General features: G+C 40.7%; 1 protein-coding gene across 1 annotated transcript; it reads right to left on the bottom strand.

The window, feature by feature from the left end:
* Window positions 1-24,422: 24,422 nt before the first annotated feature.
* LOC125157355 (cytochrome b-245 heavy chain) lies at window positions 24,423-57,881 on the bottom strand. Its single transcript, XM_047843982.1, has 13 exons — window positions 57,695-57,881; window positions 55,300-55,395; window positions 53,917-54,027; window positions 45,479-45,563; window positions 42,626-42,771; window positions 40,359-40,549; window positions 37,157-37,286; window positions 34,584-34,676; window positions 32,032-32,285; window positions 31,019-31,181; window positions 29,752-29,898; window positions 27,463-27,587; window positions 24,423-26,378 (listed from the first exon to the last, which is right to left on the bottom strand). The coding sequence occupies exons 1-13, from the start codon at window positions 57,737-57,739 to the stop codon at window positions 26,252-26,254; spliced, it is 1,713 nt and encodes a 570-aa protein (XP_047699938.1). The 5' UTR covers window positions 57,740-57,881; the 3' UTR covers window positions 24,423-26,251.
* Between the last annotated feature and the right edge of the window lie 14,208 nt (window positions 57,882-72,089).

Below are 72,089 nucleotides of genomic sequence, written 5' to 3'. Positions count from 1 at the left end.
TATCTAATTATGAGTCACTGAAAGCATTTCACCACCTACAGTCATCATCACATTTTTAAAGTAATCTTACAATAGTGCAGATTATATTTTCAAAGTTTGAGTAAACAAACAAAAAACCTGTCTGTTCCTGATAAGTTTCTTTTTTAATGTTTATTTTGAAAGAGAGAGCACAAGCAGGGGAGAGGGGCAGAGTGACAGAGGGAGAGGAAGAGAGAATCCCAAGTAGCGCAGCGCTCAACGTGGGGCTCAATCCCACGAACCCAGAGATCATGACCCGAGCCGAAATCAAGAGTTGGATGCTTAACCAACTAAGCCACCCAGGTGTCCCCCTCAATACGTTTCTTAAAAGTGGGAGAACACTCTGACTCTTTATGACAAAGGAAGTAGATCGGTCACATAGCAGACACCAAAGCAAAGTTTGAGACATGAACTGAAAATTTCACCCCACGTGTTACAATGTACCCAAGAGCAATTGATTTTAAAATCCAGAAAGTGGAGCTATTTTTGCGGCCAGAAAGATTCAGTAAAATTGAGCTTTGCATATTTGTGAAGTTCCCTATAAAAGGATCTTATGCATTCAGCTCTTACAGGATTTAGATGGCCATCACCAATATACGTTAACTTAAGTGGTCCAGGAGATTCTAGCCCACCATGTCTAGTTGCAAACCCTGTAATTCTCATTGAAGTTCCACTTAATGCCATTCTATGTCATCCTTGGATGTGTAGGATATATTGACAATCCAGGACTATTTAGACATCACCCCCATTGCTTCATGAAGAGTGTCTGTTTCCAAAGTGGTTTCTAAAGATCTCAGAGACAAAGCTGGGACTTTGAACAGACACTTGCTGCACCACTGGTATGGTACGTATCTTCCCTATAGGGCAAAACGTGGGCAACTATCCCCACTCTGGGATCCCATAAAAGTGTAGACTATGTGGGGAGGTTTCTTTGCAGCTCTGCCTTACCCCGTCGGGGAATTTGATGCCCGGGCTTATCCAGTAATGCAAACCTGACTTTATTCATGCTGAAATACATATCTTTATATTTTCCTGAAGGCTTCATCTTTTTAGGTAATTTTTTTTATGAACACCAGCTTCTACCTTGAGATATTTCAGTCTGGGTTTCTCAGGGCACCATTTTACATGAGCCAGTATTATTACTTAATGAACGTTCTGTCGACTCCGTTTCATCCCCTGTAATACCTTATGGAGAAAATCTGCATGAAAATGATTAGATTTTGGTGTGTACTGACCTTTAATTTTGTAGGCTAGGAATTTGGGTTAAACTGCATGCGCTAACATAGGCTTTGAAAGTTAATGCTCATGCAGAATACCACCCAAAAATGATCAGGGTTAGAATAATGGTTTCTTAATAATCAAAGTAAACTTGTTCTGTAAAGGGAAAAAGTGAAATATTTGAGACTTTGCAGGCCTTTTGCAACCATTCAAGCATGCTGTCGTTGTATGAAAGCAGCCATAGACCATGGGGGAAATGCATGGATGTGACTGTGGTCCAGTGAAACTGTTTACAAAAACAGGTGGCCGGCTGGCTGAGCTTACCAACCTCTGCAGTAGAGTAAGAAGTGTTTCCCAGCCACTTAAAAAATCAGACATTAATGGATCTGAGAACTTTTTTCTTTTTATTGTTCTCAGTTACAAACAGTGGGACACAAAGCATTTTTATATATTGTGTTCTTATTATCTTGGACTCAGAGGGACCTTATCAGGAAACCAAACTTGTACTCTCTTTATTAAAAGAAAGAAGGGCCACAAATCAACTTTTCCAAAACTAAAGTATTCTTTTTTTGATATATATCACCTAACTTTTCCCTAGTTAACAGATAATTTTATATCTTAATGTCTCAAAGTTCATTTTACCAGCTTAAAGAACATTTCTGAAAAGGTCCACATTTTGTGTTTTATTGATTTTTGCTATTTTTGTGGGGAAGATAGGTACCTAGTCTACCTAGAGAATCTTCCACACATACCAGACATGGCAGTCATGGCCCACTGACTGCCTCCTGTTAGCAGAAATCACATACAAGAAAATGCACAGCCTACAGATGAAATTACCCTGCCTTGTAATTTGAGAAAGTAGATGTTCTTTACCCAGGAACAGCAATGAATCGCATTGGCGTGAACCCCTGACCCAATGATGGCTTATCCATACACTGAGTTTTAATCTACAAGATGGCTAGGGTACATTAAGTCAAGCAAAGTAGTTCCCTCTGAATTGTGGATCCGAAAATAAGGAGCATTAGTCAACAGAAGGAAAAGGGAGCAAAGAAGCAGAAGTCTGGTCAAGGATTAGGACAAGTTTTCTGATTGGCAGAACATTCGGCACAGCTTGCCCTCTCCTCTTTCTACACCCTCCAATCCAGGGAAGACCGACCATGCGTCAGTACCAGCAGCAATGCTGAAAATGGTGTCGGCAGCGATTGTGGTGGACAGAGTAAGACAGGGAGCAGGTTGATGGGAATGGTCTGGCTTAGAATCACTAGCATAGGGTGACTTAAAAAACCTGTACAGGAATGTTCATGACAGTTTTAATAGTGATAGCAAAAGAAACTAGAAACCACTTAGATGTCCTTTAATGGGGTGGGTGGTTTAACCAACTGTGGTAGGTACACGGAATAGGACTTAGACAAAAGGAATGCGTTATTGATGCGAGAACTTGCGTAAATCTCCAGAGAATTGTGTGGAGTCAAAAAGTCAATCCTAGGGGCGCCTGGGTGGCGCAGTCAGTTAAGCGTCCGACTTCAGCCAGGTCACGATCTCGCGGTCCGTGAGTTCGAGCCCCGCGTCGGGCTCTGGGCTGGTGGCTCAGAGCCTGGAGCCTGTTTCCGATTCTGTGTCTCCCTCTCTCTCTGCCCCTCCCCCGTTCATGCTCTGTCTCTCTCTGTCCCAAAAGTAAATAAACGTTGAAAAAAAAAATTAAAAAGTCAATCCTAAAATGGTACACACTGTGTGAGCCCGTCTATAGAACATGTTTGAAACAACACTTTAAAAACCGGAGAATAAATTAGTGGGTGCCAGAGGGTAGAGATAGTGGGCAGGACGGAGGTAGAAGTGGTTATAAAAGTATCTTGATTCCGGTGGTGGACACACAAACCTACATGTCATAAAATTCACATAAAACTGAATACATACAAATGACTATCAATAAAATTGGGGATGGGGCGCCTGGGTGGCGCAGTCGGTTAAGTGTCTGACTTCAGCCAGGTCACGATCTCGTGGTCCGTGAGTTTGAGCCCCGCGTCAGGCTCTGGGCTGATGGCTCAGAGCCTGGAGCCTGTTTCCGATTCTGTGTCTCCCTCTCTCTCTGCCCCTCCCCCGTTCATGCTCTGTCTCTCTCTGTCCCAAAAATAAATAAACGTTGGAAAAAAAAAATTTAAAAAAATAAAAAATAAAAAAAAAAATAAAATTGGGGAAATATTTTTAAAAAAATTTTTAATATTTATTTTTGAAAGATCAACAGAGTACAATGAGGGGAGGGGCACAGAGAGAGGCAGAGAGAATCCCAAGCAGGCTCCACACTATCAGTGCAGTGCCAACGTGGGACTTGAACTCATGAACCTGAGAAAAATAATCCTTTGTCTTAAGACAGAAAACAATTCAGGCTTGAAAATAGCAAGCAAATATATATGCATACAGGAGGGAATTTTCCTTCCCGTGGACATCCTGTGCCGGCCCTTAAAACAAACTCGGGAGCAAATAAATAAATTAAATAAAGTAAATGTTATTAGGCAGAAGTAAGAAGCACACGGTGAAGAATCCAAGGGGATGCCGATGGCTCCAGCAAGTGGAAGTTGGAAGAAGGAAAGCTAGGGATGCCCAGACTCATGGACTAAGAAGGGAATAGAGTGAGAACGGCTCATCATAAAGTCAGAGAATCCCAGAGTTGGAGGGGACTTTGAGGTTGCCTCTGCTAACCTCCCGGCCCCGACAGAAATTCTTTCTACAAACACATTTGGCGGAAGGTTTATGAGGGAGGTTGTATAGGGCCTGGATAAGAGGGTGCGGTGAGGTCTACATCCAAACCTAGCTGGCGGGGTAATGTCTTCCACTAAACTTGTCGCCTTTGATGCTGAAATCACTCCAGTAAGGAAGTATGGTCGGGTTTCCCGGAGGAAAAACACCGGGAGGGCTCTATCCCAAGCAAATACACACACGGGCGCACATTGAGGGTTGGTACAGGCTTTGAAAGATAGAATATTGAAATTCTTGTTTGGTCTTCTCTTTAAGGCATTTACTTCCCTGTGCAGTTTAGCTGTGCTGCCACCAGGGGACAGAAGGATGCCACTGTTTAAGTACTGATTGTGAACTTGAAAGTTTGTGCTTTCCTTGAGGTTCGAACAATGGCTCTGCTGGCTTTGATCTCTTACCCAAGATGTCTAGCCATAGATGTCCAGCTTTGCCTATAAAGTGTATCCACTTGTTAAAATGATTCAAGTCTGTCAAACTTTAAGCCCATCATCACCCTGGAACCCACATTTTCTAGGCCTCCAAGTAGATAAGCAGGAGAAATACTGGCAGTCTGATTTATAGCAACTCTTCCTCAGAGAAATCACGGGAATTCCGAGTCTTTCCGTTCCATTCGAGGTCTCTCGGCTGTATCTCATTTGTATTCCTCAGTGGCCCTTCCTGGCCTCCTCTTACCAACCTCCCAATACCTACTCTCCTTCCCTGGTCTCTTCCCACATGCAACCCAGGCTGAGGTCAGTGACTCCTGCAGTAAATGTTCACTTAATGTTCACGGTGTGCCAGACACCGTTCCGGGCTCTGGGGGATCAAACCAAACCCTTCCCTCGTGGAGCTTACATTCCAGTGGAGAGGCAAACAATAAACAAATGTGCTCGGACAGTAATATTTGCTCTACAGAAGTCATAATAAATAAGAAGTAATGCACGTGTTACCAGACAGAGGCTCCGAACGCAGGTCCTGCTGCTCGCCACTCGAAAGTCAGTACTTGAGAGACACGTGATGGTCGGAGAGGAGAGGTTGCTTTATTCAGGAAGCTGGCAGCCTGGGAAAACAGCAGACGAAAGTCCCAAAGACCAGGTCCCCTCTCCGGGCATAGCGGGAGGTTTTTAAAGGGGAAGGCACGGGAAATGGTAATGGGGCTACACGCAGGAGAAGCTGGTGCTCAGCAGTTAATCATTTGTCCTTAGGACGCTTCCAGATTCTTCCATTCTGTCAGTAATCAAGGCTCCCAGGTGTCTCTTATTGAGGATACCAGGGTCAGTGGCGGCTGTTTGAGTGCAGTCAGACCGTATCTTCCAGAAAGACCGTATCTTCTTGGTCCTTTGTTCCTCAAGGCCAGTGGTCCGCAGGATCTCAAGGGAAGTAGGTTAGTTCTGCTACAAACCGGGGTTTAGGTCAGCGTGCAAGGAGCACATAAGCTCATCGGTTGGCGTGCTGTCACACAGGGGAGGGTGATAGGGAGTGATTCAAGGAGGTGGCAGTGGCAGGGCTGATGTTTTCCATGGGATTGTTGAGAGCAGACCTCCCTATGAAAGGGAATATTTGAGCTGAGATCTGGAGGTGATGGGGTGAGTCACACATATTTGTGGACAAGATGCATAGCAGGCAAAGGGAACCACAAGCGTAAAGATCTCAAGGTGAAACCAATCTTGGTATGTTTGTGGGACGACAAAGTGGCCAGTGTGGCTGGAGGTGCGTGAGAAAGGGAGAGAGTGATGGGAAACAAGACCAAATAGGTCACAGGGGACTCGATCGCGTAGGGTCATTTGTGCGTGAGATGATGTAGCCCTGGTGGTTTCGAGCAGAGGAGTGATGTGGACACTGTGGCTGCCGTGTTGAGAGTAGACTGTAGGTGGGCAAGGGTGGAAGCAAAGAGCCCGGTGAGGAGGCCGTTGCCGTAGGTCAGGTGAGAGAATGGGGGCTCAGACTGGGATGGTGGCAGTGGAGAGGATGAGAGGTGGTCAGATTCTGGAAGCCTTTTGAAGGTAGGCTTGACAGGATTTGATCATAAATTGCCTGTGGCATTTCAGAGAAAGAGGGGTCGGGGACAGGTTACAGTCGTGGCCGAAGCAAATGGAGTTTTCCTTTTACTGCAGTGGGAAAGACTGTGGGGTGGGCAGGGAAGGAGGAGAAAAACTGCAAGAGTGTGGACTCCTGAAAACTCAAGGAAAGGAAGTTTTATAAGAAGGACAGTGTGACCCACCATGTCACGCGCTAACGAGGAGGGTGACATCTCTTCTGCAGCTGTGGCTACAGGTGCTGCCCGACTCAGCATCATTGGTATCGGTGGACTTTTCTGCCATGTCCAATGCTTGCTAGGTAGGGAGATGGTCCTCCTTTCCCGGGTGTTGGAGACAATTCTCATACTTGACCTCAAAATATGATGGACTTCTGTGTTCTTTTCTCAGTTCCTAGGTTCCTGGAGCTCCACGAGAGACAGACAACTGAACTCTCACCTTGCACCAGGAGACAAAGGGACATATCACCAAGAGCTGTATTCAGAAGTCTCCTCTCCAGCACACCCTGTTCAGCTCTTGGAGCAAGTCTAATAAGAAGAATCCACGGGGCTCCTGGGTGACCAGTTGGTTGAACGGCCGCCTCATGATTTGGGCTCGGGTCATGATCCCAGAGTACTGGGATCAAGCCCCGTGTTGGGCTCCATGCTGAGCGCAGAGCCTGCTTAAGATTCTGCCTCTCTCTGCCTCTGCCCTCTGCTTGTGCGCACTTGCTCTTTCTCTGAAAACAACAATAAAAAAAAAAAAGAAAGGAAGGAAGAAGGAAAAGAAAACAAAAAAAGAATCCAGCTTTCTCATTTAGAGTGGTTTTTTTCCACCTATAATTCTGCTTTAGGCTGAACATCTACCTCAGCCTCCCCCCCCCCGCCCCCCGCCCCCCCGCTTCATCACCATTACACTCTCACATCCAATCTTCTAGATAATCACAAGCACTCCCAGACTCAGTGGCCCTATATCTGGAAACCATACTGCACTTTAGTTAATGACTATGCTTTAAACATTTTGTTGAAGTAAATGGAATTACTAAAATAGGTGTACATTATCTTCAGTGTTAACTGTTTATTTAACATCATAACCTAATTGTACTTTTATATACCGTCACTAATCAAAATTCTAGGCTTGAAAGGGGAATTCTCTAGCAAGATCATCTTTTGAAGTAAACTTCCTCCCTGCATCCCAGTGAATTTTGGTATCTCTATTCATTTACCTTGATCGTCATTGCTCTATGAAGATACAGGGTAGTAGTTATGTTTTGTGGAAAATACACCATCCACATTTAAATCCTAACTCCTTTGTTTCCTAGATGTGTAACACTGGGAAAATTGCTTAATACCTCTATGCTTCAATTTCCTCCTCTGAAAAGCAGGAATAATAACTATGAGGATTAAATGAGGTGAAGCATATAAAGTCCTCTGCACATAGTAGAAGCAGGGAGATGGGGCCTGCCCGAGCTTGGGTCTGTAAGGGAGGAAAATGTTGAACAGAGCCTCTTCTTATGCCCAACTGACATGCAGTGGTCAAGTAGTACAGGAAAAAGTAAACTTTTACTTTTATCTCTTTAAAGCACTGAGATTGGGAGTTGTTTGTTACTGCAGCATAACCTAATCCTGACTGACCGACACAGAAACTGAGATCGGAAGTAGGGCATACTGTAATGAAACCTAAAATTAGTGACTTTCACATGGTGATCTGTTGGTGGGTGGCAAAGAAACAGATGTTGAAGGTTGAAAAAGTGCAGATCTGTTATGCAGAAGCGAAACATTGTTTTAAAAGAAATGTTGCCTCTAGTCACTTGGGAAGAACTTCGTGTATCTGTGAAACCTGTCTGGGTGGGAAAGATGGAAAACATAAGGTGAGTAACGTCGTTGTTGGCTACTCACTGAGAATTGACTGTCTTGCAAGTAGAAATTATAGTAACTCGGGTTTCAGTGAACATTCCTGGACTTTGAGCTTAATGCTGTGACAGGATGGGAGGCCTTTGGGGCTGTCAACTTTGGGCAAGGGCTGAGTGTATTTTGCATACAAAAAGGATCGTGAACTAGTGCTATTCTCCAAGTGTCCAGCATTACTTGTTGGGACATAGCAGGATGGCACTTTCCAGGACGCTTAATATTAGGTACAGGGAAGCCAAAGAAATAAACACAGTCCCTTTCAAGTCATGTGAAACATGTGAGCCTCTATCCTGAAGCGGTAGGAAACTTTGAAGGGTTCTTAAAAGAGGAATGACAGAAGACGGGCTGGCCGGAATTGCATACCCCACCAGAATTCAGAACAGGCAATGTTTTGTCAACAATAACTATGCACCACTCCGATCTTGTGAAGAAGCATTAAAATATTAAAAAACTAACACAAAATAACATAACATAACAACATAAAATATAACAAAATATAAAGGCAAGAATTCCCTTTCACCTAACCCCAAATCCATTCTCTTACTTCCCCAGATTATTATATCAATATTTTGGTGTGCATCTTTCCAGTCCTTGGCATGCACCTGCACACACAGAGGCGCTTTTTTACATTAATGGGATCATATATATAGATCTACCTAGATGACTGTATTATAAGTATTCCAGCATGTGGATACGCTATAATTTCTTATCGACGTACCATTATGATGTTTCCAATACTGCATAAATGTCCTAACAAAAGTTAATTTCTCTTTTAAGCCCCTTCTGTTATATAGAAGTAAAATTAATTAGCCTCTTAAGAGTTATGGCTTCACTGTCACCCACGGAATTTGGGCCACAGTTCTAGAACCTAACACCAGCCAAGAGGTGGGAGCATTTGGACATTTCCTCCCATCATCTGTCCATTTTTCCCATACAACCTAGTATCTTTCAGCGATTCCTGTGCCACATCTGGGCACGTGAAATTCCTCCAAAAGGTTTCCCATGGGCATATCTACATATCCTGATGGCATATCCCATTTCTCCCTCACGTCTTCCCAATACTCCACCCCTTCTGTTGTACCTTTAATTTTATACTGTCAAAGTTAATTACTTTCCATTTTTTAACCACGGCTAATTCTTCTGTGCTTTGTCTATTAATGAATTCTAAAATTTAAAACAGATGGATGACACTTATACCATTATGACATATTTATGTCAAAATAATATGTAACAATTATATATATACGAATTGTGTGCTAGGATTATTTTGCCTTCTCCATGGATCTAAGCTCATGACTATACCACTAAAAAGGGAATGTTCCTAGACTGATATTTGAATGGGTTCCTTTTTTTAAAAAAAAATGTCTATTATTTGTTTTGAGACAGAAAGAGCCCACGTGTGCGGCGGGGAGGGGCAGAAAGAGAATCCTAAGCAGCCCCTACACACTGTCAGCACAGAGCAAGTAGGGCTCACACTCATGGACCCTGAGATCATGCCCTGAGCTGAAATCAAGAGTCAGTTGCTTAACCGACTGAGCCACCCAGGTGCCCCTTTTTAACACTCCTATCAAATGTTTTTACCATATGCTCGAGAAGGCCAGCTCTCTCTATCCCTGCTCATTCCATTATGTTTCTTTATTTCCTGGAGATCATTGTGGGAGTACTCTTTTCTCCTGCTTCTCTCTGAAATAGCTGCTCAGCCTGAAATTCTGCACAGCCATCATCCTGGGGCATTCTTTCTCTGCTTCCCTGGGTTAGACACATTGCTCTCTAGATCTTATTTCCTCATTTCTTTTAGTTACTTCCTCATTTTTCAAAACTACAGCGTCCAGTAACTTCTCAAGAAAGAGTTACGGGAGGTTAATTTTAGTATACCTAAAACTCTGAAAACATCTGACATTTCCAACTGTTCTTCCCCCTCACTGACACCAAAACTTTTCCATTTTAGGTGTATCGTTGGATATGAAGTGGTATTGCCTTGTGATCTTAATTTGCATTTTCCTGAGGGCTGATGATATTGATAATTTTTCATGTCTATTGGTTATTTGACTATGTCTTGTTGTGAAGTGGCTGTCCAAGTGGTTTGTTCATTTTTAGATTTTTTTTGTCTCTTTATTATAGATCTGTATAAGTTCTTTATATATTCAGAATATGAGTCCTTTATGGGCATATGTATTATACACATCTTCTCCCAGGCTGTGACTTGTCTTTTCATTTTCTTATTAATACTTTTTGATGAACAGAAGCTCCTAGTTTTAGAAAGTCCAATTTTAATTCTTTTATGTTTAGTAACCATTGTATACTGTTTATTAAATCTTTGCCTATCCCCAAGATCATAAATATAGTTGCCTCTGTTCAATTCTAGAAGTTTTGTTTGTTACCCTTTCAATTTAGGCTACTTAAGTCTATGCTTTCTCTAAATTTGAAATGTGGTATGAAGTAGAGGTTTAGCTTTATTTTATTCTATATGGATATATGATTGCTCCAGAAGCATTTATAAAAAAAAAAAAAAAGACCATTCTTTATGTTGGTTTAATTACAATGGCACAATATATAGCTATAATCAAATGTATAATATTAACTTGAATATATATGAATTTGGATATATATATATATATATATATATGCCTATTTTTTCTATTTTTGTTCTGATACCAGACTGTCTGGCAGTGTCTAGTAAAGCAAACGTATACTTACCCTATGACCCAGGAATTTGACTCCTACGTATTTTCCCAAGAGAATGAATGCATTTATTTACAAATGGCATAGAAGAATGTTTGTACAGCTTTATTCATGACAGCCAACAATTGAGAATAAACCAGATGCTATTAGTGGAGAATGGATAAATGAATTTGAGGGGAGTCAAACAATTCAAGATTATACCACAATGAAAAAAGAACAAATTCCTGCTTCCCACAAAATGGATGAATCTCAGGAATATTTCTGAGTGAAAGACAGAAAACTGCATATACTACACGATTCTATTATATGAAATTCAAGAGCTTGCAAAACAGATATATGATATTAGAAGTCAAAATAGTAGTTACCTCTAGCGGGCAGAGTATTGACTGTCAAGGGGCATGATGAAAATTGGGTTCCAGAAATGTTTTGTATATTGATCTGGGTAATGTTACACAGGTACCTATACATGCACAGATTTATTGAGTTGTACGTTTAAGATTAGTGTTCATTATATACCTTGCTTTACATATGTCATATATCAATACATTAAAAAAAGGAAATGGAGGGGCTCCTGGGTCGTTCAGTCAGTTGAGCGTTGGGCTCCTGATTTTCCAGGGTCATGGGATTGAGTCCTGCATTGGGTTCTGCACTGAGCTCTGAGCGTGGAGCCAGCTTGGGATTCTCTCTCTCTCCTCCCTCTGCCTCCATGCATGTGCATGCATGTGCTCCCCCACAGAAAAATAAAAAATAAGAAATGGAAGTCTGAAAATATTTTTGTTCTGCCTCATAGTTGAGTGTTTAGCTGGGTTAAAGGACACAAACTGTGTGCTTCTTCTTAGATCCCCTCAGATGCCTCCTTACTTGCACTCTTGGACAAAGCCCCAACTGTGTGGGATTGCTCCTTTTCTTCCAGACTTCAATGAATTGTCCCAACACATCACAGGAGATCTAGTTCCTGACATGTACTGGATAATGGCTGGATAATGCAACCCAAGAGTGTGCGTGTGTGTGTGTGTGTGTGTGTGTGTGTCTTGGGGGGTGATGAAAAGGAAAAACTGTTTTTCCTCTCAACACTACTTCACTTCTGGTCACGAAATGTGTGGACATTGTCCCATACTAACCAAATTTCCAACATCACCTGGGTGTCCTACAATTCAATTCAGTTCTGACACTACCTGGAGTTAACTCAGATCTCACAAGTTCAGAGCTCAGTGCCACTAGGCTGCTCCCATTTCAGATGACAGTCACAAGTCCCAGGTTGTTATCTGTACTTCAGACTGATCGGCTCTAAGTCAGAGTTCCCATGACCCCCTCTTCAGATTTGATAATGTGTTAGAGCAGCTCAGGGAACTCAGGAAAACCATTTACTTATCATATGACAAGTTCATTATAAAAGGACACAACTCAGGAACAGCCTGGTGGAAGAAGCGCATAAGGCAAGGTACATGGGAGGGGTTGAGGACCTTTCACACCCTCTCAGGGTGTGCCACCCTCTCAGCACCTTGATGTGTTCAGTGACCTGGAAGCTTTCTAAACTCTGTAGTTCAGAGATTTTTGTGGAGGCTTCATCACATAGGCAGGATCAATTATTAACTTAGTTTCCAGCCCCTCTCCCTTCCCTGGAGAATGGGGGATGGGGCTGAAAGTTCCAAGCTTCTAATCATGGCTTGGTCTTTCAGGGGACCAGCCTCCATCCTGAAACTATCCAGGAACCCATCAAGAGTCACTTCATTATAAACAAAGGTGCTCCTATCACTCAGGAAATTCCAAGAAATTTAGGAGCTGTGTGTCAGGAACTGGGTCAAAGACCAAATGCTAGATCAAAAGATACTTCTAGCACCTTTATTGCTTAGGGAATTACAAAGATTTTAGGAGTTCTGGCCAGAAACCTGGAATGAAGACCAAAGTATAGATATTTCTTATTATATCAAGATATCACAGAAGGTTATGTTCCCTTGAAGTGAACTTGACCAATGGAAAACAGATAGGGATATACTGGGAAGATTAAAAAAAAATGGGGGTAATTCATTTAGGCATTATTCTAGGAATATTCCCTTTCCAGTGTTATTGTCATGACATTAGATCCATAGAGAAGGAAAAATAATCCTAGCACACAACTCAGCTCAAAATTAAAAATAGTTATATATATATAACTATATATATATATACATATATAACTATATATATATACATATATATAACTATATGTATATATATAACTATATAACTATATATACAACTATATATATATAATGTATAATGCACTGGTTATTCAATGGACCCCATCAATATGATGCTTTGTGTTATTAGCTCAGATAAATTATCTTCTAATTTCTTTAATACTTTTCTCCCACCTGCTACTTCTGTACTGTCTTTCTGGAACTTGCATAGATTAGATAATGGACTGTACTTTTTTCAGTTTCATGTCACTATTCTCCTCCTTTATGTCTGGTATTCCCACGTCCCTAAACTCTCTGGCCTTTTTTAGGATAAGTAGGGCACCTCCTCATATACTTCTGGTTTGGTTTCCTTCCTCCCAAGTCACGAATTATCATTTCTCCACCAATTATCCAATTTCTAGGAATATGTTGAAACTTTTTATCCCTTGAGGTCCTCATCCAGCCTTTTGCATGGGTTATCTATTATTTTTTTAAGTGCACTTTAAGAGCCTTGGGATACAGAGAAGGAAAATTGCTTACGGTCAGTTTGCCATCTTGAACTGGCAGTGTCTAAATGTTTATTACATAGTTGACGCTGTCTTTGCCATGTGACTTGTGCGTTTCATGACTGTGTAACAGGACTATCTTTTTCTAAGTGTGAGGCATGTTTTTGATTCATTTAGCCAGTGCAAACTTTTAGAGACAAATTTAGAGTTCTCTGCTCTCTCAAAGCAATCAATACCACCTGCAGCAGACCTATACCCAGCAGGTCAAAACTTCTTCATTTCTGAAAATAACTAATTGTGCTTTTTAAATATCACTAAGAAAGAGGAAAGTGAAACAGTTGTTTGTATATCCTGTATTTTTCACTTCCAGCATAAGATTTAAGGAGTTATTTTTTGAAAAATAAAATTCTATTCTTCTTCCTTTAATGCCTTAAATGTCACAGAATTTCTATCTCCCACCCCCGATTTTAAAGCAAGATAATTATTTATTTAAAAAAATTTTTAATGTTTATTGATTTTTGAGAGACAGAGTATGAGTGGGGGAGGGGCAGAGAGAGAGGGAGACACAGAATCCGAAGCAGGCTCCAGGCTCTGAGCCGTCAGCACAGAGCTCAACGCGGAGCTCGAACCCACGGACCGCGAGATCATGACCTGAGTCGAATTCGGAGGCTTAACCAACCGAGCCACCCAGGCGCCCCACTAATTCTTTATTTTTATCTTTAAATTAATTTATAAACAAATTTTCCTTATTTAGGTAGAATCTACACAAGTTCTCCTTTCCTTTCCCCCAGAAATCTGGACATTACTGTACTGGAAATGGACATACTAATTATGCAAAATTTATCAAAAAAATCAGACACACTAATACAAAATTTAAGCCATCTGGGAACACCCTGGCACAAACCATTCTCAATTCTTGAACTTTCCAGATTTACCTTTAAACATGGGCAGCAATCTTAACCATTACTCATGAATATTTTAGCTGACTCCGCATGTTTTAGCCCTTCTGTGAATGGACTGTTAAAAACATGATTGCCATTACACACATTGTACCAAATTGTAAGCTCTAATTAATATTCTCAGCTCTTGAGGTCCTGGATAATACACTTACCAGAGAAAAACTCAGGATATATAGCATTTGTTGAATGTATGTATGAATGAATGAATGAATACAGAAAGAAAGAAAGGCAGTACAATGATGCTCTTAGGTTCTGCTGGGGTATATGGACTCTTTTCCGTTATACCGAATGACCCCAGACTGCTGTGCTTCTGAGTTTTTGGGTCTGTTTGTAGTGTTCCTTTTTGCTCTTTCTTTAGATTCTCTTGTCTCAAATGTCTCTTGTTACGATTGTGTGTATACCTACCTCTAAAAATCCTTCTCTCTTCTTTAACTCACCACTTCTCATTTTTTTATTTAAATTGTTTATTTATTTGAGAGAGACAGGGACAGCATGAGTGGGAGAGGGGCAACGAGAGAGGGAGAGGGAATACCAAGCAGGCTCCGTTCTGCCAGCAGAGAGCCCAATGCAGGGCTCGAACTCACAAAACCGTGAGATCGTGACCTGAGCTGAAACCAAGAGTTGGATGCTTAACTGACTGAGCCACACGCGTGCCCTAGATGGCTGTATGTTAGTATTGCCTTCTTGCATTGTAAAAGCCAGCACCCACAAGGTAGTCATTCTCTTCCAACCACTTATTAAGTATGGATTTGGGACCGAGATCACCAAGCTTCTTATGGCAAATTTAAAAACAGCTCTGAGTTTCTGATTGGTTTTATCAGAGTTTAATGTACTGTTTGTCGATTTAAGTTCAATTTTGGTTGCTCAGACACTTCCTCCTGCCCTCATCCCCACTTTTTACTTCTATTTCAGAGAATAAGATTGCCAGATAGCCTATTTCTACATGGTGAACAATGTGCTAGTTATTGGGGTAGAATTGTCTAATACGAATTACCTATATTTTCTAGATGGCAATACCTTTAGGTTCTATGAGCCCTGGGATTTTCAAAGCAAGCATAACTCCACATAAGTCATGACAATTCAGAAGATGTAGTGTTTTCCTCAAAGTAAAACCAATATATTCTTTATGGTAATTCCAGAAAAGTTTGCCATGCAATGTAAGCATGAATATAATCACCTAAAACTCTTGTACTGGAACCTCCATCTCTTTCATCAAGTTTTGATACTATTTATATCAGTAGCTTCGTCGCATAGCAAATTACCCTAAAGTTAGAGGCTTTTAACAACAACTATTGGGGTGCCTGGGTGGCTCAGTCAGTTGAGCGTCTGGCTTCAGCTCAGGTCATGATCTCACACCTTGTGGGTTCGAGCTTTGTGTTGGACTCTGTGCTGAGAGCTCAGAGCCTGGATCCTCTTCAGATTCTGTGTCTCCCTCTCTCTCTGCCCCTCCCCTGCTCCCTCTCTCTCTCTCACACACACACACAAATAAATAAACATTTTAAAAAATTTAAATAATAAAAAAATAAACAACAACAATTTATGTTTCTGAGCATCTACAAGTCCTCTGGGTGATTCTGTTGGTGTGAGCTGGGCTCACTTATGCACCTGCAGTCAGCTATAGTTGCCTGAACAGTTCTGTTAATCTTGGGCTCTCTCTCACATGTCTGTCTGGGGTCTTGGTGGGCACTGCTAGGCTGAATTTGCTCTGCCCTACATGTTTCCCTTCATGCAAGCTAGCTTGGACATACTATCATAGAAAAGGGAAAAGAGTAAAAGACACCAGAAGCACGCCAGTTTTCTTGAGGTCTAGACTCTGGAATTCACACATCAATTTTGCTGCATTCTATTGGTCAGTCAGCGCAAGTCACAAGAATAGCCCAGATTCAAGGAGTGAGCAAAATAGACTCCCTCTCTCGATGGAAGGAACTGCAAAGTCACATTGCAACAGACATAGATACAGAGAGAAGTAGAAAATTGGGGTCAAATTGCAATCAATGTTAGCATTATTTATATTTTTGAAAGCAAGGAAAAAGCCACTCCATTTTATTTTAACATTCCCCATTTCGTTTCACTCCTAGTTAATGCTGATACCACCTATTCATGTTTCATTTTTCCCTATTCCCATCCCTTTGCCTTTGATATGCAATACCTTAAAGAAGAAGATGTCTCAAAATGCATTTTTATATATACCAAAGGGAAAGTAAAGTTTGCTGAACATTTGCTACAAAAGAAAAAAGTGCAACAACTCACGATCTTAAAGGGTGTTTTACAGCCTACTTCCATTGTGAGTTGGAAGTGGTCAGCTGACTGTTGCCTTTGATCTCAGTAAGTCACAGGCACGGTTGCCCTAGCAGAATGAAACGCCAGGTGATAAATGCAGCAGAAAGTTGTCAACACAGATGTCTGAGTTTAATATTTTAGCTGTGGGTGATACAGAGCCTCCAACTGGAAAACAGGATGATCAGATAGCTCTGTGAACCGTCGGTAGCTAGATCTGGAATAACCACCATGTGAATGGTGTGCCCTGGTGATCTTTAGCCAACACAGACACATTAATTAACCTCAGGAGATGTTTAGGTAGCGTGATTTTTTTAAATCAACCTGTGCAAGGAGCTCTGAAACTTGCTCTCAAATCTCTTAGGAAGGACAAAGATGACTCCTTCATTATGCCTTGAATTTCCCCCCATCTGACTTGAAGGAGTGATGTTTAGCTGTTTCCATGGGAGTGGGAAGGTTAGAGATTTTATTGTTACTTAATTGGGAATTGCATGACTAAAAACAGGAAGCACTGTTTAACAATCAAGTGATCTAACATAATGGTACCCTTAGGGATTATTTAATATTTTAATGTAATTCTAAAATTTATGAAGAACTTTTGAGCCTGATTTTCATAGAAATCAAGCTTACTATATTTGAAGCAGTCTTCTCTGATGGATAAATTTCAGACTACAATACTTTGGGCTGTTTTCAAAAGTCAGACAGGCACAGTGCCCAGGTCATTGGCTCTCAGAGCAATATTGTGAAAATAAACTCACGGTGGCTGCTGTTCACATACAATCTTTCCACAACCCAGTATGCATCAAAATTTAGTTTCTTCTTATACTTTAAACTGCTTCCTTTTTAAAAAAAATTTTTTTAACGTTTATTTATTTTTGAGACAGAGAGAGACAGAGCATGAACGGGGGAGGGTCAGAGAGAGAGGGAGACACAGAATCTGAAGCAGACTCCAGGTTCTGAGCCGTCAGCACAGAGCCTGATGTGGGGCTTGAATCCATGAACTGCGAGATCATGACCTGAGCCGAAGTCGGACGCCCAACCGACTGACCCACCCAGGCGCCCCTAAACTGCTTCCTTAAAAACTTCTAATCTGTTAGCAATAATGAGTATTAATTGGAATATCCAATTGTTGAGATTCCTCATCAAGATGACAAAAACTATAGTTTTAAAAGAATCTCAGGCCACCTGGTGGATCTTTTGTTAAATTGTTAGAAATCTCTAGGGGTCAGACAACCTAGCCTACATCAGCAATTTATTTTTCACCCAACAACACTTACAGTTGTGAAATTCTGTCCCTTTATAACTTACCTTCATCCTCATACAATTTTATTTCATAATACACACACACACACACACACACACATACATGCAAACATTCATGCAATGTACAATAGTTGGCCAGTCTCTGCCAGATAGAGATACGTTATAAATAAAATAAATACCAAAAAGTAGATTTCATACATATTGTTAAAATCTTTTAATGTATATTTATATTTGAGAGAGAGAGAGACACGGCACAAGTGGGGGAGGGGCAGAGAGAGAGGGAGACACAGAATCTGAAGCAGGCTCCAGGCTCTGAGCTGTCAGCACAGAGCCCAACTTGAGGCTCGAACCCATGAACCATGAGATCATAACCTGAGCTGAAGTCAGAGGCTTAACTGACTGAATCATCCAGGTGCCCCAATTTTATACATATTATTGAGTCATCCTAGAGACTTCTTTACTCCAAGAAAGATACTTTCATTTCTTGATAGGTCCTATCTTATTTTAATTTGAAAGTAAAAATTAGGTTACATGGAATAAATGGTAACATAGGAGAAGCCAGCTCCCCAGCCTTCCTCCCCACAGAGATACTAATTAGACACTATCCATGAACAAAAACAGCTCTGGGAGAGCTCTTGAGTCCACTTAGGACACTTTAGAAACACAGTTGAACAAAAAAACTGAGATTAATAACACAACAAGAGAAGGAAAACAAGTTCATTTTGCCTGCATCATCCCATCTCCCAGGCCACCATTGTTAACACCAAGAAGGAACTTCCCAGTTAGAAACAGTTTCTCTCATCCGAAGAGTGGGCTAAGGGACCAGCTTCCCCAGCCTTCTGGGACACTGCATAAAGGTTCCGCTTCACCTTTACCCCACCCAGACCTGCAAAGTTGAGATGTATTGAGCCAGCTAAGAATATGGAAGAAAAACAGAGGCTGTTATTAGCAAACACACAGCAGCAGCCATTGTTCATAGAGACCTGCTCTGCAGAAGAACTCAGTAGATTTTGCCACTGATGAGGCCAAAGGCCAGCACAGCTGCCATGGACCCCGTGCACATCTCTCTAACTTTTGCCCCAAGGATATTCATTTGCTGATGCTGGCTGCTTGAGTTTTCCTGCTCCCTTCCCCCTCCCATCCTTACCAGAGCCTGGGACCAGCACCTGCAGCCATTGAAGTCTCTGTGGCTGGACAAGTGTTGAGACGCACCCACCGAAGCCCCTGCCCATCCCCACCAGAGCCCATGAGCCATGCTCACAGCCAGCTCTAGCTTCTGCAGCTGTACAAAATCAAGACATCAGTCTAGGACCCCCTAGCTGACCCCACTACTATACTTGATCTGAAGGCTAGGCCCTTCAGCTGTGTACCTGCCCACCACTGGCCTGACACCAGCCATTGGCTTCCACTGCAGCCATCAAGCACAGGGGAAGAGTATACAGCCATGGGTGCTGCATCAACAACTAGGGCCTTTGCAGCTGCTTGTGGACCCGGATCAAGCCCCATCTTCCATCACTGGCTGGCACCACCATGCCTACCTATAACTAACCCCTCTGGCTTTATATGTGTACACTCCCAGCCTGAACCTGTCATCAGCCTCCACTGCAGTGTGCATTCCTGTGAGGAGCGTATGCAACCATAGGAGAGCACACCAACATCCAGGTCCTCTGCAGCTGCTAGTGAGCCCATAGTTAGCCCCAGTCCTTGTTACCTGTTCTGGTGCCCATCATTACGAGTGTGTCTACAACTGACCCCAGCCACTACATAGGCACCTGCAGCTTGCCCCTGTAGTCAAGTGTGTGTATTATACCATCAGTTCTGGACACCATCACTGCCTACCCTGATCTTTAACTACTGGAACTGGAGGTGCTATTTCGAACCCCAACAGCCCTTGCAGACATTGAAGACTCCTCACAGTGCTAAGGACCACATAGTTATTGATGCCATGGATAGATCAAATGATAGGTCATAAAACAAGTCTTAGCAAATTTAAGAAGACTGAAATCCTAAGTGTCTTTTTGGACCACAATGGTACAAAACTAGAAATCAATAGCAGGAGGAAACTGGAAATTTTACAAATACATGGAGATTAAATAACACATTCCTGAATAACCAATGGATCAAAAAAGAAATCAAAGGTAAATCAAGAAATATCCCTAAACAGACAAAAATGGAAACCCAATATGTCAAAAGTTATGGGATGCTGCAAAAGCAGTTCTATGAGGGAAGTTCATAGCAATACATGCCTACATTAAGAAACAACTCAAATAAGCAACCTCACTTTAATCCTCAAAGAACTAGAAATAGAACAACAAACTGCTAGCTCAAAGTTAGCAGAAGGAAGGAAATAAAGATCAGAGCAAAAATAAATAAAACAAACACCAGAGAAATAACAGAAAAGATCAATGAAACTAAGACCTGGTATTTTTGTAAAGATAAGCAAAATTGACAAAAGTTTAGCTAGACTAACTCATAATAAAAGAGATTGGACTCAAATGAATAAAATCAGAAATGAAAGAGACATTATAACTGATGTCACAGAAATACAAAGGATCATGAGAGAATACAAACTGGATAACCCAGAAGAAATGGATAAATTCTTAGAAACATACAATCCACCAAGGCTGAATCATGAAGAAATACAAAATCTGAACAAACCAAAAAAAGAGTAAGGAGATTGAATCAATAATCAAAAACCTCCCAACATAGAAAACTCTAGGACCAGATAGTTTCACTGGTGAATCCAACCAAACATTTAAAGAAGAATTAACCCCAACCTTTCCCAAACTTTTCCAAAAAATTGAGGAGAAAGGAACATTCCAAAATTCATATTATGAAGCCAGTATTATCCTGATATCAGGGCCAGATAAGGACATCACAAGATAAAAAAAATTATAGGCTAATGAACACAGATGCCAAGATTCTCAACAAAATACTAATAAACCAAATTCAACAGCACACTAAAAGGATTGCATGCCATGGTCAGGGGGGATTTGTCCCTGGGATTCAAAGATTATTCAATATACACAAATCAATAAATGTAATATATCACATTAATAGAAAGATAAAAATCATATGGTCATCTCAATAGATGTCGAAAAAGCATTTGACAAAATTCAATATCCTTTCAGGATAAAAATTCTCATAAATTGGGTATAGAATGAAAATACCTCAACACAATAAAGGCCATACATTGACAAACCCACAGCTAATATCATACTCAATGGTGAAAGGTTGAAAGCTTTTTCTCTAACATCAGGAACAGGACAACGGTGCCCCCTCTCATCACTTCTATTCAACAGAGTACTGGAAGTCCTAGCCAGAGCAATCAGGCAAGAAAATTAAATAAAAGACATCCAAATAGTAAAGGAAAATTAAAATTGTCTTTGTTTGTAGATGATATGATCTTGCATAGAGAGAATTGTCAAGACTCCACCCAAAAAAAGCTAGAACTAATCAATGAATTCAGTACAGTTGCAGGATACAAAAATCAAAAACAGTTGTGTTTCTATACACTAACAACAAAAGATCTAAAAAAGAAACAAAACGCTCCCATTCACAATAGCATCAAAAATAATAAAATCCTTAGGAATAAATTTAACCAAGGTGGTGAAATATCTGTATACTGACAACTACAAGAATTGAATGAAAGAAACTGAAAAAGATAGAGACAAATGGTAAGATATCCTGTGTTATGCATCAGGAGAATTAATAGTTAGAATGTCCATATTATCCAAAGCCATCTATAGATTCAATGCAATCCCTATCAAAATACCAATGACACTTTTCACAGAAATAGAATAAACAATTCTAAAATCTGTATAGAGCCACAAAAGACCCCGAGTAGCCAAAGCAATCCTGAGAAAGAACAAAGTTAGAGGCAAAGTATGCTACAAAGCTATAGTAATCAAAACAGTATGGTGCTGGCGTAAAAGCAGACACATGGACCAATGAAACAGAATTGAGAGCCTAGAGATAAACCCCCATATATGGTCAACTAATATTTGACAAGAGAGCCAAGAATACTCAGTGGAGGGGAAAAGATAGTCTCTTCAGTAAGTGGTGCTTGGAAAACTGGATAAGTTTGCAGAAGAATGAAATTATTCTATCTGGCACTACTCGCAAACATGAACTTGAAATGGATTAAAGACATGACTGTAAGACCTGAAACCATAAAACTCCTAGAAGAAAACATAAGGAAAAAACTCCTTGATGTTAGTCTGGGCAGTGATTTCCTGGATATGACACCAAAACCACAAACAATAAAAGCAATAATTTATAAGTGGGACTACATCAAACAGACAAAAAGCTTCTACACAGTGAAGGAAATGACAAACAAAATGAAAAGGCAACCTACTGAATGGGGTAAAATGTTTGCAAATCATACATTGGATAAGGGGTTAATATCCAAAATATATAAAGAGCCTCCTAAAACTCAGTAGCAAAATCAAGCAATCCAATTAAAAACTGGGCAGAGGGGGCACCTGGGTAGCTCAGTCGGTTAAGTGTCTGACTTTGACTCAGGTCATGGTCTCACAGTTTTGTCAGTTCAAGTCCTGCATCGGGCTCTCTGCTGTCAGCACGGAGCCTGTTTCAGATCATTTGTCCTCCTCTATCTCTGCCCACCCCCCCCAAATAAATAAACATTTTAAAAAATTGGCAGAGGAATTAAATAGACAGTTTTCCAAAGAAGACATATAAATGGGCAACAGGTACATGAAAAGGTTCTTAACATTACTCATCATCAGAGAAATGCAAATCAAAACCACCATGAGATATCACCTCGCACCTGTTAGAATGGCTATCATCAAAAAGACAAGAGATGACGAGTTTTGTCAAGAGTGGGGAGAAAAGAGACCCCTTGTGCACTGTTGCTGGGAATGTAAATTGGTGCAGCCACTATGGAAAACAATATGCAGGTTCTTCAAAAAATTAAAAACAGAACTACCCTATGATCCAGCAATCCCACTTCTGGACATATATCCAAAAGAATTGAAATTAGTATCTCATAGAGATATCTGCATTCCCGTGTTTACTGCAGCATGATTTCACAACAGCCAAGATGTGGAACAACCTAAGTGCCATCGACAGATGAATTGATAAAGAAAATGTTATATATATATATAATATTTATATATATTTAAATTTATATGTAATATTTATAATATTATAAAATATATATTTGTATACATAATAATATAATAATATTCCATTGTGTATGGAATAACATTTTTCTTTCTCAGTCATGAGAAAGAAGGAAATTCTGCAATTTGCAACAACCTGGATGAACCTTGAGGGCATTATGTTAAGTGAAATAAGTCAGACAAAGAAAGACACATGCGGTATGATCTCACATATATATGGAATCTAAAGAAGCCGAACTCAGAGAAACAGTGGTTACCAGGTGCTGGGGTGTGGGGGAAATGGAGAGATATTGGTTAAAGTGTACAAATTTACAGTTACAAGATGAAAATGTTCTGGGGATCTAAGGCACAGCATGGTGACTATGGCTAATAATACTGTATTGTATACTTGGATGTTGCTAAGAGACTAAATCTTAAATGTGTTCATCAAAAAAAAAATCATTGGTAAGTATGTGATGAGATGGAGGTGTTAGCTAACACTACGGTGGTAATCATTTTGCAATATATAAATATATTGAATCAACTCTTTGTACATCTTAAACTTACATAATGTTATATGCCAATTATATCTCAAAAAAATCTAGGAAAAAAAGAAAAGAAATTGGCAGATTACTGAGGTTTCAGAATACAGATATTTTGTAACCATCGTTGTAAAAATTGATTCAGTGAAATTTCATTAATGTATGCTAAAACGACTGGGTAAAAGGCTATTGGAGAAAATGAGATTTGTAAGGTCCCAAAGTATTCCCCAAATGTGACTTACTAGTTACAGAAGTAAAATGAAACCTTTCCATTTATACAGAGAAACCTGGTGATCAAACTTAATACCATCAATAGCAGGACCAACTGACAATGGCTACCCTCTAACGCAGTGCACTGAGGATACAACGTCACTTGTACATAGCCTAGAGAGTAAACGTTAGTTCTGTGACAGTGTTAAATTTCTTGGATTTGTTCACTGCCTTGTGGTTATATAGGTAAAAGTTGTTCTTTGGAAAAACATTCTTTGGTGAATCATCATGTGGTATGCTTTAAATATCTTACAATTTTATTGGTCAATTATACCTCAATAAAGCTAAAGAAACATTATAAATAAATATAAATAAATAAGTAATAAAAATTAACATGAATTGGATTAACCAGCGTTTCTTAAAACTTTTTAAATGTTTATTTATTTTTGAGGCGGGGTGGGGGGTAGGGGCTGAGAGAGAGGGAGGCACAGAATCCGAAGCAGATTCCAGACTCTGAGCTGTCAGCACAGAGCCTGATGTGGGCCTCAGACTAGGGGTTCTTTGTCTTTGAGAGATTCTTTCCACAAGGTGAGGTGACACTGTATTGTCTCCTACCAGTGCTGTGAGGGTCCCTAGGACATGAGCAATAGAACTCAGTACCCAGTTTTCCCTTCCCAACCCATAAATCATGACATGTTTGGCATGTCACGTGCAAAAACACAGACTCTCAACCCCAGTGGGGCAGAGCAAATCTTTGCTGTTTGAATCCACCCTTTAATATGAAGACGATCAATAACACAGACACCAACAGAAGCTCATCAATTTTAATAGTTGAGCATGGTTTTAACAGTTCTTCCTAGGATTATATCCCAGAGCCCCCCCTCCCCACCAAAGTACTCAAATACAGCACCTACAAGTATTCAAATTTCATAAATGCAATATTGCAAAAGCAGGAGAACTCAGAGAAGCCTTCATAGCGTTGAGATTAAAAACAATGCTTAATCATCCTCTTGGTACCTGTTGCTAAGCGCTAAATACTAAAAGCTGAAAAAGCTGTATTGGCAGCTGGCAGCTAGCTGCTTGGGAGAAGAATATGGTAATGGCGAGCACTTGTACACTTCATTTTTCATCTCATAACCAGGATAACACAGGACAAGGTTCTCTGTTTTGGTAACTATTCTGGTATCAAGGTAAAAAACCCTGGAGAAATATTTTCAGAGCAACAAATGGAGTTGGTTTTACTCATGCCACAGGGTTAGAGACGGCCAGGATTCTCAGAATTTTCAGAACTGTGATTGCTTCTTCACACATTGGTATAAAGAACTGAAACTATGAGCACAGAGCCTGAGTCATAGTAAATAGCACAATAAAAATTTGGTGAATGAATCAAGTGATACCTGGGTTTCAGTATGAACAGGCTGGACCTAAGTTTCTGTAAGTAAAAACCTTCCTGGGACATTCTGGGGAGGCAACATTCTCACAGCAAGCCTGACTTGTCGGGACCAGCCCTCAGTGACCTGCATGTCCCGGGAGCCCAAAGGAACAACTGAGTTATTACTGCTTCATCCCAGTCCAATGCATATGACCATCCAGCATCAAAATTTGCAACCAGAATCTCAGATTCAATACCACATGTAATCAAAATAAAATGAATTATGTGTAAGCCTCCTTCAATTACATTCAATACATAACAAGACTAAGAAATCTAGGGTGGAAAGTGACCAGTGTGAGAACTTTTTTGCTTTCTTTCATTCTCCTGTTCTCTTCCCCCTTCCCTCACCCTTTCCTCCTAAACCAGTCTTGTGCCCTTCCCCCAGCTTTCTTTTCTTCCTTCCTCATTACCAAAGTAGTTCTAAATATCTGTGGCTTCAGAGGGTGGGGCAAATAAAGCTGTTTTAGTTTCCAGAAATAGAAGCAGTTCTAAGAAAAAAAACAACTGTTTCTGGCCACACTAACAGTGATTTAGAGGCTCTCTCTTGAACTCATGGATATCTAGAACATTCTATGGGGTGTGAATTCAATAGCTACACAGTAAAGCTGGGGATTTTCATTTCTAGGGCATAAATTTGTTGATGGTGATGATGATGATGATGATGATGATGATGATATGACAATAAAACATTAGCCACACAAATAAGAGACATTTTGTGTGTGTGTTTAAATAAAACAAGGGGTAGATGCTTTTTAAAAGCAGATGTGCATATCACATACCTATTTGTCCCAGTTCTTAGTTTAAGGCAGCCTGGTATCATGGAAAGACCACAAAACCCGGAGCGACGTGCACTAGGTCCAAGCTTCATAATGTTAAGGAAGTTACTTCACCATTTCGAGTCCCTATTTTTTTTATCCTAAATACTGAGTCCAGGAATCCTTGTCCTACCTTTCTCTGGCATTACTGTGAGTGAAAAATGAAATACAGTTTGTAAAAGTGCTCTGAAAACCATAAAGCCCCATACAAATGCAAATTACGACTATCAAATGATCTTTGACATCTTTGACATCCCTTTCAGGGAAAACCTGCACATTGTAACTTCATTTTCTCTCTCTTTTTAAAGGGGGAACTTACATTATCAACTAGCATTATTGGGTTGGGTACTTGGCAGCATAATCCTCACTGATTTTCTCGTGGAAGAGACCAGTTAGAAGTTTTCCTTGTTGAAAATGAAATGCACTCCCCGAGGGCCAGACTCAGAGTTGGAGATGCACTGTTTATTGAGGGTTTCCGCCAAGGCTTCAGGTCCGCAGAGGAAAACTCCTATTCTGGTACTTTGGGGAAAGAAAGGAAAAATAAACCATTTTAGGCTTTTGGATGAGATAGACTACAAAGCACCTGGGGGAATCTCTTATTTCCCTCTGCCCCTGTGTCTTTTCCACTAATGGCAGAGTTCAGATTACCCTGCAGGAGAGTGGTTCAGCCCTGTTTGTGGCGACAGCTTCAAAAGGCAGTTGACCACCCTGGAATGACATTCAAGTAGAGTTTACAGAGACCTCTACCACAGAGAAAATGGTGGTGAATTCGTGAGTCTGTGGGCTACTTCACTTCAGGGCTCTATGTCCCCAAACCGTCTCCAGCATCTTGAAATCAGGAACAAATTCTGCTTTAGGTTCACCAACTCGGCCAACAGCTTGGTGGGGATTCATCTCTCTGTGTTTTAGATTCTAAAGTCTCGTTCCTCAAGGTGTGGTTCCAGACCAGTAGCCTCCTAGTCCGCTTTTTAAGAATGTAGGTTCTCGACTCCCACCCCAGACTTACTAAATCAGCATCTGCATTGTGAAAAGATCCCCAAGTGATTTATATGCTCATTAAAGCCTACAAAGCAATGGCCTGAAGGGTGTGTTCGTGGTGATTCTTGAGTTTATCGTGAGTTCTAGTAAGATAGAGGATCCCCTCAAAGTTTCACAACGGCTAAAGCTTTAATGAAGGCAGAAAGGACCTTAGGATGTCTATCAACTTATGATTTTAGACCCCAAAACTAAAACTGAAAGTGGGGATGGTGTCTCCTTAATAATAAAAGTATGAATCGTATTAAATTAGAAGAAGTAGATACACTGGTGAAATTTAGGAGCTGAAAGAAAAGAACCAAGTTACGACCCTTCTTAGGAGGAAAAGGGTTCAGAAACGTGGAGGTGGGGGGCCCAAGCATCTTTGTTTATAATAATTCTCCAGGTAATTTTCGTGTGATTTAAACACTCTCTTGTAAAGTCATACATATCTAGAAAATTTTATTGGGTGTGAAGATAGTAACCTAGGTGTTTTGGTTTGCAGAGCACACAAATCGAGCCGTGTTTGAGAGTTGCTGCTTTAGGCAGGCCATGGGCGTCAAGAACACTGTGGTGGGGGACTCCTTACTTTGGGTGTTGACTCGCAATTGTCTTGAATTCATTATCCCAGTTGGGCCGTCCATACAAGGTCTTTTGTTTCAGGCCTGTGATCACGTCTTTCTCCTCATCGTGATGCACAGCAAAGTGATTGGCCTGTAGGAAAGGACATGAATTCACAAAGCAGAGACATGCTATAAAAAAACCCACAGATATCTTTACATATCTCACAAATGAAGTTTCACTATCCGTTTTAACTATATATATATATATATAGTTGAATATATATATAGTTGAATATATATATAGTTGAATATATATATATAGTTGAATATATATATAGTTGAATATATATATAGTTAAATATATATATATAGTTGAATATATATATATATAGTTGAATATATATATATATATATATATATATATATATATATAGTTGAAGGCTAGAAGGTAAACAAAGATGAAAAAACTGGGTCTCCTCAGGTAACTTATGATCTAGAAGGGCAGACCTTTAGGAGAATTGCTAAGAACTAAAACAGATTAAAATGCACTGATATTTTGGTAACACAATGAGACAACAAATCAAGTCTAAAGTTAGTCTGTGTGTGTGTGTGTGTGTGCGTGTGTGTACACACACAGTCACATGTTGTTTTCTGCCACCCTTCTAGGGAGCCTCAGTTTGAACAACAAATATTTTTCATAAAAGTGGTTAATTAAATGTATTTAAAACTTAAATCAGATTTTAAATTCACTGTACAGGGGATGGATGATGGGCTAAGAAGGGTGGCCAGTCTGGTTTCATAACCATGTAGAGACCAGTTTTGTAAAGCAAAATAATTGTTTTTCAATGCAAATACATTTCCCATTTAAAAAATGGTGCGTGAGTTTTTAAATAATAAAACTGCCAAGTGATTTATATATTATATATTTTCCCCCGGTCTCATTTTGATCAAATATTTGTTGTTGTTTTGCTTTTAAAATTACAGAAGTGGCATTGCGAAATCCCATTTTTCTAGAGCAGCACTTTTCATGGTCCTGTGTCCCTGGATCTACACTTGCAACCAGACTCATCTAAGACCCAGAGAGTCTATGATAAACAATACACCAAAACCCAAATGAGAAACCAGTTTTCACAAACACCAGGCGCCAGTGTGTGGCTATGGCCAGTAGAGACACTGGCCAGTGATAGGCAGACACTCTTGCCTTAGCTCCTCACACAGGGAGATAGCTTCTGTTGCTTCCAGGCCAAGTAATTAATGTTTGCTTATTTAGAAAGATGTTACCCCCTAGGAATCATTAACTTGTTTCAGAATTTCTCAATGTCAACACTTTTGACATTTGAAGCCAGATAGTTCTTTGTTGCAGGGGCTGTCTTATAAATTGTAGAATGCTTTCATTGCAAACATGAAATTGTGCAATGTGCCTGGAGGGAGGGGTACGTGTTTGTGTGTGTGTGTGTGTGTGTGTGTGTGTGTATAATGTGTTATGTCTCATGCATTACATAGTATACTATACCCACATATATATATATACACACAGATACATATATGCTACATACATACATACATATATACATATATACACAATATATATCATCTTCATTAACTATATTTCAATATATTATCAAATATAAATGATAATCATGAACTCCTGGGAGTTGTTAAGAGTGCAGGCTCTGGAACATTCTGCCTCTGCCTCTTACTAGTTCAGCACCTTTGGACAAATGACCTAACCTGTTCTGGGCTTTGGTTTTCTCACCTATAAAGTATGAATAATAACAGTAGCTGTTTCATAGGGCTGTTGTTAGGATTGAATTAGACAATCTATTTAAACACTAATAAAAGTGCCAAGCACATAGTATAGGCTTAATAACTATGAGCAGTTATTATTACTACTTATTAAATGTATTGTGTATATTGAAAAACACACATAAACATAAAATTAGAAGAATATGTGTGTGTGTATACTGATATAAAGGTAGAGATATATAGAGAGAGAGATATAAAGAGAGGTGGATCATCTTGTCCACCTGGTTTGAGTCCCCTGGTAGGAATGTGGCTTTAATACAGTCAAAGTCATGGCACCTATTCCCTTGTAAGTTCCTTAGCTTTGATCTGTTCCTCAGATACTAACTTTGAATCTAGGCTCGTTAGTCTGAACGCGTGGGGATATTGAGTGAGGGTGGACAGGCTGGATCACTGAAATCCATCAACAGTTCTTGGTAAAAACGGTACACAAAATACTCCCATAACCAAAGGGAAGTCAGTCAGCCCTGGACACTGGGGGAAGGACCTGAGATCTGGGACGTCGCCCTCACCTGAGACTCATCCCAGCCGGTGAGGTAGATGTTATAGCTGAGGAAGCCGGCGTTACTCCTCTCCAGCATCTGGGTCTCCAGCAGCTGCAGCAAGTCGGCAAACCACTCAAAGGCGTGCGTGTCCCGGCAGAGCCAGTAGAAGTATATCTGCAAGAGCCACAGATCATGAAGCAGTCTAGATTTAAATAGGCCTTATCACAACTGATATATGGATTTCTGCTCTTCCCCCCACTCGACTTTTTCCTGCTGCTCAGAACGCCTGGAAACATAACTTTTCAGAAAGCACTGGGCGTTTCATAAGCTAGCTCGCGTGAACCTGTGCTGGCCTTCACACTGGTGGGGCAGTAAATCAATAGCTTGGTCTCAGAAGTACATGACTTAGGAAAAAACATTAGCTCCCCACTTTCCCTCTAGGTCTGCCCTTACCCACCCCAGATCCCTGGCTTCCTTTGTACACAATAGGATCAGGCATTCCTGAGTTCCTCCTCCATACAGTAAAGAGAGAAAGGGGAGAATGAAAAGTCAAGGTACACTCCATGTCCCTATTAGAGGTTACCTCTATAGTTATTAGAATGACTCACGTTTTATTCAAGGTGTCCTTTACCAGGCAAGGAAACCAAATTTACATGTGACCAAAAAAATGCCCTGGGAATTTATTCTGAGGAGCTGCCCAGAAGAAAGTAAACGTTTCATGAAAGGACATGTCTCCTGCCCTCCCCTTGCAAACTAAAAAGTACTGGGGGACTGGAAATGGAATCAACCTCAATGTCTAACACAGGATGATAGAAAAGTTTTTCTATATCCTCTCAATGGAACACAGAGGAATCATTAAAAAGGATCATTATAAAGCCTGTGACAACACTGAAAAACACCATAATATGTTTCTGCTAAAGCAGGACATGAAGGTATATGTACAACTTTCCAGGAGTATGTAAACTTGTGGGGAAATATTGGAAGAGAATACACAAAAACAATAGCTACTGGACTGGGGTTGTGAACACTTTCTGTCGCATCTTTGTTTCTTGTGAATTTCGACTAATGCTGTACGAGCATAGTACATTGCTTTCGATAATAGACCTGCTTCTATGAAAGCACATTTAACTTCTCAAATCGCCCTTTTATGAGAAGTCGGTCTCGCTGCAACCACGCAGAACTTGTCTTCACTTCCTTTGGTCTCTACCAGCCTCTGCCCTGAAGTCTCTCTCAGGCTTCACTAGGCAGAACCTAACGACCTTATCCGAGCCCTGTGAAAAATGAGAGAACTTACCTTTTTGAGCCTCAGATTGGTGGCATTATTGCAATATTTGTACCAGACGGACTTGAGAATGGATGCGAAGGGTGTGACCCCGATCCCTGCTCCCACCAACATCACCACCTCATAACTGAACACGTCTTCACTGGCGGTGCCAAAGGGCCCATCAACAGCTATCCTGGAAGGAGGCGTGTGAGGAGATGGTTACGGGGCTATCTTGCACTTCAGAGCAGGATAGGGCACAGGTTTTCACTGGGGGTGTGTGCAATCGAACATCGAACCGGGACGACGTATCTATGGGGCACTTTCTTTTCTGAAATAGCTTTCAAGTAATGAACCTGATGTCAACAGTGTGGTTGGAAGTAATAAAAGGAAGTTTTAGCTAACTGAAAACATTTGATAACTCTCAAGGGTGTTTTTTCATCTCTCCACACCCTTCACCTACCACACACACACACACACACACACACACACACGCGCGCGCGCGCACGCACGAGATTCCTGTTTACATCACACCCTGAAGTAAACTGAGAATTTTCTGTCATAACATCTTATAAATTTAATATCTTCAATTTGCACTTGTGTATTCATCGAGTGAATCAACAAGCTTTTCTCTAGCATCTACTAAGTGCCCAGCACCGTCTCAGGCATGTGGGAAGGAGGGGACAAAGTGAATAATATGTGGCATTTACCCTCAAATAACATATATCAATTAAATTTTAAGAACATCTTTGATACACTATAACTTTGTTAGAAAAGTTAATATAACTTGGCCTTGACCCTTACCCATTTAAAGGAATTTGGGAATATTTGTTATTAAAGTTTGATTAAAATATTTTATGTTTCACACAAGACTTATACGCATAAACACACCACACACATACAATGGGGAACACAGAGATAGCTGCCTATATTTGTAGAACTTGTGTGTTCTACAGATAGTAGAGTGAGAGACGGGAAAAGAGGAGCTATTTAGTGACATTTTCCCTGAATTCATACACTTTCGTACATACACACTTTGTACTTACTTAGGTAGTTTCCAAGCATCTTGAAACTCTTGTTTATCACAGCCACAAGCATTGAAAAGTCCTTCTGTCCAGTCCCCAACGATACGAATATGGATGCTAAAGAAGTCTTCCTCAGGGGCGGAGGTCAGCGTGAAAGGGTGCCACTCCAGCCTGGACACCTGGGGACACTTGACGAAAATGTATTGTCCCACCTCCATCTTGAATCCCTTCTTCTTCATCTGTAGCTCGATGGTTTTGAAAGGGTGAGTGACCACCTACAGAACAAAACAAGTTGAGCCCCTCTCCTCAACTTGGGACAACTCCCAAGAGTCATCCCAACCCTGGCATTCCCTGTAGCATCAGCTGAGGCTGCAGTTGCGACCTCATTGAGGGCCAGCTATTTCTTCCCCTGTCCTGACTTTCTTTTCTTTTGCAGGTTCCTTTCCTGAGACTATGCCTCAACAAACCTTCTGCATGCAGTTCGCTGTTTCAGACTCTTTGCCAGGGAATCTAACTGAAGACACCAGCCTATTGTGATATTTTTTTTCTCCAAGAAGTCAAGGCAGGTAACTACAAACAGGAAGAAGAGATGTCTTCCTGCTCAGTCTTCCTGCCTCCCCAGGGGATGATTGAGAGCCTTGGCAGCTGGATAGAAGAAGGAGACCCCATTGGCTAGTAGTATAGTAACATCCCCCAAACCAAGCCTAAGGTACTAGTCTATCTTTGTCCTGAGCCACACCTTGAATCTGCCTGATTCCACGCATTGTTTCTACATTTCTACCTACCTGGGAAGTATACCATCCATCTCTCCCAAAGCCAGGCCCCAACCACCCGTTGCCATCCTCATTCTCTATGTATACAAGTGTTCGTGACAGCTTTGTTTATAAGAGCAAAACATTGGAAACAGTCCAGACATCCATCAACTGGTGAGTTGGTAAATAATTTTAAAAAACACAATCAAAAGCTGTGATTACAATACAGAAAGTAATATATTTCTGGGACAATTCTTGAGATACCTAGGACTTTCTATGTACAACTAACAAACAAGGGACATCAAGGAAAAGAAAAATCAATAGAAACAAAACAGCAGCTTCCCAAATGTTGACTGATAATGTGAAACTTTCCCTTCCATGAGCGAGGAGGAGTAAAGTGGGAAATCCTATTGATACACATTGCGAAACATTTCCAAAACTTGTGATTTAAATAGATGTTAAATGATAAGCTGTAACTGACTTCCTTTCTTCACTGAAACAAAGAGCCACAATGCTTCATTTTGAAAACAGAAAATAAAAATTTATGAAAATTATTTTGAAAATGATGTTCACCATGTTGCAATTTTGTATGGTGAAAACATTTTTTACCCTGTTGCAATTTCGATACCACAGGCGAAATTGGGATGGAACTAAATAAACTGTACCAGTAGACAGAATTGACACTGGAATACTTTTGGATGACATCTTGTTTCTTTTCTTTTCTTTTTTGAGAAGAAAATGAATATCTATGTTTATAAGAAGAAAGTGAATATTTTCTCCACAGGAAAACAAGTTTGTCTTTGAAATATGTTTAAGGGAAATCCTTGTCTGCTTAGTCAGGTCTGGCCTAATAAGGAAAATTTTGTGGCAGCTCTTTTTGCTCATCTTTGGGTTTTTTCTTATAATACAATAGAAGTATCATAAAAGGAGAAGTGCTGTCGCTTCCTATATTTCACGATTTCTAAGGCCAGCTGGACTAACTTTACTCTGGCCTTCCATAGATGCCAAGAAAGAAAAGCTTGGGTGGAGGATGGAACATTTGTTGAACTGTATTGAGTCGAATTAAATTTTATTTGATAAAACTAGCTTTGTCTGTTGTTTCCTGAAGCTATAAGCAGGAATTTCTATTTCTATTTAATTAGTTGTATATTTACATAGTTAGTAATGAGAAGCAGCATAGAAGCATGGGGAAAAAAGGCCACCTTGTACCTGGTGTTGATGAACTCAATTCTAGATGCAGTTTAGTTACTAACCTCCTTGAGACTTTGGATTCTTCAACTCTGATATTCTATGATTACATACACAGCACAGAAAAGGAGATAAAGGGAGACTTGGAATGCTATCTCAACCTCAGTCAGACCTGCCCTTGGCTCCCTGGTTCTTTTAACATCTGAGTATTTTAAGGCTCAGTGTGTGCCCTCTTGAACTCATGTGTTTTGCCTCTTCACTCTTAATCTGCTCACATCATCACTGTATGCTTCTCCCCTCTACACACACACACACACACACACACACACACACACAATGAAAGAGAGAGAGAGAGAGAAAGAGAGTGAGAGAGAGAGATTCATGCACACAAAACAGTCGGCTTTATTTTTCAACAGAAAATGTTAACTTGTAGCTCCCTGAGTTAAAAGGTCCAACCACTTGATTATCAAGCTAAGTACACTGACTGAAATTAACTATAGGTCTTCTCTCTACCCTACGTTTAATGGAAAGAAACCGGGTGAAAGACAGCTCTGACCAATGATATAGAGAACTTGGGTAAACTTGTTCATGATATAGTTAGATGCTATTAGTAATTCGTAAACCAGACAATACCTTAGTGATGACCACTTTCTGTTGAGATCGCCAAAACCGTACCAACCTCTCACAGAGATACAGAAACATGGGACCAACAATCCATTTCCAAGTCTGTAATTGGAGCAAAAAATGAAAACAGGATGTGTTAAGGGGTAGTAGGTAATACAAGATTCATGAGGACAAAACATTGTAGAAGTCAAGTTAATCTTTGTAGGCTTGTTTAAATATTTGATATTAGATTAGTAAATTTGTTGTGCAACAGAACACATCATAAAATATCTAAAATCAAAGCAAATTTTTGAGTCGATAAAAATGAGCATTGTCCTTGGCCACATTGGGGAACTTCATCTACAGTATGAAACTCTCCCAAGAGGAACTGTCCAAAAGAATGGGATTTCCTCCTCGTGTTGCAACAGCAGTTGCAATAACCTTACAGCAGAGCAAGGTTGGTTTCAGAATTAATGTTTCTCTTAAGGATACCATTTCAACAACACCATATTTTTCAATGCAACATTGAAGTTGCTTTCTCTCAGCCATGCAGTCAAAGCTTAATCTTTTGCAAGATAAGAAATTTTATGCAAGAATGCAGCTGTTTCTCCAATATCCTGGTAAGTTCTCAGAGCTATGCAATATACCTGCTGAATAGGGATAAGCCCAAAGACTTTTAGATTTCTTTAGATCCCCTTCTGGTCAGAAACTCCAGTGTTTCATAACACTGGAGTTACCCTGTACTATTATTGGCTATAATAAAAACCTTTAGGACACACAGTTCCATCCTGGGGCGCAGTCAGTTAGGTTCCTAGTTTAATATCTGAAATAGCCAAGAGCTTTAGAAGGCAACATTACTTAAAAAGATGGCATTCCAGAATGGATTCCAAGAAAGAAAAAAAAATTCCAAAGTCTCACATAGGGTCTTTCTATTAAATTTTTTGAAGAAACTTGTTATTGGAAGTTGAGAGCACCTGAATATCTGCCCCGAAAGTTAGAAATATTCTGCTGCTGGCCTTTGTTTTCAAGGGACAGGTTTTTTTTGTTTAATTTTTTAAACTTTTTAAATGTTTATTAACAGAGAGAGAGAGCGGGGTAGGGGCTGAGAGAGGAGGAGAGAGAGAGAATCCCAAGCAGGTTCTATGCTGTCAGCACAGAGCCCATATAGGGCTTGAACCCACAGAACTGTGAGATCATGACCTGAGCCCAAATCAGGAGTTGGATGCTTAACCAACTAAGCCACCCAGGTGCCCCGTCATGGGACAGGTTTTTAAAACATCCTGACATCTGGGGCACCTGGGTGGCTCAGTCAGTTAAGTGTCCGACTTTGGCTCAGGTCATGATCTGACGGTTCGTGGGTTCGAGCCCTGCGTCATGCTCTGTGCTGAAAGCTCAGAGCCTGGAGCCCGCTTCCAGTTCTGTCCAGTTCCGCCCCTCCCCTGCTCTCTCTCTCTCTCTCTCTCTCTCAAAAATAAATAAACATTAAAAATTAAAAAAAAACATCCTAGCATCATCCATCTATTTCCTGGGTGCCACAATGGGGCCCCACTGAATGGAGCCAGGTCTCAGACATTGCCTCTAATCCCAGAAACCCAGAAGCTCCTTTGAGGTAGATGCCTATTAAGGTAGTACTCTGATTCCAGCTGTCTTCAAGGAAATGTGCCTTCCTCTAAACCATATGAGGGCCTGCAATACAGTTCCTTTTTTTTTCCTTTCTATTGATGTCTGTATGTAGAGGGGCAGTGCATTGAGATGTCTGGTGCTTTCATTAATGAGCAAGGTTGCTTCAAGATGTTAAGTCCCTGGACAGCATACTGTGTCTTAGAGGAAGAAAACTGTTATAGTAGGAAAGTAGAAAAAATTAAGGAGAAAATGAGATGGGACATCTGCCTTTCTGTTACACTGTGCTTAAAAAAATTATAATCCTGTCCAGAAGCCCTATACAGATGTTGATTTTTGCCTAGTTTTATACCAACGGTTAGCATGATAACCAATAGAGTATACTGCCTGCCAATGGAAGAAAAGATATGAAGAACACAGGGCCCACTTCTCACTCAGTGGAGCAGAGATATTGAGAATACACAAAATGGAATTGTGCAGCACACCCAACAGGAGGTCTGAACAGAGGGTTAATATCCCCGCATGTTTTCCCATGGGCACCCTTGCCACACTCCTGCTCTATACACAAAGCCTTTGGGTGTTGGTAGGAACCTTATATCCAAAGAGGCTCATAGCTCCTTCTAAGTGACTATCTGAGTCATCCAACTCAGCTCAGAATGGAATCCCTCTGGAAATCATTAACTGCTATCATGGCCTCATATCCAGAAGAGAAGAGATGGAATTTCTTGAACCCCAACAGCACTTTCAAAAACAATCCTTTTTCAAGTTTTAGATCAGGATGTTCAGAACAGACCAATGCAATCCTTATTTTTCAAGAAATAATTCTAGACAATAAGTGTAGCAGAAAAAAGTAGACACATAACATTCTAGCACTTCCATGGCCTTCGTAATGGACAGCTCTATGACATCTGTACGTATTTCTTAGACACAGTTTGAAGATGGTTGGTAAAGAAATCGTAAAAGTAACAATGAATTGTACATACCATAGGAGGGTTCCCAGAAAACTGTGGGATTGGGCATTCCTTTATTTTTCCCCATTCTGAGATCTTTTTCTCACAAATTTCGTGATGGTGTTGGTCTAAACTCTGTGGGGTCTGCCCACGTACAATGCGCCTGGGGAGGAAATGTAAGTCTGGATGGTTTAGTAGCAAGAAATCAAGCGCTTAGTATTTTGAGACTCTGGGCATATTTCAAGTATTCTAATATGAATCCTGTACTTTCCATTTACCAGTAATATATTATTGACCCCTCTGAATAGATTTGAGGAAGGGAAAGAAAATATGTCTTCTTCAGCAATAGAAAAAAGATATGTATAATGGCACAAAGTATAGGTAACATCGTACAGGGTAAGTTTTGGATCATTAATATGTGTTTTCTTAAAGGGAGCATCTGTGCTTCCGTTTCAAGTGTTACTTTCATTTATAAACAAACGGAAACAGGAAAACCGTAAATCTAACAGAGCAACGAGTAGCCCATACAGTGCCTTGGTGCAAATTAGAAAAAGACGCCCCCTCTGAGAGGGCAGTACTAGAGGCAAAGAGTATGGCCAGCAAAGCGTGGGCTAATTTGATGCCCTGAGGACAGGCACCCTTGTGTAGTTGACAGTCCATATACTCATACACAGTAGCTTTGAGGCTTAGTCCAAGTGCTTCATCGGTTGAACCCAAATTGCCTAAATTGAACCAAAAAGTTTTATCAATTTAAGAAGACTCTGTGGAGATTATGACATTCTCACAGACGTCGGCACTAATGGTGTGCCCTTTGAAGTGCTCACAGCCCATTCATTTCAATTCCATAAACTGTAATTGAGCAACTGTTAACACACAAGACAATGTGGGTTTAGTGGGAACAGAGGAAGGGAGGCACAAGGTCAGGTAAGTCAGGTTCCTGACCTCGAGGAACATAAATTGCAGGGTCTTCAGAATATGTGAGAATAGAGGCACAAAAGGCCCTTTGCAATAGTTTCTATGGGGGAGCTAAACTTTATTGTGCCATTTGGTACATTCTGCAAATGGTTTTTTTAACTCTTATTTTTAGAGAGAGAGAGACAGAGAGAGAGGAGGAGAGGAGCAGAAGGAGAGAGAGAGAGAGAGAGAGAGAATTCTAAGCAGGCTCCACACCCAGTACAGAGCCTGACACGGGGCTCGATCCCACGACCCTGGGATCATGACCTCAGCGAAAACCAAGGGTGAGACACTTAGCCGACTGAGCCAAGCAGAGGCTCCTGTGACTGTTCTAATTCAAGGCTGTTAACCATCCCTTTCTGTCCTTACGTTTGGGGGCAGAGAATTACTGTGCCAGACCTGGGGAAAGGCACTGTACACAAATTATCTCAGTTGACCCTCATAACAAGATTGAATGGTAAGTATTAGCACCCCCATTTTACATATGAGAACACCGAAGCTTAGAGAAACTAGTAATTAGAAGCAGAATGATTTGGAGAAAACACTTCTGGGCCTAGGTCAGACAGCGTTGGTTTCAAATCCCACGTCTACCGCTTGCTAGTTTGGTGGCCTTGGGAAGTTATTGAACTTCCTCCAAGCCTCAGTTTCTTTAGCTGTAAAATAGGTAATAATAATACCTAATTAAAGGTTTATTTTAGTAATCAATCGGCATGATGCATAAAAAATGCCGGGCACAAAGTAAGAGTCTAACAAATGATAACTATCAAAGTTTCTAATGCCCAAGTTCACATGCGGAGTAAGTGAGAGGGAAAAAAAGGGGGGGGGGGAGGGGATTCTCCCGTCTTCTCACTGCCAGGACCAGAAGTCAGAAAACCTGGATATTAATCCTAGCTCAGCTTCTGCCTGGCCAGGAGACTGTGAGCAATCAGCCAACCAATGTACGTAGCAGATTCTGTTCAGATGGAGAGTGGGGTAAATCCGTCTCCTCTGTCTGCTCCAAAGGAAAATGTATAGTTGAGAAACTGTACAAGCATAAAGTGCCGGAATTACTAAACTAGAGATGGGGAGAGATTCATTTTGTTTTCTCTAGGATTCTCTGAAACAGCTGGGTTATGACCACATCCCATTTAAAGATTTTCAGTTGCTTTAGGAAAGTCAAGAGATTCTTTGTCTACACAGATTTCCCGGTGCTTAAGAGCTGATCAGGGGTCGGAGTCAGCAAGTGGATTAAGAATGCACACAAGTAGTTGCTCAGTGCTGCTCCTTCCTGCCCTTCCCCTTTTCACACTCAGGTCTTAATCACCTCTAGGCCAACTTGGCTCTCAGCAGAGTCATTGAGCCTTGAGTATCTACTCCCTTCATGCTTAGCTATAGAGCCTCAGACCCACCAGGGAACTTCCCCACGCCTACTTTTGTGTGCAGGTGTGAGAACCAGCTGGTGTGAAATAGCATAAAAAGGAAACCTGATATTAAATAGGATTCCCAATAAGGGAACTGTCCCAACCACACATGCAGGCACTGAGTCTCTATGAGAGTATTTGTCACAGCCTGCCTTAGAGCAGCTGTGCCACTTACAAACAGGGTGACTTGGGCTACATATTTTACCTCTGTTAGTCTGTTTCCTTGTCTACAATCTCCCCCAGGAAATGGGGATGTGAGAGCATCTCTACCTAAAAGAAACATTTCATGTCTATAACAAGTGCTCAATAGAAGAGAGCTCTTACCTTTATCATATTAGAAGGCTGGAAGGCAATAACCATGTATTTTTCCTTCTAGTATTCCCCCACAGTACCTGAGATCAGCCCTCAAACATGGTAGGCAATCAATAAATGTCCAGCTTGAATCAAAACTCATTGAACTACAGCAAACGCTTTCACCTGCTTAATCATTAGCCCCTCAAGTTTGGGAGTTGGACTAATTTCCTAGCAATTAAACCATAAGAAACATCACTGTAGACATCCAAGACCCCTCCAGCACCCTTAACATGCCTTATACACTTGCAAAGACACTCAAACTTTGGTGCATTTTTCAAGCTTGCTAAAAATAACTGCATTAATAATAGCTACTATTATATAACTAAAGAAATAATAGCTATGAATCAGGCGGAAGAAACTAAAATGTTGCGGAGTGGTCTCTCTCAAACTGACCCCTGTTGTCCCCTCATATTCTATCAGCAGACAGGCTGACCACACGTAGACAAGGAGGCCACTGTGCCTCTAACAGCATCACACCTGGAAACTGAAGGACTTAAAGTACTCGACGGTGGAAATTAAACACTCACTCAGCTCCGTGGATGGCGAGCCCGATGAAGAAGATCACAAAGAGATGGTGTGTGTACCAAAACAGTTCAAAGTAAGATCTCCGGATGGTTTTGGTGGAGGAGGTGATAATTAATATGAGGCACAGTGTGATGACAATACCAGTGATGCCTGCCAACCGAGTCACAGCCACATATAGGCCTCCTTCAGGATTCTGTAAAATACACACACGCACACACACACGCACACACACACACACACACACACACACACACACACACATTACTGGTAGGCTCTCAAATGCAGGACTACCTATTTATAAACTTTCCAGTGTATAGGGCCATAGGTATTCCCTCTCTAGAGAGAGATACAGACTCGGAATAGATATTTCTCAATTTGAAAACATTTACATGGCTGAGGTATCATGGGAAGTACTAACTGATACACTGAAATAGTTGTAAGGGAGGATCGAATAAAGGAAATCAGCCAAGTAGAAGATGCCCTAAAAGGGTCTGAAGCACTTTCTCCCTTTGGTTTGGAAAGGACCACAGTACTTTGTTTTGCAAATGTATTCTGGACATGCCTGACGTCTTAGGCTGGGGTCCCCTGAAGCAGGTAGACCTTGAGATGAGGGTGCATGTGCTCCAGGAAGAGACTGGTCAGAAGATGGGTAATAGATCACAAAAGAGGAACAAGTCAAAGAAGGAGGGTGATCACAGGCTTTTTTTTGTGTGTATAGAGGGTAGCTCCCACCTGATGCTGCCGAGGAACTATGGACACTCAGTCACACGTCAGAGTTCATCCTGACTCAAGACAAGGAGGATGGGCTTTCATGGTCTGCCCCCATCAGTTTTTGGCTAGGGCTGCCCTCAGAGAGGTAGCCTTCAGGCCCTTTCAGTTCTCTGAGTTTGTGGACAAAGGGACTCCAATAGCCCCAGAGTGGTCCTCTGAGGAAGAAACGCAGGTCTCAGAAATCAAAAGTGAAAACACACAGAAAGGTGTGGGAGCACAGAGTAAAAGTGGTCCAGAGAAATCCAGGCAGAGCATGACAGTGTCAGCCCACCTAGTATGGTCACATTGCCTTCCTTACACATCACTGTGCAAACAACGGACAACACAAAAGGAAAATTATCCCAGACATTACAGAAAAAGAATTTCTGTTTTCTTTGATGCAAGTATTTTCTTCATGATAGCCCGAGGAGAATGATTTCTGCAAAATTAAGGGGCTTTTCTTATACTCTGCTAAACACAAGGAAACACGTTTGCAATTGGGTGTATAGTAATTTGACTCGGCCATCCTCCCAAGCCATTGAGCACATGAGGATGACTTACTTGGAGCTTCTCCCTCTGAGTGTAGGAAGCTTTAGCCACTGTTGGAAGGGAAGCAGGGCTTGCCATGGATGCCCCCAAAGGGCTGCCCCTGGAAGACTGCTGAGTACTCCCAGTGCACCTGGCTTCTCACAGAATGGTGGTTAGCAGACATAGGCCACCCCTCAGATGTTGTAGGCAAGAGAGAAGAAAAGCATCTCTGACAGCTGTCAGTCAGTGGCCAGCCTCGTACTAACACCGAGGCCGGAGCGTTCCCTGTTTCACATAACCAAGTGCAAAGAACACCCGCATCAGACGAGGTCATTCTATGACTGTGGTGGAGTGAGACAAAAATAAAACCACTCCAGAATTATGTCTCAGCCAGGACAACAACACAAGTGACTGCTGCTTCTTTACCGATTACAGATTTAACCCCATTCTATTCCTTCTGCCTCCTGGAGAAACATTCCTAAGATACCCAATCCTAGAAAGACCCCCAATTCTTGAACATACCTGATCCAGAGCAGATCTTTGCTTTCTTAAACCCCTCCAGAACCACCTTACACAAGTCCATGTCCTCTATTAACAAGCCTCTGTTAACACCTTCCCGGAATGTCCCAGACTTTCTCATGGTGCAAGGCCTCTTTTGCCGCAGTAAGTAATAAGCCCAACTTTGTTTGACTGGATGTGTGTTCCTGTCTTTCTTTGATGGTGGGCATTGTCATGGGTGAGCCTGAGTTACTCCGGGTTCCACAGGTGAGCTTAAGGAGCTGGAAAACTTCTAGAGATCCTCCACACGAGGGGTTGGGAGTGTGGGAGACATTTCCTCTGTACCCACATTCTTAGAAACTACAGAACTGTCCCCCTGATAGTCAACTTTTGTCACTGTTGTTCTGGCCAAGTGCGGTTCTTCACTCACTGAAATCTAGTCCTCAGTTTTAATGGTCTAGGGAACATCTGAATCAGGAAATAGGAGACTTACCTTGAATCTCTGTCGAGCAAAATTGAGGTAAGTTTCATTAGGATTATCTCCAAGGTCAGAGAGTGCTATTGAATAAGGATCAGAATTGTTGGATCGGGCATCCACACACCACTCCACATTAAACAGATGTGCAATAGTATGAATCGCTGAAGAGGACAGAGAGGAGAAACAAACAGGGTGAAGGGTATGCACAATTTTATTATGAGCTGGGTTTCTGCCTATAGCCCCTGACTCTATGATAAGTTATAAGGAGACACAGGGATGGCCCAAGACACTCACAAATAAGAACTGGGTCTCCAGACCACAGGGGCAAGACAATTCTAGTCAATAAGCTACTCTCTAGTTGTGTGATCATACACAAATCACTTGACATCTCTGGTCTTGGTTTCCTCATTTGTGAAATGAAGGTGCTAAACGACACCATCCTAAAGATCCAATCAAGTTCTGAGATTCTGCAAAATAACCTTGGTCTCTGGGGATATTTGGATGTGCTCTCTTTGCCTCTCTCCCCCTGATATATTTATGTTCAAACAGGAAGACTCTCATGTAATATATGCCTTTAGCGGACCCATTCACCTGACTCTGACATTACTCCAGAAAGATAACAAAATTTTATTGATCTGATATAAACCAATGGCCATAACAGTGAATATCTTCTTAAAAATTGTATTCCTTACTTAACAAGCACTTACATACAACTTACTAGGTACCAAGAACTGTTATACATGCCTTTAATTACTTTATCCTTATATTGATCCAATGATGTAGGGACGATTATCATCACCTCATCTTACAGATGAGGAAACTGGGGCATAGAATACTTAAATATCTTGCCCTAGACCACCAAGCTAGGAAGTAGCAGAGTTAAGAGTCAAATCCAAGCAATCTGGCACTCAAATCTATGCCCTTAACCATTACACTATGTTACATTCTAATAAGATTTTGTCATGCATTTTGCTTTTGAGCCATTTTGTTTGCCACAGAAAGCCTTCATGATCTACTAATAGGAGAAGAGACGCCCAGTTAAACACCTGCATTCTAAGCCTATTTTACTCAAATTAGGGACAGACTCTTTAAGGGCAGAATAAAAGTCTCCTTTGTTTATCACCGTGCCTGTGTGCATGCCTATCGCCTGGCACAGCCCTTATTTATTAAGTGAATTAGTGGAGATTTGGTAAGGGTTCCAGATGCATCCCTTGTGCCAACACCACCACTTTAATAATGATAATAATAACAACACATAATATAGCATACATATATACATATGTATACCTATTATATATAATAATAACAATAATAATAAAGAAGATGCTTAGCTGATAAGGGCTACCTTACCCTTAAGATATCTTCTCAACTTACGGGTTGTGGCCCCTGCAGCATTACTGCAAGAAATCCATAAATCTAAATGTTTAACCTAGTATTTTTGTAATGGATAAATAAAAGCTCTCGTTTGTGAACTAACAAATTTTTTTTATATTAAAAAGAGTGGAAAAGGGTGAAGACGCTGGGATTTTGTCAGAAGAGCCTAAGATAAAAAAAGTTTTAGGAATTGAATAAATCCTAATAGTGGGATGAAAGAAAGAGTGATGAATATTTTTTAACAGAATTCATTCAAAAAGTACAGCATATCTTGGCAGGAACGTAAATTGGTGCAGCCACTATGGAAAACCCCATGGAGGCTCCTCAAAAAAACAAACAAACAAAAAAACAAAACAAAAAGGAAGTACCATCTGACCCAGGGATTCTACCCAAAGAAAATGAAAACACTAATTTGAAAAGATATATGCACCCTTATGTTTAGAGCAGCATTATTTACAATGCTGAGCTATGGAAGCAACCTAAGTGTCCGATAGCAGAGTTAAAAATCAAATTCAACCATCTGGTATGGATAAAAGAAGACGCTATTATACATATATATATATATATATATATATATATATATATGGAATATTACTCAGCGATAAAAAAAGAATGAGATCTTGACATTTGCAACAACATGGATGGACCTAAAGAGGATATTATACTAAGTGAAATAAATCAGACAGAGAAAGATAAATACCGTATGATTTCATTTATACATAGAATCTAAAAACCAAAACAAACAAACAAATAAAACAGAAGCAGACTCATAAATACAGAGAACAAACTGGTGGTTGCCAGAGGGGTTGGGGGTGAAAGGATGGGCAAAACAGGTAAAGGAGATTAAGAGATATAAACTTCTAGTTATAAAACAAATAACTCACAGGGATATAAGGTACAGCATAGGGAATACAGTCAATAATACTATAATAACTTTGTGTTATTGGTAACTACACTGATCATGGTGAGCATTTAATAGTGTATGTGATTGTCGAATCACTATGTCATACACATGAAACCAATATAATATTGTATGTATTATATGTATTGTATATGTATATGTTATATGTATTATAATATTGTATGTATACTTCAATTTAAAAAATTAAAAAATACAACACATCCAATCACCACTTGATCTACCTAAAAAGGCTGATCTCTTATTTTAAAAAAGGTATCTAGGGGCGCCTGAGTAGCTCAGTTGGTTAAACATCCAACTTCTGCTCTGGCCATGATCTCAAGGCTCATGAGTTTGAGCCTCGTGTCGGGTTCTGTGCTGTCAGCACACAGCGTGGAGCCTGCTTCGGATTCTGTGTCTCCCTCTCTTTCTGCCCCTCCCCTGCTCACACTCTGACTCTCTCTCTCTCTCTCAAAAATAAACATTAAAAAAATTAAAAATAAATAAAAAACAAATTTAAAAAAGGTATCTAGGAATAGAGGGAACTCTCTGGTTCCAAGTTTTCTTTGCAGTCTCAAATATCTTAATAAACTTACCAGTGTGAAGTGCAATCATCCATGCCACCATTTTATGAAAGGTGAGGTTCCTGTCCAGTTGTCTTCGAATTCTTGTCGAGCAGCACTTTGGATTAAGGGGAAAAGAACAAAATAGTAATTGGTAACAAGAAGGCTTTCCATGTGCCAGGCAGTAGATACATATCTCATTTCATTCTCACAACCACCCTAAAAACGATGTCATTCGACGCATTTGACAGATGAAAAAACTGAGGCTCAGATATGTGTAGTCATCTTCCCAAGGTCAAACAGCTGGTAAGTGGCATACCTGATAGGTCCCTGCAGTAACCACACACAGGCACAACCAGCTCAGCCCAAGAAGCCTAAGGTTTGTTGACCAGCAAGCCTTAGGTCCCTACAATCCGTTTCTGCCTATTTTACCTGGACCTGAAGGGGGAGAGCTCTTCTCTGTCTTCTCCATCACTTTCCCCTGCCCCAGAATGTATGTGAGCTCTCACGGTCCCACCCTGGGCAGTTAGCAAAGGTTCATCCTCAAGAAGATGCTAACCAGTAACTTAAGTGTTAGTCAGTTGAGAGATTCAAGTGTCAGCTATCCCAGAATACTGGGCAGGCTAATAGGATTCCCTCCAAGAGAAAAGGTGTATGCATTTCACATGACCCTGAAAGTCTAATGGGGACACAGACAAGTGAACAGTTCTAGAACAAGTGAATAGTTTGAGAACAACATCCTTCTAAGACATACACTATGGGAGGAGAAAAAATTTTCCACCTGCCTCTGTTGATAAACATCACAAGGAGATATCATTAAACAAATAATAATAGCAAAAATAACAATAGCTAATATTTGTAAAGAGCTTGTGCAAGGAGCTGGTTTAAGTGTTTTATATGAATTTTGACACTTTTCATTCTTACATCAATCCTATCAGGGAGGTACCATTTTTATCACTATATACCAGATTAGGAAAAAAGGCGTAGAGAGGTCACCTTGCCTTAGGTCACATAGTTAATAAGTGGCAGAGCTGGGATTTAAATCCAGAGTATCGGATGCCAGAAGTATCAGTATTCTGATATTTCGTACCTTGCATGATTAGTCTGACATTAAAAATAGTATTTTGGTCAGTACTCTTGTGTAACTGTCCTACTGATACATGTTAGAAGATGTGGGTGTGAATCTTGATTCAGGTCAATGCCCAAAGTAGAAAAAGAAACACCCTGCTTTATGGTTGAGTCAAAGCTTTGTCCTCCTAGAAACCGGTCAAATGCTCGCTCTGGCTGTTTTGTTCTCAAGTCTAAACGTACTGCCACAGAGATGCAAAGAACCTTTTGAGAAGAGCCGAGTGCCAAAGACAATCTTAGGTATTATAAGCATCTGGTTCTAAACACATTCAATTTATTCTAAAGATGTTTAATTTTTGGTTTGCTTATTTTTCAATAAAATTTTCTGATTTTATAGGAAAAGAATGTGGTTGTGTGGAAAATTGTGCTTATTCCACTATCTCTCAGTTAGCTACATCTACAGAGAGCATGGGAACATGACAACAGGTTCTTGGGATTGCAGTGAGGAAGATACTGAGGATTCCAGAGAAAGGAACAAAGAATTCGGTTTTATCAAATGTTTTCTGTGAGCCATACAGTTTACGCAAAATCATTACCTCATTCAGTGGCAACAAGATAAGGATCATTATCCTCATTTTACAGATAAAAAACCTAAAGCTAAGTCTCACACTGTCTGGGATCCAAGTCTATTTTCTTCAACATTCATACCCTTTTCCACTAAACCAATTGCAAAGATATCGCCACTATTTTTCTATGTGTCTAAAAACCCGAGACGAGAATTTTAAGTGTAAGTACTCAGCTGCAAGGTGATCGCAGAAAACAATGTCAGGGGAAGTGAGACTAGGAAGAAAAGGAAACCAGTAAAGGGTATATTAATCAGATCAGCTACCACTATTATATATCATATCATATCATATCATATCATATCATATCATATCAAAACATATATCATGTCATCATAGTCTTGCTGATCCAAGGACTCTGAGAAAATGCCCCAGAGGATTTTTTTTCATTTTTACCCGAGGGATTACAAAGTTTAGGTATTCATCCAACAACTCCTATCTGTCACTGGCTGAGGGCTAGTCCCAAGGCATCAACTCCCTGGCATTTCAGGCTTGCCCCAGGAGAGGCTACAAGAAAATTCTGAGGCAGAGAATGACTGGGGCTTCCAGAAGGCAGCTGCCCCATGAGCTGCAGAACCAGAAGTGGGGAGGGAATATTAGTGGAACACTAACTGTTGCTTGACACAACAGCATCAGCTACGACTAAGAGTCCATTGGTGGGGCTGGGCAGTAACTGGGCTCTCATAATAAGGGTTTCCTGTTGGAGATCACTTAGTTTACATTTCTGTTAGTGAAAAATTGTTAAAAAATTTTTAATGTAATTTTTTAAAATCTTTTTTTAATGTTGATTTATTTTTGAGACGGAGCGCAAGTGGGGGTGGGGCAGAGAGAGAGGGAGACACAGAATCGGAAGCAGGCTCCAGGCTCCGAGCAGTCAGCACAGAGCCCGACGCGGGGCTCGAACTCATGAGCTGTGAGATCATGACCTGAGCCGAAGTTTGATGCTCAACAGTCTGACCTACCCAGGTGCCCCTTAAAATTTTTTAAAGAATTTTTTGATGCCTATTTACAGTGACCCTACTGGGTCAAGGCGAGGTAAGGAAGGTGTCCTCTCTCTTTTTTTTAATGTTTATTTTTTTGAGAGAGAGAAGATGGGAGGGGCAGAGAGAGGGAGACAGAGGATCTGAGGCGGGCTTTGGGCTGACAGCACAGAGCCCGACACGGGGCCCAAAGTCACAGACCACAAGATCATAGCCTGAGCCAAAGCCAGACGCCCAGCTGACTGAGTCACTCAGGCGCCCCTCTTTACAATTTTAAGGAAATATATTTTTCCTGTTTCCCAATCGCTAGGTTCCTCCATAGTATCTTAAAGTCCTCGAGGTAGGCAGAATTCAAAGATGATCCCCAATGACATTATATAATCTCCTCCGTTTGAGTGCAAGTGGGACCTGACCTGTGAATATGATAGGACGTCACTCCTGTGAGTTTGTTACATTATATGGCAAAAGGAACTTTGCAGATGTAATTAAAGTCCCAAGTTGACCTTATGAGAAAGATTATCTGGATGGGCCTGAACCAATCTCATGACCCTTTAAATCTGGGTCTAGAACACAGAGACTGAAGAATTCAGAGATTCAAGGCACAAAAAGTATTTGGTGCAATGTTGCCAGCTTGAACATGGAGGGGGGGCCACATGGCAAGGGATACAGGGACATTTAGGATCTGTGACCAGCCCCTGAATGACTGTCAGCAAGGAAACAGGAACCTCAGTCCCACAACTGCAAGGAACTGTATTTTGCCAACAAGAATGAGCTGGGAAGATTTCAACCCAGAGTTTCCATTTGAGAAGTCAACCCAGTAGGCACCTTGGCTTCTGCCTTGTGATATGCTGAGTGGAGAACCCAACCACCTGCAGACCTGCAGGGTGCTGAACTTCTCATCTACGGAACTGTGAGCTAATAAATGGGGGTTGTGTTAAGCCACTGAATTTGTGGACATTTGTTACATAGTAAGAGATAATTACCATAGCCCTTACTGGGATGATGGCAGACAAATTGGAGTCCTAAGACAGAGAGAATGGCAATTAGCGGGATCAGAAACCAGTACTGAATTACATTTCAGAGAGCAAGTTTTGCCATCCGATATACCCATGTTGGATCTCTGCTCTAACACCTAGCTATGTGACATTGAATAATATGCTCAGTTTCTAACTTCCTTGCCTATATATTTATCGTAGTTCTTTCCCCATAGATCTGTTTCATAGATTCACTGAGAAGTGCTTTATAAATATTTGAGGGTTTTCTTGTATCATGATTTAACTTTTCAGTGAGTAGGGCTTGGCTCCCCAGCTGTGGAGTAAGCTTCCTATATACAGAGCAATATATCATATACTGTAAAAAAAAAAAATCCCTTGGTAATTATTTGGTTAAATGAATTACATTTTCACTAGTCTAGAACCTAAGATGATTATTATAAACCTATAGAGAGGTATTTACCCACATGTCTATACTTGCCATGCTACTTGCTTTTCTTCTTCCTGACAAATTATTTTGAGACTTTTGGGGGAAAATGCAGTGACTCCTGCATGCTGAAGTGGAAGAAAAGGAAAGTAGTTTTGAAGTGGCCTCTACAGTGTCTCTACAGAGTTCTACCTTTATCATCATCAATATAGATCATGAGAAATCTGCAACCATAGATTCTCATGCCCCCTATCAGCTTGAGCATCTGACTGTTACAGAAAATGAAATTGAATGCCAGAACAATGGAGAAATGTGCTTGGGAGATAAAAAGGTCCATTCGGTAATAGTCTGATCTTAATAGGTAGTGTTTTTTTTTTTAAAGCTAGTTAATAAAGGGGTGCCTGGGTGGCTCGACAGGTTACATGAAAGACTCTTGATTTTGGCTCAGGTCAGGATCTCACGGTTCATGGGACTGAGCCCTGCATCGGGCTCTGCGCTGACATTGCAGAGCCTGCTTGGGATTCTCTGTCTCTCTCCCTCTCTCTCTGCCCTTCCCCCATTCATGCTGTCTCTGACTCTCTCAAAATAAATAAATAAACTTATAAATTCTTTTTTTAATTTAAAAAGCTAGTTAATATGAAACATGTACATCTCATGAAAGGAAAAACAGAGGCCATTAGTCACTAATGGGCCAGGACCGGAATGGGTCTCACCAAGGCACCAATCCCTAATTTTCCCAACTTACCCTCTATGGTATCTCAGGATGGCAAAAAAAAAAAAAAATCCCAAGGAAAAACCACAAGACATGCTTATATGGGGCTTCCAGATACAATTTCTTACTGTTTGTGACAAGGGAGCAAGGCGGCTGGTTGGTGGGGTGAGAAGGAAGGGCTTTGCTGCCTGTGACTGCCCAGGGCTTTTTTGTCCCTCCTCGTTACAAAGATACCATTCTTATTCTTTTGAGTCACTTCTGAATTATCACCAGCCGCCTCCTAATTACCCAAGCTGCCGTCATGTCCCGTGGCTTCCTCACTGAACTACCTCTTGGCCTTTTGCCATTGACTTCTAAAGGGAAGTTTCTCTTCTGTTACTGTCACCTAGAGCCTTGCCCGATCTCACTAAGCTAACATTCAAGTGTAAGGGAGATCACTGAGTCATCTCAGCAGATTTCTATGCTCCATTCTAACTTTAAGAGAGAAAAAAAATTTAAGTGAGAAATGGAACTACAAAGAAGTGCATGTTTAATGGGGTATAACATGAGTTTCTCTAACGTGACCGCTACAGAAACATAAAAGTTCTATTTTGTGTACACCTGGTCCTACCACACATGCCATGAACTCAACTCACCTAAATTAGACGTTTATGTGAAATTTGGGAGAAATTACAAAAGCCAGCCTTGAATCTACAGAACTCAGGCAAAGGAGCTGACACTAGTGTCCAGTAGGATGGTGGCAGTAGCATATGTAATAAATAAAAACATCACTGTTTCTAACTTTGAAATCACGTGTTTATTCTCTTTCATAGAACTCTAAGCTCCTTGAGCTCATGGCCCATTCATATCCTACTCTTTACTCACCATGTGTCCCCAGTGCTTAGAATATAGCTGACACTTAACAAATATTTGTTGACTGACAACTCAGCAGTTGACAGGCTTGGTCAATTAATATATACTTTTAGAGTATATATTACTCTATTATTTAATATATATTAAATATTATTAACATATTAATATATTAATAAACAATTATTATAATCACGAAATTTTATTTATTTTTATAAATAAATTTATTTATTAAATAATTAACAAATATATTAAATATTATTAGTATATTAAATATTACTCTATTTCTTTTCTTTTTTTTCAATATATGAAATATATTGTCAAATTGGTTTCCATACAACACCCAGTGCTCATCCCAAAAGGTGCCCTCCTCAATAACCATCACCCACCCTCCCCTCCCTCCCACCCCCCATCAACCCTCAGTTTGTTCTCAGTTTTTAAGAGTCTCTTATGCTTTGGCTCTCTCCCACTCTAACCTCTTTTTTTTTTTCCTTCCCCTCCCCCATGGGTTTCTGTTAAGTTTCTCAGGATCCACATAAGAGTGAAACCACATGGTATCTGTCTTTCTCTGTATGGCTTATTTCACTTAGCATCACACTCTCCAGTTCCATCCATGTTGCTACAAAGGGCCATATTTCATTCTTTCTCATTGCCACGTAGTACTCCATTGTGTATATAAACCACAATTTCTTTATCCATTCATCAGTTGATGGACATTTAGGCTCTTTCCATAATTTGGCTATTGTTGAGAGTGCTGCTATATACTTTTATATATACTTTTATATATACTTTTAGAAGACCCTCATGAAGATCTTCCCTCCTGGACCACAAGAAGCCTAAACGCAGCCATTATGACATGTGCTTTTCATGGGTCATGGCCGTTCAATGCCAGCGCAATTTGGGCCTGTGAGGTAACCAGGATTTCTTAATGGGCCTTCCTTGTGAAAACTTTGCCTGTTTCTCAGGATTTACTTCCTGTAAATAGAGAGTATTCAAACGGGGCTAAGAGGAAGGCTACAAAAATGAATCGTGCCTTCCTAAAAACAAAAAGTTACAGTGCATGAGTTTCATTTAGCAAATGTTCACTGGGTACCTACAATACACCAATCACTGTAGTTTTTAGATGGCTCATTGATAGAACTTGAAATCAAATGGAATTTGACCTTTGTGATTGAGAATATTATTTAGAAATCCTTGTAATCAGGGGCGCCTGGGTGGCTCAGCTGGTTGAGTGTCTGACTCTCACGGTTTGTGAGTTTGAGCCCCATGTTGGGCTCTGTGCTGACAGCTTGGAGCCTGGAGTCCGCTTCTGATTCTGTGTCTCCCTCTCTCTGTGCCCCTCTCCCGCTTGTGCTCTGTCTCTCTCTCTCCCTCTCTCTCTCAAAATAAATAAACATTAAAAAAATAAAAAACAAAGAAACCCTTGTAATCGATGTCTACTGTTAGCTGTGTCCTGCTCATCTTATATTTATAAATCAACCAGCAAATTTAGTAAGACTAGGAAAAACAAGGCAGAATTCAAGGCAAATTCTACTTGTTATCGACAGTTTAGATCACTTTCCTTCCCCCAAATATTCCGTGATTGCCAAATTAAGTATTAACTTCTCAGCTATACATTTAATGTCCTAGTTTACCAGCAAAGCTCCAGCTCTCCTCTGCTGCCTTACCTCAGACACCTGCCCTTTACAATCCCTACATCCCCATCAAAGTGGATTGCTCCCTGGTCTCTTCTATAAATTATCTCTACCTAAGAGATTTTTTAAAGCTAGTTAATATAAAACATAGACATTTTATTAAGAAGAAAAACAGAGGCTATTAGTTACTAATGATCCAGTAGAATGGGTCCCACCAAGACGTCAATCCCTAACTTTTCCTAGCTACACTGTTTGGTGTGGCCAGGAATAGCCAACAAATCCAAAGAGAAGCCACATGTCATGCTTATATGGGGCTTTCAAGAATATAATTTCCTCACTATTTTCTGTGCTTTGGCCCATTCCATTTTCTCCATGCAGGATGTCTTTCTCTCTCATTTACATCTCCTAGTGCTTATTTTATCCCTATATGCCCATATTTGTTGCCATCTTTACCAAATAAATATAGCCCCTTACGTCTAATGTTTTGTGGAACCCATAATATTTTGCTTTGTATCATATTTATTTGAGTACACAGATCTAAGTAGATTATAAGTGCCTTGTTTCTAATCTTTGTATAATAATAATAATAAATTCACATAACATTTTATAGGTTACACAGTTTATTCTTACATAATCTTTTCTTTCTTCTAGCATAGTCCATTTAGGGGCTCGCAAACTTGTCTAAGTGAGGGTTAAAAAAAACTCCCTGAGCATTTAGAAAGCTCTGAACTCCTCAATTCCATGGACTTGACACCTCTTAGTCGCCCTCATTATACTCATCACTCATTGATTCCATCTGCCTGGGACGCTATCCACAAAGAGATTTTCTCTGACTTAAAAATTTTGAAAAACATGGCACTGTAAGATCAATTCCCAAATCCCATGTCAGCATCACAAAGCCCGTAATATGTTACAGATGTCTGGTGTGTGTGTGTATGTGTGTGCACACATGTGCAAGTGTTTTATTGCTCTTCTTGAGGTGTAGGTTGGTGGGTTGTTGTTTTTACGTCTATTCCAAGTTAAATGGCTGTCCTAGGGAGCTCCATCAACAATGAATATACAAATAAAATGGAGAATCAGGCATGGCTTGGCTCATGCATATTGTACAGAGGTTGGAATCCTCACAAACCATTAGTTTGCTTTTCTTCAAACTTCAAAATTCAACTTTGTAAATGTTTGCTCTTACCGCACTGGAACCCCTGAGGAAGGAGAGCAGATTTCGACAGACTGGCAGCAGAATCAGCATGCAGTTGAAATTCAGGCAGGCTGCAGGGGCCCTGGCCAATGGCAGTGCGATCTGGAAGATGCAGGATAGGGAGTGGGGAAAGGTATCAGATTATCTGAGGAGGAAGGTCCTTCAGAGCTAAGAGTTTACCTTTAGGGCCTGCTGGGATCCTTTGTTTTAATCTGGCCCTTCTCTCCCACCCCAACATTTTACTGTGAACATTTTCAAACATGAAGAGAATTTGAAGTAATTTCACAATGACTGCCTGTTTACCCAACTCCCAGATTCCACTATCACATATCTATCCATCCATCTACCCACCCCTCTGTCTATCCATCAACACAGCTTAGTTTTGATGCATTTCAAAGTAAGTAGCAGACATCACTTTCCCCTAAGTACTTAAGCATGTGTATCATTAATTAGGGTTCAGTATAGAAACTGGGGCTTTCTAAAGATTTTCTTGGCACTTAGACTCACTTCAGAAGTAACCTCGGTTGGTATGTTGTAATGCTTTGGCGTTATAATTGTTCTTGTGATGCCTAAATAAGTTGCCTATTTTGGAGAGGGGAGAAAAGGGAAATCCTCCTCCTCAGTATCAATGTGAATAAGTTAACAATAGCTATAATAGCGTAGTATGATTATGTATTATAATTATTTATACAAGTGATATATAATACATATTATCATTAGTATTAAGTAATGAATTCATGGTTTCAGCATGATATAAGAAATGATTTCCTGTGGGGGCAGCTGTGATCGTAATTATCTTCACGTGTCATGAAGCAGAACCCTGGCAGATCAAGGAAATCAAGAATGCCAGTGGATCCAAGGAAAGATGGGGGCCTTCCTCTGCTGGCCTAGTCAGTGAAAGCGACCTTTGGGCAAGTTCCTCAAAGTCTGCATCTGTAGGGAGAGGCTTATTTCCTGAAGACAATTTCACAACATGCTACCAGGCTCTCCATGCACAAAAGTGTCAGGAATCAGATGATTTAAAGAACACAGGAAGACTCACTTGTCCCACCCATGTCACCCTTGGATTGATCTCTCCAACCTTGCCTGCCACGTCAGAGTTGGTATTAGATTTCTTCTTTAAACTAAACAGTGGCACAGTAGTCCTTGGGAGGGAAGGGATGCCACTGGGACTCTCTGACACACTTTTTGTTTCTCCCACGCTGGAAGGCCTAAAGCTTCTTGCCCAGGTGGTTGCAATGGAGGGGGCAATGCTGATGGTGCTGTTTGAGTAGGTCAGAACATTTATTTAAAGTGTTGAAAGGAATATGAACCAGAATCTTTGATTAGAAACATGAGCCAGTCAATATTGCATGAGATGGGACTTATACTTACCCCCAGAAGTTTTTGAGTGTAAAAGAATGTCCTTCTCAACGCATAGACTCTGTAGTACCAGACAAAGAGGAAGACATTCATCCCCAGCCATATTAGCTGCACAAAGAGAAATAGTTGCATAAAGATTCCACATTTCACTGGGCAGATTTCACATAAGATCAGTGTCAGACCAGGGTCAGGGCTTCCCCAAGTCTAGCCTTCAACAAAGGTGGTTAGAAAGCTGGGTGTAGCCAGCTGAAAGCCAGCTCTTGCCCACAACAGTGCCTCTACACCTTGTAATTGACCTTTCCACTTTGTCTTGTTACCCATGATTGTTTTACTACTGGCCAGTACACCAGGTTGTTATCAATCTATCTCCCCTCTGTTCTTCTGCCTCCTCTTTTCTTCTTAGCTTTAGACAGATAGATAATGGCAGGTGAGTCTTCTCAAAAAAAGAAGGGAAAGGAAGATGTTACTGTGCTGTCCCCCGCATCGGTAAGACGTCGTGTTCTACTCTCACGGGTGCCTCCCTCCCCCACACGGTATCCCAATCCCCAGCTAGTGAGAGTCACATCAGCTAAAATGTGGAGTCTTTAATTCTGTTTGGTAAGTTTTGCCAAACTTTTGAAAGAGGGGATATTAAGCATCAATGAGGGGGTGAGGGGCATGGGATTTTTTTTTAAGAGGATGGAACTAGAGGGTATTATGCTAAATGAAATAAGTCAGTCAGAGAAAGACAGATATCATATGACTTCACTCATATGTGGAATCTGAGGAACACAACAGATGACCATAGGGGAAGGAAAAGAAAAATAAGATAAAAACAGAGAGGGAGGCAAACTATAAGAGACTCTTAAATACAGAGAATAAACTAAGGGCTGCTGGAGGGGGCAGTAGGTGGGGGGATGGGTTAAATGGGTGACAGGCATTAAGGAGGGCATTTTTGGGGATGAAAAAGGAAAAAAAAGAGACCCTTCTACATTTTGACTGCTCATTTCATCCCAAGAACTGACTACATGGTAACACTGCCCAGTCCTCTACCTTCAGCTCTATAGTGATCTTTTCTTACCTGTGCTTTGACGCTATTAAATGTCCATAGGTGCTTGAGAACAATCTCTCTTTAAGAAGAATGTACTAAAACAATTTCTCCATTACCTAACCTTGTCATTCTTACTCTTGCTTTCCAAGCTGTGTCTTTATTTTCAGGTGTATGAGTGTGTAATTTAGAAGGAGGCCATCTCCTGGGGAAAACTCTGGTAGGAACTAAAAGTATAAACATGAACTTGGTTTAAACTTGGTTTAAAATGGTGGTAAGAAATCAAGTTAACAGGTCTGAGTCCTCAGAAGAATTCTATATTACATTAGAACGTTGGTTTGGCCTAATTGTTTGACGTGATATTTCTTGTTTTTACTTTATTTATGCCACTAATTCTTCTCTGTGTGTACAACTCAAAGACTCAGTATTTACTTCATGAAAAATTCTTTCAAAAATTCCAGTCGTAGGTGTTCTTTTTAACATCTATATAATACTTCCATTGGCTATTTGGAAAGGCTGTTTATATATCGCTTCTCGGCCTTTTGGCTAAGATCAAGTGGAAAGGCTATCTATAAATCACATTTCTGTCTTCCCAATTGCCCGTGATTGTTTTTCCGAGACTGCCATCTTAAAATAATAGTTCATCTTTGTTATGTTCAAAAACTAAAGAGATTAACATGCCTATTTGAAAATTAGCCATATCCTCACCTACAAAAATTGTTTCTCGAGATGGATTATATTGATTTATATATATAATATATATCGTATATCCACTGTATATATGAGTCTAGTTTATTTCAATTACTTTCCCTTGAATTTTTATAAACCTCGTAAACAGCTCAAGTTTACATCAGAGAGAAAAAGTACTTTTTAAAAAAAGAAAGTTGAGACCTTCAATTATTTTTGGTGTAATTACTGAATAAAGGCCAATTTTCCATACATGAGCCAGTCTTGTACCTGTTATTTGGAAAATGGTGTAAAATTACGATTACCCATTTTTAAGTGGTATAAACACATAAAAAGTAGAGAAATTTGCCTCTGAGTAAATACCAATAAACAACTTAGACTCGGAGATCATTAGCATGAAATGTCTTCTACTCCCTCAGTGAGATGCTGGCTAATTTAGTACTCCCAAAGACTCAAGAAATAAAGTAGGTGAAGTGAGCCCCCAGATACATTCTTTCCATTAAGAAGTTTGGAAGAATGCACTCAGTCCGGCTTATGGCTTACAGATTAGAAGTATGTTCACACAGTAAATTAGTTTCAACACAATTTCTCAGAGAAACAAGACAAAGAAACAAAAAGTTTTGCCCTATTTCATTTTCCGAGAGAACCCAGACAAGTTCGAGAACTTCTCATTTGTCTCTCATGGGTACTTACAATGACAAAGATGGAGAGTCCCTCATTTTCAACCCAGTTCCCCATGGTGACAGAGGATCAATGCTTTGTGTGTCTGCCCTTCTTCTCTGCTCTGCTTCTTCTTCCCATGAGGAAATGAAAACAGCAGCCTTGGGGCAATCAGTTTCCTTTTCTATTATCAGAAATTAGCTAATCATTGGTCAACTGAAAATCTTGTTTCCATAAGAACTTTAAATCTTTAAACCACAAGAAAAAAAACACTGCAGAAAAGGGGTCTGTAATAATCCAGTCATAACTAAATATAGTAGGAAACGAAACCAATTTCCACAACTGAGAGACAAATATCAGTCCAATGATGGTACAGATTTTACACACGGAATTAACTTTTTGACAACTAGTTATCAAGTAGCAATTTTTAACAAGCCCTGACTCTGTGCTGGGTAAAAATCATTAAATATCTTTTGACAGGCTGAGCAGCATTTTACAGTCTCATTGAGAAGAATAATAACAATAATGATGGTTGATGTTTATAGCATACTTACATCGTGCCAATTTTCTAAGACACATATGTGTATGTGTGCATACACATATATACACACATACATATATAGACAAACATATATGTACATATGAATTGATACATACATGTGTGTAAACACAGACCCCCCCACACACACATATAATTCAATATGCAAATAAATTCACTTGATTATAACATTTCAATCCCTATAAAAAAAGTAGTTTCTTTTTTTTAAGATTTTATTTTTAAGTAATCTCTACACCCAACGTGGGGTTCAAACTCAACCCGGAGATCCAGCATCACACCCTCTACTGAGTGAGCCAGCCAGGAGCCCCTAAAGTAGTTTCTATTCGTATAAGTACACTTACAGCTGAGGAAACTGAGACCCAGAGCAGTTAACTTACTTGGCCAAGGTCGTGCAATTAGGAAATAGTAAAGTTGGGATTTGCAATCCAAGCAATTTGGCAACACTTCTAACCAGATACCAGAAGAAAAAAAAAAGCCTAACTCTGTCAACCTCATCCCACATCATACCAAATACAAATACAGGAAGTAAAAATATAACAAATATAGCAAAACGTTTGGGTGACTATAGTATTCCTAGGCAGACACGGCATCCTGCAGGCTAGCTATGTAAATAGGGTCAAAACAAAGGTGTATCAGATGGGGCAGATGCCAAAAGCCAGATTCAGCATTTTTCCTGACTACTACTCTGTCTTCAGGACACGAAAGAGACAGGAGGGTAGGGTGGTAACCCCAGTATGCGATCAAAGCTGACCAACGGCACAAAGGTGGTTGTACGACAGCTAGAGTTAATGAAGAGGTAAAAGCAGAAATAGCAGGAGGCATACGGGAATGAGAGGAACCAAAAGAGAAGCACGACCCGCTGTGGTTGTTTATTTATGAACCACTTGAGACAGCCTACAGAATTGTGACCATTAGTGAAGTAACATTATTTTTCACTTAATACTGAAGGAAAGGTATGAAACTGTAACCTTTTCCACTGCTCTTGGATCATGAGTAACCCACGTAAAGGACAGACGGCTGCATGATTCCATTGCCCACAGAGGTGGATTCAAAGAGACACGGTTAGACAACCCCAACACGGGCCACTTCTTTGCTTCTTTGCTCTGAGATCTATTCCCTACCCTTTCCTTGCTCTGCTCCATTTCAGGGAGCAATTCAGAATTCTATCTGCTGGGCTCCTTGGCCCTCTGGCTTCCGGTGTGGCCGGCCAAACGGGAGGATGAGGAGCAGGAGAGAAGCCAAAGTGTTTTTCCCGCCAGCTTTCTGCTTCAAGTGGCATCTCTGAAGTGGCTGCATTTCCATGAAGGCTCCGGCTGCTACCAGTCAGCCTTTCCCTCTATGGCATGAGCTCCTGCTGGCCATCGCCACCGTAGTTTTAGCCTGCCAGATGGCCCTGGCTTCTGGGCTTGAGTTATACCACCTCCTTCCGGTGTCCCTCCAACACTGAGGGTGGTAACCACTTCCTGTAGATGTTAATCTCTATGTTGCCTCCACACCCATGTTGGGATTCTGCACTTTCCCATCATCCATGTAACAAATTCCTGGTATGAAATTCCCTGCGTTAAAATGTGGTGGTTTGTTTTTCTGACTGGACTTTGCCTGAGACAAAAAAAAGGTAATTCAGGCGTGTACTCTTTTACTCATGTAATTAAAGAGGTGAGGCAATGAGGAATAAGCTGTTTAAACACCTGCTTTCCCCCTCTCTGCCTCTCTCAGACTCCTCCACCGGGTGTCTGTGGCTCCATGATGCTCTTTGAAACTTATCAAAATCTTCTCCTCTCTACTCTTTCCCCTTTTCTCTTTCCCAGCCTGCTGGTTCGCCTTCCTTTATCCCATCTGAATCTTCAAGTTTCTCCCACATTTTCTCATCTACCTCCTGATGCCTGTGCTCTGCTGGGGAAGCAATGCGAAGGGGACCATGAATATTCATATACCAGGAAATGATGTTCTTTGTTTCACATAAACCTGTTTCTTGAACGTTTTCCAACTCCCTTCCTCTCCCTCCACAATTTGAGAGAAAATTCAAAAGAGAAAGAATATTTTCCATGGGTAATCAACCATTCCCTCCTATTGCTTTTTTTCCCCTTAATCAGTTTCACAGCTGGAAGAAGAGAGATCAGTTGCAAAAAAAAAAAAAAAAAAAAAAAGAGAGAGAGAGAGAGAGACAGAGAGAGAGACAGAGTAAAAGCTTTCCTTTATGGAAAGTACCTTCTCTTTTAAGAACATTGTTCAAGTAAATTGTAATGTGCTCCACTCTTGGAAAGATGGAGGGTTTGATAAAGAAGCAACAGGTAATGGTTGCCTGGGATTGACTGGATACTGAGAATAAAGAAAATTGAGCCTCTGTATCTTCTCCCAGCCACTTTGCCTTCCACTGTCTCCTAAGCTCTTAGTGTCAAGCCAGAGTGTGGTGAATACAAGGAAGTACTCACCCTCCCAGTAGGCAGTCATGAGTAACACCCTCAGATGCGATTGAAATCCTAGACACCTCTTGCTGAGACAAAAAAGGAGATAAGCAGACCCAGTCTCTAGGAAATTCCCTAGCTGTGCATCCTGAGTATAAATCCTTCTTGATTTTTCAAATTAAATTAGGCTAATAAATTAGGCTCCTAATTTATTCCAAGAAGGATATGTGAAATTGCTGAAGAAAGGGAGGTGTGGTACCATGCCAAGATTCCCAATGCGTTTTGTTCCTGGTGATGATGAGAAATGGATTTCTGTTCCTTTTCTCTCTGCTGTGTATGCTATTCTTTTGAGAACTGCCATGCTCCTACTCTATATGCTTCTATGAGTTATGTGGCCCTACTTTCCTTGCCTAATAAGGATGACCTAAGGGGGGACTTCATCTTCCTGGATACAGTGTATGTCCCAGGGGTGGGCACTTGACCCAAAGAAGGGTCAGGAGGGAATTGTTAGGGACTCGGGAGCAGAGAAAGTGAGGCTTTTCTATCCTTGTGAATGATGTATGCTGGCTGGCTGCTGCCATAGACTATCTCTACTATTTTGGGCTAAGAAGTTGACTAAGAATTATGCCAACACAAACAAAATCAAATCAGAAGCTAAGGAAGGATGGAGAAGTTTGGAGACAGATATGATGACAATGTTTGAATTCCCAGGTCAGACCTGCCTGAGACACCTGGACATCTTAGTTATTCTTATAGATTGGGTTTCCTGGCATGGAGCTTAGTGTTCAGGAGTTTAATTACAGAGTTTCTTTGGAGGTAAACACCCATGGAAAGGAAGGAAAAATAAGAATGCTGGAGGGGGCAGATGGGGAAGTTGAATTATCAGTGTGTGGTCACAATAAGGCCTCAGAAACCCTGTGGAGAGATCTGAAACTGGGATGATTCAGAATGCTTTTGGACAAGATGGCTCTCTTCACTGAAACAGTCAGTGCTGTAGGTGCTGACGGCAAGAGAGCTAACCTTTTGTTCCTGAAGTTCAACCTGGTGGCCATGTTATAGTATTCAACCCAGTTACATAGCCATTAATTCCCACCACTACCACTTCCTGCTTTTAAAAAACAGTTTGAGTTGACTTTCTACCACGTACACCTACAAGGCTTTCTACTAAAGCATGGTGTAATGAAACCCTCTTTTACTCCATAACCATAATCTCAAAGGTAAGTGAAAGTTGAATACAGCTGCTAGAATGGGATCCAGATGTTCTATCTCATTTAAGGGAGAAAATAAGGTAACATAGGAGACATTCAGGGAGTGATATAGGTCATTAAAGGCATTGCAGACATGCTATTAACTGGCATTTCATTTAATAGAAAGCTAAAGTGTCTAGTGATGAAGATTAAATTTTTTAAAAATGTTTATTTATTTATTTTTGAGAGAGAGAGAGAGTGCATGTGCAAGCAGGGCGGGGCAGACAGAGAGGGAGAAAGAAAATCTCAAGCAGGCTCTGTGCTGTCAGCACAGAGCCCAATGTGGGGCTTGATCTCATGAACCATGAGATCATGACCTGAGCTGAAATCAAGAGTCGGACACCCAACTGACTGAGTCACCCAGGTGCCCTGAAGATTTATATTTTTAACTCTTTATGTTAAAATGTGATTTGCATACATTAATTCTTCAGAATAAGGAAGAAAATGAGGAAACATCACATATATTCTCTCACTAAGCATTGATTTGGATTGAAAACTTTTCAGTATGCCTTCTGTAGTAAATTGATGATTGTCTTTCTTGAAAAAAATCAATTTTTACAGACTTATTTTAACAATAGCTTCAAAAGCATTTTATATGTGTCAAGTGCCTTATGTGATTTACCTCATTTATTTTAAAAATGTTCATATCCATTTGTAGTAGGATGAATAGTGGTCCTCCCATCAAAGATGTTTAGGTACTTGCAGGTTCACAACCCTCTCAGAGCTTTTCTGATATAATCTGAAAGCAGCCCCTGTATGCAGAGGGCAGGGCAAGACTGAAGAAAGAGGCAGTCCTCACCATGTCAGTAGGTGGGAATTTTAATAATAAGCAAAGGGAACTTCTATATGAGGCTTGTCTTGGGTGGCAGCATGATGAATAGATTCCCATACTTGTCCTCCAAATCTTAAAAGTGTATATAAAGAGACCCTAACTGGGTTCAGTCACGTATACTGTGCAGGTGTTTTCAACATTACATCACCATCTCAAGGCTTTGTCTTTGGAGCAGACTCTGGGAGCAGGAAAATCAGGTGGAACCCACAGTCCAAGGACAGAGCAGGAGGTGAGGAGCCTCTGAGTGCCCAGGTTCAGCTCATCGGTCAATTAGCAGTCACGTCTTTTTTGATCACGTTCTCCAACAGTACAAATCCTTGGAACCTGTGAATATATTACCATATATGGTAAAAAGGACTTTGTAGATTTGATTAAAGACTGAGATGGGGAAATTAGCATATATTATTCTGGGTGGGCCCAATGTAATCATAGGGGTCCTTATTGGAGGGAGGCAGGAGGTTCAGAGGCATAGATAGAGGATGTGAGGAATGAATCAGAGACCAGAGAGGAGAGAAGATGCTGTGCTTGCCATCAGCCAAGGAATGCAGCTCCAGAATCTGTAAAAGGCAGGAAAATGGATTCTCCTCTAGAGTTTCTAGAAGGAATACAGAGCTGCCGACACCATGCTTTGAGCCCAGTGAAACTGATTTTAGACTTCTGACCTCCAGAACTGTAAGAAAACAAATCCGTGCTCTTGTGAGCCAGGTGGCTTTTGGTAATTTGTTGTAGCAGCAGCAGGAAACTCTCACATCATTTTACAGATGAGAGAGGAGAGCACTGGGGAGATGAGTTGCTTGCCCAGAGTCATGTGGCTACTTGGTGCCAGAGCTGAGATGTAAATCTGAGAAGGCTGTTGCACAGCTTCTTATTTCAGCCACCAAAAGCATTTTGTAAAGCCGGGGCTTCATCATAAATAATAAAATCATTTCATGAGTATCAGCTCCAACCCAAAGCCCCGACTTGAACTCTGCTCTCCTGCTTTTGTTTGCAACACGTAACATGACTCTTTGTCACAAGACTGATAGAATAGTCATTGGTTTCTAGTCCCCTTCTGACAGCCTGGATGTCACTGACAGGTTCGTGGAGGAACCACACGTATACAGAACTAAGCCTGAGGTTTGTTGACCAACAAGCATAAGGTCCCTACTATCAGTTTCTGCCTATTTCACTTGGACCTGAAGGGGGAGAGCTCTTCTCTGTCTTCTCCATCACTTTCCCCTGCCCCAGAATTTATGTGAGCTCTCACAGTGCCACTCTGGGCAGTTAGCAAAGGTTCATCCTTGTGAAGATGTTAACCAGTAACTTAAGTGTTAGTCAGTTGAGAGATTCAAGTGTCAGCTATCCCAGAATACTGGCAGGCTAATAGGATTCCCTCCAAGAGAAAAGGTGTATGCATTTCACATGACCCTGAAGTCTAGCTCCCTGAATACTTTCAGCAAATAATGTTTGGCCTAACAAAACTAAGAGGGTCTTACCGCTTGCTAGTGAGAAACTGACGATGTTTCACATAAACACGTATAGTCACATGCAAACGTCTGTTAGGATACATAACCACAGTACAATTACCAACATTTTCTTTCTGTTCTAGTACAGGATCCAATCTAAGATCATGCATGGAATCCACTTGTCATGGATCTTCAGACTCTCTTAATCTGGACCAGTTCCTCAGCCTTTATTTTCTTTCATAACATTGACATGTTGGAAGCATGCAGCCTGGTTATTTTGTAGGGGCACTGCTCATTTGAAGTGTGTCTGAGATTTGTTCGTGACTAGATTTAGGTTATGCATTTGGGGCACGAATATCCTAGAAGTGATGTGTGTCCTTCCCAGTGTATCACATCAGGAGGCACGTGATGTTGGTCTGTTGTATTACTGGTGATGGGCCTGCTCTTAGGAAATCCACACAAAAGTGTTTAAGACTAAACATAGGCAATTTATTCTCAAGTAGTTCAGAAAAATAATATGGAGAGAATAATGTAAATGTGATAAAATATCAATAGCTGATAAATCCGGGTCAAGAGCATACCGGATTTCTTTGTACTATCCTGGTCATTTTTCTGCATGCTTGAAATTATTTTCAAATACAAAAGTTTTTAAAATTGGACATTTGAAGCTCTCTTCAGCATGTACAGATTTCTCTGGCAGTTGAGGGCAGAGTATGTTTTGGGGAGATGCTGTTCTTTTGTGAGGGAAGACACTTTGGTGGGCTTTTTGGTAATTCAAAGACACTGCCTGGTGTAGGTGTTAGTGGTGGAGTCAGGAAAGATCTAAACTGCATAGCACAGTAAAATGAAAGGGTGACATTCTTGTGTGGAGAAACTTATAGTGTTATCTGATTTCAAACTTACACTGGAGATTGTGAAAGAGAATGTCATGGTGGATATGAGTGGTTCTCACAGAGATGACAACTAGTTCCCAGAACAGGACAGAATGTCTGGCCACAGAGAGGACATGGCCAATGAGGGTGACGATCGTAGAGAACAGGGACACACAATAATAACTGCTTGTTTTCCTTTTCCTATACTGTAATTCTTTTGTGTTGTTTGTGTGTCTTCACTAGAGCTGATTAATCAGCACAACACAGAATCAGCTTGATTTAATGGTCATCTTGGAGGATAAGGCAGATGCTGGCCATGGGTGAAGGAGGCTAGAGGGGCTGAGGGAGTAGAGAGAAGTCCTGATGAGATGATCAGAGATGATCCCCAGGAGCAGCAGGAGACAACCAGGAGGATACCAACATCTGAAAATCCCCAAAAGTATTTGGGAAAATACACAGGACTTGCAGGCATGGTCTGGGGTTTGAACTGTAGTGATTTGCATACTAAGGGGAAAAAGACGGCAGAACGTGATTATATACAGGACAGCAGCATTCATTTGCCACTTATGAAATCACATACAATCAATAGTATGTATATATACTTATATACTTACTGCAACAATCATTAGGAGAATAACTTCTGAGTTAGCAAAGTAAATTCATCCATTGTAGATAAGCTAGATCAAGAATGGGAATTTCCCACGTGTGTACTTTCAAACTTTGCTAATTCCGGGACCATGTGTAAAAAAGATTAAGCAGATAATAAATATTTATTTTATTTAAATGCAGTGAGAGTATTAAGTTATGGTCATTTGTGAGATTTACTAAACTGCTTTCTTGAGTCTGAGATCTCAGTAATTAAAGAAGTCTACGAAACTCAACCAAGAGTTCAAATGAATCATAGGGTTTTATTTTCTCACCGATATGGGAAGACATCTGCACACACTGAACTTGAAACTACAGGCTAAAAATGTAAATATTGCTGTCAGTTCAAGGAAGTGAAGATATGCAGACTGAAGCCAGACTTTTATATAATTCAGAGACCACACACGTTTCCTGTTCTAAAAAAGTTCCCTGGGTTCACTGGATTAACAATTTTGAACAAAGGCAAACATTTCGGTGGAAATGAAACCACAATTTTAAAAACAGATTCAAAGACTATGAATGACATTTAAAATTTCTTCAATTGCCTTTGAAATTTAAATATCTACATTTATACATGTACAATTGAGTAACTATCAGTCCTGTGAGTGTGATTCAAATTTAAAACTATTAATTTGGCTTAAAAATGAAACTTGCTCATCAAAAATGGCAGTGTCCAGGGCGCCTGGGTGACTCATTTGATTGAGTGTCAGACTCTTGACCTTGGCTCAGATCGTGATCTCGCTGTACATGAGTTCAAGCCCCACATCAGGCTCTGTGCTGACAGCACGGAGCCTGCTTGAGATTCTCTTTCTCTCTCTCTCTCTCTCTCTCTCTCTCTCTCTCTCTCCGCCCCTCCCCTGCTCATTCTCTCTCTCAAAATAAATTTAGAAAACTTTACAAAATGGCAGTTTCTATGGAAATATGGCACACATGTGGAATATAGATGCTAAAAACTCTCATAAATCATCTAGCAATATGGCCCAATGATGAGCAATGCTTGGGTCTCAGATGACTGTATAAAATTGTTATCATTAATGAAAGAGCTGAAATCAAAGGGACACCATGAGTAATGCAAGCCCAGAACAAAATGAGGTACTCCCTGGCTGTATTCACTTCACATTTCTCCAGGATAATTTAGTATGTTAAATACCAGCATAACAGGTGTTGTTTTTGACTACTCCAAAGATTTTCTCAACTTCCTTCTCCCATGCTGCTTCCTAATACAGAGAATGAAAAAACAAATACTAGGTCTCCCAAACTTCCCCAAACTCCTTGCAAGTAGCCTTAAAATAGAATTTTCCAGGGCGCAGGGGACAAATCACTACTAGAAAAGCTTTTTGTTTTAATACATAATAATAAAAAAAATAAAGCCAGGGATGACGTCAGCAAAAATGGTGGTATTATGGACTGAATTGTGTCCCTCTAAAGTTCATATGTCTAAATCTTAACCTCCAATGTGACCATATTTGGAGATAGAGCCATTAGGGAGGTCATTAAGGTTAAGCGAGGTTGTAAGGGTGTGGCCCTAGTCTGATAGGACAGTGTCCTGGTAAAAAGAGGAAGAGACACCAGAGACTTCTTTCTTTCTCTGCATGTGCACAAAGAGGCCATTTCTGAGGGTATAGCTAGAAAGCAGGAGTCTACAAGCCAGGAAGAGAGACTTCACTAGAAATCAATCATAATGGCACCTTGATCTTAGACTTCTAGCCTCGAGAACAGTGACAAAATACTTTCAAGTTATTTAAGCCACCCAGTCTGGAATATTTTGTTATGGCAGCCTGAGAAGATTAATATAGGCAAGTAAGGAAATCCAGAGGTCTGTCCATCCCCAGAATCATTAGAAAACCTGGGAAAAACTGTCAGGATAAACCTTATCAGAACTCTGGAAGATAATGAAAGGGTTATAGCAATTGAGCAAATGTTTAAGAGAATGGTCACTAAAACATGGTAGGAGAGCTTTGTGGCATTTTCCCTTGTCCTTGTCCAATCCCCTTGCCCCTATGTGGCAGTGGTCTTGAAGAGAGCAGACTGCATTCCCTTTTCAGGTACTGGGTTGTAGAGGGATCAGAGCAGACCTTGTTCCTGAGGATTGACATTTGTCCGTTTTGACCTATCTGGGGGCTCCCTGAGGGACTGACACAAAGTGCTTAATTTTGTTTCCCCTAAATCAAAGCTCTTTCAAAGTGAAGTGGCTAAGAAAAGGTCCTTCCTCAAAGACATTGAAAGGAAATCCATTTCCACCTGGGGCAAAACATAAGACAGGGTAAACAATAGATACACTGACAGCCTGGCAGGAAACGTTGGAGTGTGAGATTATTTGGGGAATAAGGGTTTTGACAAGCTGCTGTGTAGACTGGGGAAACTAGAAGGCCATGCACACACACACACATCCAGGGCAGGAAGCATGCTCAGAAAAGACCTGAGAAAACCATAAGCTTCCACTTCTGGCTGATCATTAGGCTCTGATCAAGTAGGAAGTGAATGTTAAGGCAGAACTGTAAATGGTTTGGCTAAAGGTTGAAGGACCGCCCCAACACAGAGCCAATCCTCAAAGACCTACGGAGTATATTTTTTCTCTCTCTCTCTCTCTCTCTCTCTCTCTCTCTCCCTCCCTCTCTCTCTCTCTCTCTCTCTCTCTCTGTGTGTGTGTGTGTGTGTGTGTGTGTCTGTTTATCTGTCCCTCTCTCTCTCTCTCTCTCTCTCTCTTTAAATTTGGCTCCATGTGTTTAAGGAAATCTCTGTCAAATAAGTAGCTGACTTCTGAGTTAAAGGAAAGAGACCTCATATTCCACTCATGGCAAAGAATACATTCTTTACAAAAGCAGTTTAGGAAAGTCACTAAACAACTGCGACCCATAGCAAGCAACAACAAATCCTGGAATGGGGGAGAATCTAAGTCACCATACCATAATTTTCAAAATATCCAGTTTTCAGCAAAAAAATTACAAGGCATGCATAGAAACAAGAAAGTATGAATAAAGTATGGCCCAGATGAATGGATAAAGAAAACGTATTCAGCCATAAAAAAAGAAAGAAATCTTACCACTTGCAACAACAAACTGGATAAACCTGGAGGGAACTATGCTAAGTGAAATAAACCAGATACAGAAAGACAAATACTGTATAGCCTCAATTATATGTGGAATCTCAAAAAGTCTAACTCATAGAAGCAGAATAAAATGGCAGCTGCCAGATATTGGAGGTTGGGAGAAATGAGAAGACGTTGGTCAAAGGGTACAAACTTCCAGCTCTGAGATGAATAAATTCTGGGGATCTAATATGAAGCATAGTGACAATGGTTAACAATGCTGTGTCATATGCTTGAAAATTGTTCAGAAAATAGATCTTAAATGCTTTCACCACAAAAAAGAAATGTTAACAATGCAAAGTGATGGAGATGTTAACTAATCTTATAGTAATGATTTTTTCAATATATACATGTGTCAAATAATCATGCTGTATGCCTTGAACTTACATAATGTTATTTGTCAATCACATCTCAATAAAGCTAGGGAAAAGAAAAGATAAGATCATACATGAGTAAGATGGACCCTGAATGCAGTGAGTGGTGTCCTTATATTAAAAGGAAAAAAAAAAGGATGTGAAAGGGGTCCTGGGTGTCTCAGTTGGTGGAGTGTCCGACTCTTGATTTTGGTTCAGGTCATGATCCCCGGGTCATGGAATTGAGCCCTGTGTTGGGCTCTGTGCTGGCCGTGGAGCCTGCTTAAGATCCTCCTTCTCTCCCTCTGCCCCTCTCCCCCATTCATGATCTCTCTCTCTCTCTCTCTCTCTCTCTGTAAAATATAAATAAATAAATAAATAAATAAATAAATAAATAAATAAATAAAAAGATGTGAAGACATGAGGGGAGAAGATCATGTGACAATAGAGGCAGAGATCGGAGTGCTGCAGCTGCAAGTCAAGGAACGCTGGGAATTGCCAGCAACTATTAAAAGCTAGGAAGAGGCAAGGAAGGATTCTCCTCTACAGGCTTCAGAGGGACCATGGACCTGTTGACCACTTGGTTTAGGAATTCTAGCCTCCAGAACTATGAGACAATAAATTTTTGTTTAAACCACTCAATCTGTGGCATTTTGTTATAGCCTAAGAAACTAATACATGCCTCCTGTGGAGAAGACGACATGCTCAAAGGCCTGGATGCAACAGAGAATATGGCTCAGCTAAGGATCTGCAAATAGCTCAGTGTATTTGAAACCAAGAGAGAGAGGAGGGTAATGCCAAAAATGAGGCTGACGATATGAATGAGCAGGAGTTTGTAATTTATCCTAAAGGTAAAGTCAAGATACACTGAAAGGTTGAAGAAGGGGAATAAGATGATTCGATTTGTGTCTTAGAAGAGTACTATGACTTCAATAGGAAATGGATCAGGAAGGAGCACTATAGACAGGAATAAAAGTTAGGAGGCTCCAGAATTTGCCTCAGTGAGTATGTAAATTGGCTAATACAGTGTAAGAAAATACCCCGAACTTAGTAGCTTAAAACTCCATCCAATATTATTTCTTGTGGATCAGTTGATAGATGACTAATCTAGGCTGGGCAAGTTGAGGGTCAGCTGATCTAGACTGGGCTTAGCTGACTGTGACTCCACACCCTGTGGTTTTTGTCCTCCTCCTAGGGATAATATGGGTACATCCTTCTCATAGTCATGGAAGAAGTGCAGGAGAGCAAGCCCAGGCAGACAAGCACTTTTTCAAGCCCCTGCTAGCATCATGTCTGCCAACATCCCATTGGGCAAAGTGCTCCACATGGTTGAGTTCAAGTCCAAAGGGCAGAAAAAAAAATACATGTCATCCTTTCTTGGGAGGAGCTGTAAAGTCACATTATAAAGGGTGTGCACATAGGGAGGGGTGAGGAATTGAGGCCATTAACACAATCCACCTGTCATGTGGGAAACTACCTTAATATGATGGTGGCCTCCAAGTACACCACCAGGCAAACTATCCCAGAGGTCGCAGAAAAGACAGACCCACAGACCATATGAAAAAGCTTGAATCACAGAGTTTATCAGACAAAGTTTAAAACACACAGCAAATGGCAAGGGGAAAGAGATGAGGTAGGTTGCCATACTGAGCACAGGGTGCAAGCAAGCAGAATGACACTTCCCGAATCCTGGAATATGCAGTGGGCATACCTTCTGTCTATCTGTCTCTTGCTGCATCAGCCTTCCCTGCTGATGGTGTGGTTATGAGCATTAGAACTGAAGTTTGAGCCAGCGGTCGACAGACAGAAAGTTCCTAGGACCAGCGGCACACACTTCCTCTGAGAGATGCCGAGACAAGTATACCAAGCCACAGCTAGAGTTGTCACTAAGTCTGATGAACAGCTGAGGGTTTCATTTGTATTTTGTAGGAAGAGGACACACGGGACCAGGATGATGTCACCAGTGGGTGGACAACATAAGACTTCACAAACACGGAATCCCTCATAATCCTCATGTAAAATAGTATGCCTCGAGTACCTTGGGTATATTTTTCATACATATCATGAGGACTAGTATTTCCTTGTTCCTTCCATCCTTTTCTCTCTATGTTCATACACATTTGCTGCACTTACTGTACTTATCTCACATCACATGTCTTCCAGGTTAATAACTTACTCTTTGTTTTGGACTGAATTTTGTCACTCCAAAATTCATATGTTGCAGCTCTAACCCCAGTGTGAATGTACTTGGAGAAAGGACTTTTAGGAGATAATTAAGGTTAAATGAGATCATACAAGTGGGACCCTAATCTGATAGTACTGGTGCCCTTATGAAAAGAGGAGGAGAAAAAGATCTCTCTTTTTCTATACACACACACACACACACACACACACCCCAAGGACACCTTGTGTGTGAAGACACAACAATAAGGCAGCCATCTACAAGCCAGGAAGAGAGGCCTTACCAGAGTTTAATCATGCCAGCACTCTGATCTCACACTTCCAGGCCTCAAAACTGTGAGAAAATAAACTTCTCTTATTTAAGCTACCCAGTCTATGGTATTTTATTATGACAGTCTGGGCCAACTGAGATACTGATCTCTGCCTAACACATGGTATGAATTTCACCCATCCCATTCATTTTCTTGTCTTCTACAGCAGAATTGAATATTCTCAAACAATACAGCAAATATGCACTATACTACCACTGTGAGAGATAGTAGTGATGTGAATTAGACTAGAATAGACTAGAGAGAATGGCAAGGGAGAGAAATGGAAACTTCAGAAGTAATATTGCCAGGATTTGTTGACTGAGTAATCAGTTGGATGAGACTGAGGCACAGGAAGGAGTCAAGGCTGACCTCTGGTTTCTGGCTTGGGCAGCTGGGTTGATGGTAATGCCATATGGAGAAAATGGCCAGGAAAAACAACCATTATGTAGAGAATGGTAATGAAATTCAGTTTTATACAGGACTGAGTTTA

This window comes from Prionailurus viverrinus, chromosome X (genome assembly GCF_022837055.1).
Source record: "Prionailurus viverrinus isolate Anna chromosome X, UM_Priviv_1.0, whole genome shotgun sequence".
Lineage (NCBI taxonomy): Eukaryota > Metazoa > Chordata > Mammalia > Carnivora > Felidae > Prionailurus > Prionailurus viverrinus.
This window is presented reverse-complemented; position numbering and strand designations above follow the sequence as displayed.

Excerpts from the sequence above, each read along its gene's own strand:
- LOC125157355 (XM_047843982.1), bottom strand. The coding sequence starts at position 57,739 with ATGGGGAACTGGGTTGAAAATGAGGGACTCTCCATCTTTGTCATT. Across the intron at positions 55,396-57,694 it reads GACTCTCCATCTTTGTCATT|CTAATATGGCTGGGGATGAA; the intron begins GTAAGTACCCAT and ends CTCTTTGTGCAG. Across the intron at positions 45,564-53,916 it reads TCCTCAGGGGTTCCAGTGCG|TGCTGCTCGACAAGAATTCG; the intron begins GTAAGAGCAAAC and ends CTTAATCCAAAG.